General features: G+C 34.6%; 1 long non-coding RNA gene across 1 annotated transcript; it reads right to left on the minus strand.

Moving 5' to 3' along the window:
• Positions 1 to 27,915: 27,915 nt before the first annotated feature.
• Positions 27,916 to 58,313, minus strand: LOC146768783 (uncharacterized). The gene is made up of 2 exons (XR_014956432.1): positions 57,604 to 58,313; positions 27,916 to 38,850 (listed from the first exon to the last, which is right to left on the minus strand). It is a non-coding gene; the product is annotated as an uncharacterized LOC146768783 (long non-coding RNA).
• Positions 58,314 to 60,948: the final 2,635 nt, after the last annotated feature.

Raw genomic sequence — 60,948 nt, forward strand, 5'->3', positions numbered from 1 at the left:
GGTCAATTGTATTATATTTTTCTGGCACTTAAGGAGCATGTATTTTGTTGAAAAATCTGGTCTATATCCATCTCAGAGAGATTCTCAAGTGTGTGCTAAATGAAACAATTATTCATGCTACAGCAAATAGTTAAAAGAAATTGTGTTAATATGCATCTTTATGTAGACTTATTAGAACATTATTATCAACCTTATATTCCAAACACTTTAGTTCCCTCAGCATAAATGGAATATTGAAAACAGTCATTGCAGTATCAACTGTCCATCAGGGAAGTTACAATGAAGTGATTGCATAATTGCTTTAATTGACCCTTTTGAAGTAATATTGTGTGCATCATAATTTATACATTGTAGTGAGTTTTAGTACCACACTCTTATATGGAATTACTCATGATTCTTACTAGGAGGAGCTTGGATTAGTGCCTTATTTTAACTTTGTCAGCAAAATCTTTCTTTTGTAGCAATGTACAACAGAAGACATAAACTTCTATGCCTCATTTAAATGACTTTTTTCCCCAACCATTTGGCTTTCTGCCTAAAGTAGGCAAATATTAAAAATGCTCTCTCTCCTCCCCACTCTCCCAGAAAAAAAGAAAACAAAAGACCAAACACAGAAACTAACTTCTTCATAGAATCACATTTGGTTGAAGGGACCTTAAAGAACGTCTATGCAGGGACACCCCCAGGCCTGTATAACAGCCACTCAATTAGTTTGCTCGGGGCTGCATCCCACCTGGCCTGGAGCATTTCCAGGGGCCTCTCTGGACAACGTGTTCCAGTGCCTTCCTGTCCTCTCAGTAAAGAATCACTTCCTAACATCTATTCTAAGTGTTCTTGTTCTATTTGACATTTTCACATGATGCCAGTCAGCTAAGGCATGGTGGCTGTGACCCTTCTTTTTATTTCCAGGTTAGCAGTTCTGATATTTTGTCAACTATAAAGCTGCCGTTCCAATGACTTGTTTTTTAAACATCTGTTTTATTCTCTTGCAGTAACCCCATGCTGATGCTGTAGGACTGTGTCAGTCTCAGGATCAATCCTAAAGCATCCTAACATGCAGTAGCAGCATTAACCCTACTTGGTTGTTCTGCAATCTCTTTCTCTTGCTAAGGAAGCAACTCATTTACTAAGGAGTTACAAGCTCAAGTCACAAAGTCGGGAAACAGTATTTCCCAAAAGGGTCATCATCTCTTTTGAATTACATAGGATTTCAGAAAAGGGAACAAAATATCTTGGCATCTATTAAAGATTAGCAGATGATCCCTAAAAGAAAAGTTAACAAATCTCATTATACAGAAAAAAAATATTGACAGAAAGCAGATATATACTAATACATTAAACATGAATTTATTAATAATATTGATGTTAGACTGAGGGTAATTTAAAGGAAAAGCTGCATTTGCATTTTTCTGTGAGTAAATCTTATCTTTTGCATATGACTAAAGGAAACCCATTTAGCTTTGGTATAATTCAGGTATAATTTACTTTTCATTATTAGACAGGTGGATACATTCTGGAATCAAAGCCTTTAACGATCTGTAAAATAAATGTAACTGATATTTAGAATAATACTATATTTTTTTAGCTTTCCTGACTAATACCTCTCACTTTCAGCTTTCCTGTCTGATTCCCTCTGATACTTTTATTAATGTACTTGATTATGAGAGAAGGACTGCATTTGGATTTTCTTACTCTGAAGTCAGCTTAAAAACCTCCAGACCTGTGCTGCTCTTTCAACACCACTCAGCAGCTGAATTCACCATTTCAGGAAGAGAGAGTTCTAATCTGATTCTGGTATAGTGCAGTCTGTAGTCTGACTATTAAATGAAGTATTACATCATACACAGAGGATTTTATATTTTCCATTTTTCTATGACTTGATCAGACTGTCAGTCATCAGTTTCACTGTAGCTGTATAACACCACTCTTTTCATTGTGGGTTTTTTTTGTTTTGTTTTGGTTTGGTTTTATTGGAAGGCTTATACAGGCCTCTTGATAAAGTTATTTTTGGGTTAGCAGGAGAAAAACAGACTTTCTGAATTCTCTGAAGAATCACTTCATCAGAGAAGAGGGAGTAATAAGGTTTCTTAAGGACTCTGTCTGGCTTGTGAGTAAACTATGAGCCTCCCTTTTGTTTTTGTTCAGTTAGGACCTCAAGCTCACCCATGCATCCATTTAAACAAGGTTTCAGTGTAGAAGCTAACTTAATTTCACAAAATAGTAGTCACAAGTCCAAGATCTAATCCCTCATTCAAAATAAGACAGTGATATTGTCTGTGAATGTCACAGAGACATATTTCAGAACCTGCTGATATTAATTTAAATGGTAAACCAGTGATGAATCTTCCACAATAAAATTTTGAAAAATAAGTTCTGTATACCAGTCTCCTGTCTAATTTCAGTTTCTGCTGTTTCAGTCACAATATGAGACCATAAAAATTATGATATTGCATAATTATTTTTTTCAAGCATAGAAGAATCATTTATGACATCTCTAGTTTCTAATTAGCAGGGTTTTGAACTGAATATTCTTCCATTAATTGCTTTTCAGCAAATTTAAGCCCCTTCATTAAGTACACAATTCTGCCTCCCAGAAGCTGGTGTCTCATGAAGCTTCTCAGTTGTACCTGACAGCTGTGCCCTTCTTCACCAAGATTACAGCTTTCTCTCATTTCTTTGTCATATTATAAATTCTATGTAATATTTTGTAAGGCTGAATCACATTTATTCCCACAACCATTTTTTTATCTACACATGAGTAAACAGTGTGCATAAAATATGATGGAGTAATGTCAATGCTTTAGCCTATGTACCAGCAAAAAAACCTAAACGATACTCTGACTCAGTCTCTCTCAAAGAGTTTCAGGTGTTTAGTGCTCTCCTTGGTGTAATGACAGGTCTATCTAGTCACAGTGAGCTTTCACAGACAGTAACAAAGTACTTCATAGTATAAATTGCTTTACTATAATTACTTTGCAATGTTTTTCTATCTTATAAAACACTAGCTAATTAACAAAATTATTAAAAGATGACGCTGATTTAAAAATGTCAACATGTATTTTAAAACTGAGTTTTCAGTGCAGGCTTGTGAGACCCTCTATAGATGTGGCTTATGTTGTCTTTAAGGATTTTTAAACAATATTCCTTATATATTGCAAATGCAACTATAGTGTAGTGAATGGGACTATACAGAATGGCTCTGCCAAATGGGATTTCTGGCAGTCTAATGCAGGGGCTGAACAGTACTTTAGATACACAGTAGATCAGGGGGCACTTTGGTGACATGGGACAATTCGGTGACAGTCAAATAAGTTGTTTTAGTAGATTCCCAAAAGTCATGAATTTAAAACATAGAAGAAGTCTCCTCTTCATCCCTTATTTTCTTTGGATTACAAATGAAAGCTATTATTTTTATGGGACATAAAAGAGAGATGTCTTTAAAGGCACTGGAGAGAACACTTCAGGGATATTGCTGTTACAAGAGTATGGATTCTGTACTGCTTGCTCAGATTAAAAAGACCTCTAAGCTTCATTAAAACAAAACAAACAGAAAAAGTGTATTTGAGAAGAGATAAAAAAAAGAAAAAATATATCTTCTGAAATAGTAAATTTAACTCTGAACTGTGGTTAGAATTTTAAGACAAACAATTAGGCTACATGCTAACTTCATTCTATACAGCCCTTTTAATGACACATGATTAAGTGCATGAAGTTAGTTACACGACCTTAGGAATTCTGTTCCCTTGTTTCTACAGTTCCTTCAGTCAATGTGTATAAACAGGCTTTGAAATCTTTCTTCTTTGAGGATTCCATCATGTTTAATCTCAGGAATAATAACAGCTGCACCTAAAAATAAAAGTAATACTGTAATGGTAAAAAAATCAGCAAAAAGAGCTGTAGAGAACACTGAAATAACAACAACAAAAATATGATTAGAGAAAACACTGCATCCCAGTTTTGAACAGCAACAGCAGTATCTTTTAAAAATGTAGTATAGCATTGTGAAAATTCTTGTTTTGGTATTTCACTGAATACAGAAACAATATAAAACCATTTTTTAAAAGTGTAGAAAATATTGGCATTTGTAGTGACAATCATTACTCTTCTGCAGAGAGGATTCAGCCTGAATCTCTTGGATTTCAGGATAATCCAAAAATGTTCTTCCCTGTTTGGACAGATTACACAGAATTCTCACATTGTGGAAACATTTCTTAACTTCTTGGACAATATGAGGGATTAGTTTGACACAGAATACTGAACAAAGCAATCAGTGACACAGTACAGTGTGGCTGTCTCTCATATACACAGCTGGAGTATTTGATCTTACACTTGCTCTACCCCATTGCATAAATCATTATAACTCACTCTTAGTGAAGACTCACTAAAGGAATCAGACTCAGATAGTCCAATGGTCTCAAGGAAAGAAAATGTAAGGGTCAGTGATTAGCACCAGTGTTAACAATTGCCATTATTTTCTTCCTTGATAGAACAACTTCATTCCATACTTCAAAAGCCCAGCTTTTAAAAAATAAAGCCTATACTTTATACAATATTTTAAATCATTATCTGATATCAAGAAATTAGAATTGTCATTAATCTAGTTAAAAAAGAACTCAAGATGTGTTTCATGTTGATACAAGAATTTTTGGGTTTTTCTTTTAAAAAATACTGCTTCTTTTAATTAATCACAGAGGATATCACTTTAGAACTCAGAAATCTCAGTCTCAAATAAAATTGCAATGTTCAGTCATTTTGTTCTGATAATATGACCTACTTGCAAAGGATTGTTCTATAGTGAAATTTGAAAAAAACCTGACTCCTAGAATATATAGAATAATCTTTTTATTTGTTTATATAGATTTAAAATGGTTCAAAGTAATGACTGCTGATTTGTTCTGTGCTTAGAAACTGCTGTTCCTGTTTCATCCTGTAATTGTTATGGATCTTTTTCATATGTAACACACAACTCCCTGGATAATTTCCCTAAACACAATAGGCAAAAATCTAATCAGGGATAAAAGTAAAAAGCACAGTTTCATTGAAGTAAAAAGACTGCTTAGTTTCCTAATCACTGACAATAGCATACATTACTCTCAATTGATAATGCAGCTGTTAGGGCCGTTTTCCTATATAAATCAATGAAATTCTATTCTACAGAATAAAAGTAAAGTACACTTTTACTCTTCACCTTCAAATCTCTTCTGATCTTACTGAATTAGAATAGGTAGCCAGCTCACACGGTAGACACTTCTGTAACCAAACACAGAAGATAAGAAAAATACTGTATACTTGCAAATAAAGGAGCTTATATGGAAAGAATACAGACCATATCTCATTTATAAAGTTTTGTAAAAAAGTTTACTTCCTTGATAAATATGTACACCATAATAATATCTGAATTTTACCTGGTAAGTCGTTTGCTAATTTTAAAATTATGTATTTTCATTTTCTGTAGCTCTTATACAGAATAAATAACAGTATCAGATGTGGGAAAAATTAAATATAGCTTTCAATTTATCTTCTTCACCTTCCCTCTATTTCTCACAGTAATGTAAATATACATTTCTCTTTTTTATCTTTATCCTTATTTCTATTAGCTTGAAAGTTGGAAGATAAAGGATAAAAAAAGGGAAATAATTCAAATTATCCCTATTTTGGCTAATAATATTTATTTTTCTTTTTTCTTAGTTGTCTCAGTTTATTCCCAGGAAAAATAAAGTAGGAATAAGAAACTATCTTATCTGAACTTATTTGGTGGTCTCCTGAGAACAACAGTTCCTTCCAGAATCAGAGAAAATTAGATTAAAGGACTGCACAGATCACTAGAAGGACATTGCTTCTTTCTTGCTCAGTCTGCATCAACAAAAGCAACAATCTTGAAGGACATCCATCCAACCACAGGGTTCAAGGTGGGGTAGGAGAGGTGAAGGTTGCTGGGTCTGGGCCATTAGGTCTGAGCTGGAGAGGGAAGCAGGAACAAGGCTCATGCCCAAGGGACAAGGGGTGTTTATGGCCAGGGCAGGACAGGTGGTGCTCATGGCCAGGCCAGAACTTGAAGATCTGTGACATTTCCCCCTGCCAGGCCCCCCCTCCAACCATAGGAAACTGTTAAACATAATTACCTCCGTACACAGAATGAGCAGCTACCTGAACTAGAGCTCTCAAAATCACTGGTAAGATGAGAAATCTCACCTGATAGTTTGTTTAGTTTTATTCTATCTGAAAAAAATCAATAAAAGAAGTCATTCCATCTGAAAACTAATTTTAAAAAGTCACTTTCCTGGACCATCCCTAGATAAGAGAAACCTACTCCAAGTTGCCTCATTTCAAAACAAGCTATTCTTTGACTGACATTTACTATATATTTTAAATTCTTTAGATTTAATTACAGAATATCTAGTTTGAATTTTTAGGTTTTGACCCAGTTCATTATTTGAGCAATTACAGTGGGTTGGTCTTTTAGTATGAATTGAAGACAGTTCTGTAGTGAAAGGACTGATTTTTTTCTGCTGTCTGTAGTAGTTTCTATACTGTTATTGGATTTCCTTTTCTTCTCCTTTTAGATTTGTAATAAGTCATATCAAAAGTATAAGTAAAAATTATGAGCTCATCTGCCTTCATATAAAACTTAAGTTCTAAAAGAGAAATCAGGAACATGTACCAATATATTCTGACTAAATTTTCACGATCTCAATTATATTTCTTTAAGAGACAGTCAGTGACAGATTTAAATTTCTTAGTTTCTCCGATCTCTTATTTTAAGGAATTTTAATTATACTATCCAATAATTTTTTCAAAAAGATTAGTTGTGATTTTTTTCATTGCTTCCTTTAGTAAAAATAAATACAGATTAAGTTTTCTTTACTTGATATTAGTTCTTCAAATATTTTTAGCAGAAATATGTTGTGTGGGATCCATCTCATTAACTATTGTCTTCTACATCTTAAAGGACCACTTTCCATTTTCTTTACACTTAGAGAAGATTTATCTTATTAGGAAAAAACAAAGTCCTTAATAATTAAGTGAACAAGAAAAATCCTACATATTACAGTCCCACTTTCAAATCTATGGTGGCTACGTGTTAAGATTTTACACTGTTCAGTGTAGAAATCTTAATCCTTAGTCACCAGACTGGTATGTAAAATCACTGCTACTCCATCCTATATCTTTGCATTGGCAAAGTTAATCTCTGGTAATGTTATCAGCCCCAATATATCCTGTTTTCACAAATTTACTAATTTAATCTAAATCCTTACAAAAAGCCGTGGAGAGATCTTCCACACTGAGTTTGTTGGAGGCATAGAATTGTACAGTGTGTACAGATCACAGGACAGGAATATCAAAAGCAGCACAGCAATCAAAGTAAGAGATCAAGACTGGGAAAATTACAAAACAACTACATGCAAGACAGAAAGACTTTGAAAGAATGGAATTCTCCTTGTAATACTTACATGTCAGTTACTGTAGTGATTTCGAGTTTATCAGAAACAAGGGTATTTCATTACATACGCGGACTGTGAAAGAACAGAGATAAGATATTGTGGAGACTACTTTTCCATCTGAGAATTTTAAGGAAAAATCCATTGAATTTGATAATTGGAGCATACAAGTAATTAAACTACTAATACTAGATACCTTTCAAGCTGGCATGTTATCATTTCTACCTCACTCTACAGGTATTAGATTGCCTATTAAGAAAAAAATAAAAATTAGTAATTTTGTGTAACAACTTGGAAACTTTGAGATCAAGATTTTTTTTTTTTGTGCAACCCTTCCAAAGCAACACTTTTCTAAAAGTTATTTCTTGTAGTATTACTGGAAAAAGAAGTATAATTAAATTTGAAATATCCAAATCTCTCAATAGTTAAGGCATTAATCATCAAGAAAGATGTAAAAAAATGAGGCTGAAATTTCTGAAAGGATATTAGCCCCTTAGCTACTACTTTCCTGTAACAGTAATTAAATGTTTACATATTTTCAGGTATTTTTTGTGTATAATAATCAGACTACACAGTTCACTACTGTGAGACTGTTTATTTAATCTGAAGTTATTTCTCATCATTACAGTCAATTTTACCTAGGCAATCAAATCCTTTATTTTTAAAAGTATGGATTCTATTAACTGAGATGACAATACCTTCATAAATCATTTTGTCTGAAAAATTCTTATACTGATATAATGGAGTTCAAATGTAAAACCCCTAGAAATGTGTAAAAGAGTTCAAAATGTAGCCTCCAGAAAAGTTTAAGTTCTTAAGTATTTTGTTATTATTATTGGGTTTTGATACAGCTTTGTGGGTGTTTTTATTCCTTTTCTGTAGCTGAATTATCTTCCCATGAGTCCAAGAATAGTTAAGGTTATAAGGGACCCCTGAAGAGTATCTTGTCAAATCCTCTTCATGGTATAGAAAAATTTACTCTATTGTTGAGTGTCATGCTCTTTGGAGACTCAGTGAATCCAATTCAATTGACTGGTTGCTTTGCAAATATGTATGAATAATGGAGTATGTATGAATAATGGAATATGTATGAATAATGTGGCTAAGATAAACACAGATGAAAGAAGACTAAAATGTGGGAATGCAATCTAAATATGAAACTCTGATATATTAAATAAGCACCTTCAGAAATATAGAATCATAGAATACCAGTGTCACTAATGAAGATATTAAGTAATACTGGTCCTGTGGGACTCCTGAGGGACAATAAGCCATTGACCACTATCCTCTGGATACGATTGTCGCACCAATGCCTAACCTACTAGATAATCCACCCCTTAAATCCTTTTTTCTCCAATTTTGAGAGAAGCATGTTGTGAGAACCATGCCAAAGGCCTTACAGAAGTCCAGATAAATGGGATCTGTAGCCCATCACTTGTCCACTTAAAATAGGCAGTCCATTGTAGAAGGGTGTTAGATTAAGGTGAGACAGACCTAACCTCTGGTGAAGCCATGCTGGCTGTCTCAAATCACCTCCCTGTCCTCCCGGTGTCTTAGCACAACTTCTAGGAATTTCTGTTCCTTCTGTTCCTTCCCAGGCACAGAGGTGAGTCTGACAGGTTGCTAGTTCCCAGGGTTCTTCTTTCTTCCCTATTATAGATGGCATAATGTTAATCATCGGGTTATTGGGAAATTTACCTGGATGCCTTGACCTTTCAAACAGTATGGAGAATGGCTTGGCAAATATATCAGAGGCGTATGTTTTAACTGACCTTCCTTCTGGCTGACACACCTACAGAAGCCCTTGTTATTCTTTGCATCCCTTGCCAAGTTTAGCTCCAGCTTCTCCTTAGTTTTCTTTCCTTCTTTCAGAACACCTTGGGAACTTCAGAGAGGTAAGCCTCACCTCTACCTGGGAAGATCACAGAGCAGCTCCTCCTAGAGATATGCTAAGACACATAAAAGACAAGGAGGTGTTCTGAGGCAGTCAGCACAGCTCTGCTGAGGGCAAGTTGTTTCTGACCAATCTGGTGGCCTTCCATGATGGAGTGACTGCAACAGTTGCCAAGGTAAGACTGACTGACATCACCTAACTCTGTAAGGTGTTCAACACAGTCCCACATTGCATCCTGATTGCCAAATTAGAGATACATGGATTTGGAGTGTGGGTGAGCTGTTCAAGAAGGAGTTGGCTGGCTGGATGGAGCCAGAGAGTGGTGATCAGCGACTCTATGCTCAGGTGGAGACTGGTAAAATGTGGTGTCCCCTCAGGGCTTCGTCTTCAGACTCTGCTCTTAAATATCTTTATCACTGACATTGACAAGTGAAGTGAAGTGCTACCTCAGTGAGTTTCCAGATAACATGGGGCTGAGTGGTGCAGTTGACACAACAGAAGGAAGGGATGCCATCAAGAGCTTCAGAGAAATCTGGACAAGCTTGAGCTGTGGGCCCACAAGAACCGCTACATCTTTTGGTTTTTTGTTTTTCCTTGTTTGATTGTCTGTTTTTCTTTAAGCCATATGCTAATTTTAATGCATCTAAATAATAAAAAATAAACATACTATAAAAATTATGTTTGGGATAACCATTAGCTTAAGTGCTATTTTTTACATATTTTAATTTTCATTTATTTAAATTTTAATGCTAGCTGTAATTGTCAAAATTAGATTGAATTTTGAAATGTCACTACCTCCACAGTCAATTTTCAATATCCTTGCTCAATAGATCAATTCACAAGAAGCACAGAGGGTAGCACAAGAAAAAGTCTAGTTTGCTTCAAAAGAAGCCAATTAACAAATCTAATTTAGTGTTAATTGTAACAGCAGTTCTCATCATAATTTAATCAACACCTTGCTAAAGTAAGCTAGGAGAAAGCAAAAGATGGACATTGATTTCATGCACAGCCAGAGCTGTATTGACACATTTCAAACACTGAACATCTCACAGATGGCAAGTCATTCCCAACAGACTGGAGTGGTTACTGTCCACACAATTTTTTCTAAAAAACTCAGAGGCTTTACCCTTAAGAAAATAAAGATATATTTGATATATATTCTCTCAAAACACTAAGGAACAAAGCTATATCTTTTATTGAATTCCTTCCAATGGCATATTTTTAGAACCTATTCCACTGTCTTAGCTATAAATCTTGAACTTATGTAGGGGTTCATTCTATTTCTCAAAGTAAAGTCAGGTGATCACATATTTCTGCATGTTAACATTGGCCTCTGTAACCTGTAGACATGAAAAAAGCTAAGCAAAAAATTCATTATATTTGAGTGCATTCCTGTTTAAAAAGTGTTAGTTTGCAATTGTGGCTGCCATTCAGAATAAAAAAACTGTGGCTGACAAGACATCTGAGTTGCTTCAAAGCAGAAGGTTTCACATTTCACAAATGCATTACTGATTCTATGAAGCTCTGAAATATTGCTTTGTGTGTTGGGCTTTAAACTGAAAGACTACTTTTTTTTATTTTTGTGCCCTTAAAAGTTGGAAATAGACATTGATGGTAAAACACATATGTGACAACAATGACACATACTAACAATCTGTAATGAAAGCTGATACAACTTTTCCATCTCTTAAAACACCTTCCTTCAGAAGAGCAAGGTGATGTTCTTCAAATTGCACCTGCATTAAATTGTTTAACAGTGTATGGTAACTGAATTTAATTTCTGTCCCTCTGAAGTGTGTGAGTCTTTGTGACCATTGGAAAAGTCAAGAAAATTGAGAAAGATCTGATGTAATTTACATATATAAACATCCATTTCAAAAGTTTTCAAGCAGAACAGCTGCATTTTACTCTCCATTCAATACAACCCCATTTTAATTCTGATTGTACTTTAAACAAGAAAATACAAAATTTGCCATTAAAATTAACTTCAGAATCAAAAAAACTCTAGATGTACAGTAATGAAAAGCCTGATATAACATTTACAGTTTAAAGATATTTCCATAAGTTAAATTAAGATACAAAATGCAGGGTAGATCAAACCTAAAGTCTAGTTTACCAATGCTGTTCACAACTGAGCCAGAACATATTTATAATTCTTCAAATTGGGACACTGTTATTTTATCCCTGGGTTTTGAAGAGTTAGAGGCACAATCAGAGAGTGTTTTTTAACTTCTTCTCCAATATGCTCTTTCTTAATATTGCCCAGCTTTCCTAAAATGTGCAGTATAAAATAATTTTTCCCACAGTTTAATGGCCATTTTTGAATATTTAAATTTTTTTTAACTATCTGCAATTTTGATGGTTTGAATATTATCTGAGGCTGGAGGGGAGGGTTATGTTTTGTTTGCTTGTTTGTTTCCTTGATGTTTGGTTGTTGGTTTGGTCTTGCTTCCTTCATATTCTGGATGTTTTAAATGACTCTTCTTAGAACATTTGTCTCTTTATTTTAGGTTGCTGGTTCTTTGTTTCTTTTTTCTGCCTCTGTCAAGGTCGGGATTGAAAGCACTCAAGACGATATTTCATGCTCAGACTAAGATGTTTATTTTTTCTTATCTATATCACAGTCTTACAAGCCGTGAGTTCTGCAGTATTTCACCAACAAGCTACAAAATGGCCCTGTATCTATCCCCACAAGGTCTTTTAAGGAAAAACTATCCAATTAAGAAATGACATTTAAATTATTATAAGTCATACAACAATCTAAATTATTTTTCCTTTAACCCAATAACCTAACCTCTCGTGTCCTGCAATGCGGACTTTTCTGTCCAGTTACGAAATACCACCCAAACCCATGAAGAAGGCAAAGAAGAAGGACAAGCCTCCATCCTAAAACTTCCATTTTGCTTCAAATATATTACTATATTCTGAAACCTTAAACTCTTTCCACCACATGATATTACACACTTCTAATAAACTGCACACCCATAATCCCAGTTCTATCATTCAATTTTGGAAACCTTCTCCATGACCTCAGGTCAAATGCAGTGCTCTCCTGGGGGTCAGAGTCTGTCAGCACAGAAAGTCTAAAATTCTCAGCATCCAGGAGTCCAATATCAGATCACTTAGAGAAAAAGAAAAGATCAGTATAGTTTCTTGTGGAAGAATAATCTACCAGAAGGGGCAAATAAGTCTGTCATGTCATAGCATGATACGGATCAGAACGATGTGACAGATTAATCAAAAGCTGTATTTGGTTAAAAGAGCCAGTCACAGGAATACATAAATGTGACTCTAGTCTTTGCATTCAATTTTATATTCAACCCCACACAGCTTTGCTTTTCTGCTGCTAAGAAATCTGAAACTATTCCAATATGCCTTTGCCTGCTTAATCTGCTCAGTTCAGCAACCCCTTGTTTTATACAGAGAATCTTTATTATTATAGGGTGTTTCCAGCCTCTTTTTATTCTGATACACCAACAAAAAAGTTGCCAGGATTTGTACTGAGGACCCCCTATTGCATCTCTCTAGGAAATACCTTTGCCTTTCAGAACCTGAAGCCAAAAAAATTGTAATATTTGAAGCATTTTTAGTTTAGCCTTTTCCTTTATCTCTCTAACATCTCTAGTTGTTGGGTTAGTTTGGTTTGCTCTTGGGGTTTTTTTCAGCTATGAGCTGTACATAAAACCTTATGTACAACTATACATATGTTATTTCTTTCTATATAAAACAGTGGCTAATTAATTCAAGCTCATTTCATTCTTCATGTCTATGTCCTTCTTTCTTAATCATTTGATTGCATATTGAAGCTGGCTGCAAGATCCTGTAGGACAAAGAGAATTTATCTTCTCTTTTCTCTTGTGGTAACCATAGCTGCATCCTCAAAATCTCAGCATCACAAACAGCACACAATACCAGGCCAACCTGCCCTTGTGATCATGATGTATTCACTTCTCTTGAAGATCTAGAGAATAAAAATGTGAAAGATTTTCTTTGTGAATAGGTACTAAATTCTCATGTGAACTTCTCCAAAAGAAAAAAGAAAAAAAAAAAAAAAAAAAGAAAAAAAAAAGAAAGGCAGCATTGCAGCATTTAGCCAGTTTCCTGCTTTTCCTTGCCAATGAGAAATCTTTGAATGGATATATAATTGAACAGATCTGTGGAACTTCTACAATTGTCTCTAGAAAGATTATGAAAAACTGAATTTCAGAGACTTAAGAATAGTTTATGCTGATCAGCAGAATTATTTCCTGACATTGTGCAAAATAATATGGCATCTCAGCACTTTTAAAGAAATGCTGAAGACCATATTTTGTTTATTGAACTGCATAATTAACAACGTGTGCCCATTGGTGCATCATTTCGAAGGAAATCTCAAATTACATGGTATTTGAGATTTCTCTGAATTTATATAAAAAACTACAATGAAAGTGTTTGTAGAGTCTTTTAATAGATGTAGTCTAGAATAAGGATACAGGTAATTTAGAAAATATTAGCATTGTGTGGGGTTACAGTATTTTCTGGTCATCTGATATGTAAAATTACCTTGTTCATAAATTTCAATAGAACAAAAACATTACTTTGAAGAAATTTTCCAACAGATCAGTCAATACTGAAGGATGAAACTGATATCTTTATTTTAATACAACTTGGTCAAATAATGTTTTATAGTAGGCCATAATATGAAAAACTAACAAGCTGTTTATCTTATAACCCAAAAAGAAAATGATGCAGAAATTAAAATAGAGAAACCAAAAAAGCTTGATGTTCTTAATTGAAATTTGGAAATAACTTGGATCAATTTATATATTTTTTCTTACAATGCAACTTGTAGAAGCAGAGATAATTGCATTTATCAAGAGCTTGAGCTCTAATGATGCTTATACCAACATAATTTTAATCTAAGTCTTTTTCTGCATTCAAGATGAATGGTTATTGTTTAAATTAGTAAATTTATTCCATGGGGCAAGGGAGATCCTAGCAACTACTACCTTCCTGCTCTTTGTGACACGTATCTTGAAATGAAGTTTGTAGCTCATGGACCCATTGTCCAGTTTTTCTGGTTCCCTTTAGGTCTTCCCTGATTGTTCTTAATTATTCTTCCGAAGCTGGCATTTTATTCTAATTTTTCATTTTGAAGGCAAGTTTTCCTGTGTCTTGCAGCTCCATGCAAAGCCCAAAGTCGGCTCTAGTAATTCTGAAATCCTTTTGGGATAGCCTAGGGTAAAAGGGGTCTCAGGTTGTCTCTCAGGGTTTGGCTCTGCTGGCTCTGCTTTGTACATGACAAGATTTCTACTGAGGACCCCCTGATGAGCCTCTCTAGGGAATACCTTTGCCTTTCAGAACCTGAAACCAACAAAATTTGAATTCTTGAAACTCTTTTTAGTGGTGGCCTATTCCTTTATCTCTCTATTACCACTACCTACTGGATGTTGGGTTTGGTTTGGCCTCGGGGTTTTTTCAGCTAAGAGATATACGTAAAAATTTATTACAACTAAGGATGAGTGTACAACTGAATTTAACAATTTAACTGAATTTATCAATTTAACAATTTTATAAAACTACTTCAATAGAAAATAGGATTTGATGGCAATTTATAAGGTTGACTGAAAATGTAATTACTAAGAAACCAATGAAGTGGCAAATTATTTGTACACTTGAAAAAAAAAAGAAAAAAATAATGGTTGATCTGTATTATCAATGTTTTTTTCAGTTGAGGGTAATGTGATAGAATATGAAAACAGAAGAATCCTGATGATCCTTCATCTATGAAAAATATATAATCTGGAGTTCAATGTATCACAGTATATTTTATATGTTATAGCATTAAACAAAGGACCAGCTTCTGCTCTTACTGTGCTCTACATCTTGAGTAATCGCTGGAAATTACCATTCTGCTCTCTGTAGGAACTGACATAAACATTCAGATTCAAAAGTATTTAGAAATATTAAAATATTCTTGTCCTAAGTAATCCCATGAAGATGCAGATATAGGCATAATGACACACCTATAACTCAGCATCTAGACCAAAGATAACAACTGTTTTGAAGCAAGATGTGTTACTATTCCTCTGTGGTGTTCTATCTGTATTATTTTTTCCTGAAAAATTATGCAGGATATGTTAAAAAGCTATTTAAGGCTATTACCATGGTTAGAATTGCAGTTGGAGAAATTAATAGCTTTTATCCAATAAGGATCTGTTATACCTAAAAGAGAACTTATCTGGAATTTTGAGGGTTTTGTTTAAAATTCCATAGTCAACAATACATATACAAAACCCTTAACTTATCATTTAATTTCTGAATTTAGACCGCATTGTTTCACTTCAAAATTCTGATGAATCCTGTAGGCTTCAAGAACTGAGCTTCAAGAAACCCAAATATATTTTTTTTAGCATATTAGAAGTTAAGTTATATACCATATGAAGAATGGGGAAACTTTGACACAATTCCTCCAGTAAGAAATTTAGATGGATATCTCAACCCTTTTTTTTTTTTTTTAATCAAGTGAAGGAAATAGGTAGTTTGTTTTTTTTTTTTAATCAAGTGAAGGAAATATGTAGTTTTAGGTATTAGTCAACTCATCTTCAGTTAGAAATCAAGATCATCAGATCTGATAAACTACATCTCAAAATGTCTATTGACTATAAAGTCATTTAAGAGGAAAAGTTCAAATATAGACAACTAAATCCAAGTTCTATCATTGAGGAAAATGACCTCCACAAATGTGTACTTCTGCTTAAGGCATATACTGAATACACTGACTGAGTTCTGGAGTAAAATATTTGTAAGTGCTATTTTTTATTAAGATAAAGGTAGGCAAACTGTTTTGTTGTCCCAGTTTTTTGGCAGTAGGTCAGTAGGGGAATGCGATTCAATCCACTTAGCAGCTTATGGTCATGCCTATTTTTTTTCCTACTCAGTGGGTGATAGGATAGTCAATTTATTCAGGAGCTAAGCATACTTTAGGCAAAAAAGAAAAACAGTTATAAGAAATATGATGCTGTAGTTTAAGTGGACATTCTTTTAGCAGGCAGATGCTTAGCCAAATGTTCTAATAAATTTTTAATATTAAAGAGTCAGCATTGTTGTACTTTGTTTGGCTGCTTTGTAAAAACAGAACTAGACAGTGCCAAAATCCAGGTGTGAAAACCAGTTTAAAAAAAGTGTTTATTTTTTTAGGAAGGCACACATATGTGTGAAAAAGAGTCACTCAACTCTGTTGAACTTAAGGTATTCTAAATCTATTCTAAGTAAGTATTTAGAAAGACTTAAAGAAACATACTATCAAAACTTCCTAGGGACTACTGAAATAACCAATAGATAAGCTAAACAAATTTTAGAACTGGCACCAAAAATTGGTCTCATATCTGATTCTTAGCATTAGTCAGATGAACATAGTAGATGTACATTGTTCACACTACCTGTTATGTAACCCAGAAGATAATTAAGGAAGTGAAGATTTAAGCTAGAGGACTGCATTAGAAAGTGATGATGACAGGTCAGACATCCAGGTATATAGATTTAAATTCTTATGAATAGAAACCCAAGCAGATTTTTTAAATGTAGTTTTAGATAGACTGGAGGAAAAAGGAAGGAATCTAAGAGATACTGATCTTCAAACACAAAGAAAATAATTCTCTTTTATTTATATAATTTATTTAAATTTGAAGTTACAAGAGAATGGGAATACTGATAAAATATTATGGTGTATATGTGAAATCAATTATGACTTTTGAAGTAAAATGGTGCTTACAAGAAGCAAACCATTCTGACTTGCTAGGAAGTTTCTTTAAGTGAATATGTGGACTGAACACTTCACAGATCTAGTTTATTTTTTCATAAAATTTAAAACATACTAAAGGATTTATAAAATAGTTTTTCAATACATCTCTATGATGATATGGAACAGAATTCATAGCCAGTATAATTCTCAGAAATCTGAACCAGCCTGTTTCTGAGGTGTGGTACATATGGACTATAGATGGACTAACAAGTCTGCCTGTGAAGCCCTAAGTCAACCAAACAGCAGATGGGCTTGTACAGTCAATAGGATTCACTTTTTCCTAGAAACAGTGGACATGAATGTGGATCATTGTTAGTTACTTTACATTTTCAAACTGAACATATCAAAGCTCAGACAGGAAGACAGATAGCTCATAATCCTTTCTTTTATGACTCCATCACAGAAAGATATAAGCATGACATTGCCTGAAATAAATACCTTAGTTACTGAGGCACTCTGCAAGTTAGAGTTCTGTGACCATTCACTCTCAAAATGAGAACATAAAACTCAAGCTTTCAAAACCCAGAGTAAGACTTATAAGACTGCTGCATAAAGATTTTTCTGTAGGACCATAACAACAAGCAGGTTATTTATGGTCAGAGTTACTATGTCTTGAAATAGATTAGGCAGTCCTGTCAGTTGTTGGGATACAAAGTGAAAAGCAAGCCTGTCTAATCAGGATATCTTATTATATTTGATGAAAAATTTTGGAGTTGGCACAAATACAGATCTGTAAGTGAAGGAAAATGAGTGGTCTGGATTTTTGTCAGAAAAAAAAACTCTTTTTAGGAGGCATTTATGCAGAATGCATCTAAACCTTTTAAAAGAAACTTTTAGTCAAAAAAAGAGTTACCAGTGCTGTAACTGCTTTAGGTTTACCAGGATTACAAGTACAAAAATTGCTGACTGAAAATGCATCCTGCATTCTAACCAGGGAGTTTATACTTTTGAGTAGTATTGACCTTGTCATATAGCTAAAATTTCAAAGATATGTGTGATTGCAGTTACATGCCTGATCATATTCACCAAAGGTGTTGGACTTCAAGCTTACTAGATACTTTAACCAATAGTGGACATGGAAAGTCATGCACATACAAAAAGTACATTAAGAAAATCAGTGGCATTAAAAAGATTATTTATAAAAAAATAATTTAATCAACATATCATTCAGAGCTAAAGTCACAACGTATGTAGAGCTGTGAAAGACAAAAAAAATACCCATGTATGCTAATTTTTACATTTTTTGGTCCCTGTCCACTGTGGCAGGATTGGGAATGGGGTCAGGGAAGAGCAGAACTTCTACACATGCTAGCTGAATCCAATTGCTGCTATGATGATAATTTCCCCACTGTAAAACTGTCATCTGTCTGTCCCTTATGGTTATGTGCCATACATCCCTCCTACTCACATTCTTACATTTTGTCAGATTTTGCTTTGAAATCAAGTTTTGTGTTACACAAGCTGCATTAATTTCTGCTTTTCACAACTCTTAATTTTGTACTTAGACCTGAAAAACTTTAAGTTTAATGGAGTGAAAAGAAGCTCCAGATCCTTGATGCTGACAAGATTTAGAAGTAAATGGGATAGGTTCAAACGTAGGCAATGAGCAGCATGGAAAAGTGACATGAAATTTATTCCAAGAGAATCAAATCCTGGTAGGTATCCTTATGTCTCATCTGCTTTTTACCCCAAAGATTTCACAGAAATAAAGTAAGAAATATACTGTGATACACTTTGAGGAGAGAAAGGTCTGTTTTATGAAATATTGCTGTAAACTTTCAGATTAAATCTTAACATGCTGCTCTCCTCTATAAAGAAGTGACAGCCTAATGAAAGTAGTTGTTGAAGTATGTTTTTCCCATTTCTCTCTTCTATTTCCCATTGCAATTCCCATTTTTACAGTTCTTCAAAATAAGCACAGCATGTCATCCCATCATCAAATAGAAGAGATGCTGCATGTTTACTGCTGTTATGCTTTTCAAGTTCTAACTCTTATGTTCTTCACTATTCTCTTTCCCAAAAAAATAGCAAAGAGCCATAAAAACTGTTATCAGTGAGGAAGGTTACCAGTATTATCAGTGAGATTTCATTTGCACTGGTGATTCTGATGACTTGACAGCTAATCTCTAATTGGAAACTGCCATAGGAGATTCTGAATGGATTCCAGCAACAGGAAGTCTTTCACTGACTTCAGAAATGCATTTTTTTAAGAGAGAATATGAAAAACAACATTTTAAAAGGATTTTTAGTGGCTCTTCACTTTAAAAATAACTAGAATAATTCAAAGTTTTTTCAAATGTTTCTAAATTATGAACAAAAACTAAAGAAGCTGTCTAACATATATGGTTTCTTTTTAAAATTTAAGTATTTACTATGAATGAGAAAAATAAATAAGAAATTTATAAAATAATACATGATTTCTTAAACCGAGTTCAAGGAAATTAAATGAGATTATTAGAATTTGATAACCCAACACTATTGCTTCTAAGGTTCATTTTATGTCTTCAATACAAACTATTAAAAATAGTATGTTATATTTTGATTATTTTAGTATAATTAATACATAGTAATAAATGTGACAAATCCAATTGATGGTAAACTACATCTTAACTATATTATAGTTCAAATAATTAAATAATAATAATAATAATAATAATAATAAGTATAAGTATAAGTATAAGTATAAGTATATTTATATACAGCTCCAGTAGAGAACAAACAAAAATTTGCCTGATAAATAAAAATCTGGACTGTATTTCTACATTACATAAATCACCACTTATTTCTATTTTTCTTTAAGAAAGGTGCACTTACTATGTGGTAAATTTTAAAAATGGGACATTTAAATTTTGAAGATCCTCAATTTATTTTATTTTTTTTATTTTAATAATTACCCTTACAATATTGAACTATCCTCGTGATACCTTCCTTTAACTAGGAAAGTAGAGGGATAGGAACAAATATAAGAACTGAAGAATTTAAGAAAAATAATGAGCACAAATCATATAACAAAGAGGGTCATGAGGATATGATTAGCAGAAAAATGTTTGTTGGAGGGAATAGAGGAAGAGTACAAGAAATGAGGGAATGTGGACAAGAAAGATTCAAGTTTCATAAAAATGCAAAGACATAAATAAAAACAGACATAACCCTTTAAAATTAGGATATCTTACAATGAAATTAAAAAGAAAAAGCATTTTAAAGTAAATATAGGTACTATGAAATGCTGATACAAGATTTAAAAATGAAACACAAATAGAATAAGAGATCAGTATATTACGAAGAAACAAGATCTAAGGAAGCCAAGCTAGTGATATGGAAATGCTATGCAAAGGATGTGATGACATCTTTCTGTGCTACAAGAGATCAAAAAGAGCTAGTGGAGTTTTCACCCAGCATCCATTGGAGACTTTGGCATACACATTTAAAATTCAGTATGAAACCTGAAATGAGAGTTCTGAAACTGTACCCATGCAGATTTCTTGTGTGTTACAAGGAAAAGGATAAACTCAATGCAGTTTATCATTTATGAAACAGATATATATGTTTCTAAATCAAACTTTACTTTCTCCTCCTTCTTCAATCATATATTTTATTATTCAGTCAGTACTACTTTTACTATAGTCATTTTCAGTTCAAGGCTGTAACTTTTCCCCAATATGCTTTTACAGCCCTTTCCTCTATCACACAGCACACATTTGCAAGGCAAAGACCTACATTTTCTTCAGATGGGAAAAAAAGAAAATTCACAAGTCCACTCTTCCAACATAGATCCAGAAGCACCAGGCGAGAGTATTTTCGGTATAAGTGTTCTCCATCTCCTCATCCATTGGAACTGGGTTATGGTATATTCAGTTTTGCAATAGTCAGTGTCAACTCAGGGTAACTCGTACTGCAGTTGCTGCCATCACACCTTTTTAGTTTCTGAAGCCTTTTGGAACATCCACTCTCATAATTTCTGCTTGGTTCAAATTACTTGGTCTATACTATGACCAGAAACTTGGTTTTAAACAATCAATTCACCAATAATGTCAGTATCTGATCTTCTACCCAAATATTTTTTTTTTTTTTGGTCAGTATTATAAAGAATGGAGGGGAGAAGCTTTATATAGTCTCACCAGGGAGACTGAGGTTAACATACCACAGCTTCTGTACACCCAGGACATTCACAAGAGGGTGATCAACCAAGACAAAAGGCACTAGAGCATACATGCAAGACAGTAACAGGATAAACAGTAGACTGGGGACTAAAAAATGTGCTCAGACTTCAAAGATGCATTGCAAATATATCCAGTGCACAAGACTGAACTCTAGCTTTGGAAGGGAGTACATGAGACATTTTACTTTTTAGCCAGAAGTTTAGTAGTTTCATTTCTCTCCTTAAAAGGAACTGAATAACAGTAAAAATAAGCCAAAAACCCATTCTCAAAATCCCTCCCAAAACCCCCAAACAAACAAACCAAACAGAAAACATAAGTCCTTGCAGTCACCATGACTAATTTTTACTGTTTATGGAAAAGCATAGGATTTTTTCAAATACTTTTTCTACCATTACATCTGAATGCTATTGTTTTTTTGTAAAAATGTTAAATACTAAATGTTAGAATGATAGAAATGCTCTGTTTGCTGATTTTACTAACATGCTTGACAATAAATACCAGCACTGAAGATTATATGTTCAGACACCAGTCCACACTCACCTGGGATAGACTGCTAATTTGTTTATCACAGATCATCACCTTCAGGCAGCAACAGATTTTTGTTTGCAGTTGAGTTTAGTCTGTGCAGATAAGAGAGGTAAGGGAGAATACTTTTATGGAAAAAATGTATTAGTGGCATCGCTAATCAAAGACAGAAGATACAAATGTTGTTTTAGGGCTCTTGCCTGTCAGTTTTATGAGACTAAATTACTTATCTTCATTTATATGACCTAGATTATATTTTGCATTTCAACACTAACCCATTTTTTTGCATTTTAGCTACCATAATATGAGCATTTCCAGCTGGGTTCTGTCAGCCTCTGTTCCACCATAAATCATATCTGCCTTCTCATTCAAAGATGCTGACTGATGAGGCAGAAATAACCCAATCTCAGCTGGCATTGTGGCCTAGTTACATCACAGCTACAGCAGGAATGCAGATTGCATCTCTGATCTTTTGGATAAAGCCATAAAGAAAGTTATATCCCTTTCAACTTACTGTTTTGGAGCTCCTCCAACTCCTCTAACTATTCTTTTCACTGAGTACAGAAAAAGTGCTTACACTGCAAAATGGTCAACAAGGTTTTAGCAATACTGGAAATTGGAAAATGGGAATTGGTCCATTGCAATAGCCATGAAGAACTAATATACAGGTTAAAAAGAATTCATTTTTCAACTGAACTGTTTGTTATTTATGTTAATATTGAAAACAAGATAGCACGTTATGTAGGTAATGTCGCAATATTATGCTTTAAAATCAAACACCAGGATTCAGGGTTTAGGTTTTAACTATCAAGGATTTAAATGAAACATGAAAGGGATGAAAACATAAAATCACTACATACATGCCTGCTGTAGGACTGATCAGTACAATACCTATGTTCTTGTGTTTTATGATTGCCTCTTTCTGGTAATGGAGAAGGTAAAGCAAAAGCATGGAAGTTTCTTCCTACTTCTAAGCTTCAAGTTTGTGTACATCTTATCCTTAGTCTCTTACATTTTAAACTAGTAAATGTTACTAAATTTCCTACAATTGTTAATTTCTCTTTCTTGGTGTATTTTTAGAGAGAATGTATATAAAGGCATTTATTCTTGGTTTTGGCTTTTTGTGTGTGTGTGTGGAGAAAAAGGTATTTTTAATATAAAATGAAGGATTGCTTAGATGTAAAGATGCACACGAACACAAAGTTATATACATAGACATATATAGAAAATGCAGAAAATGCATAGTATACTATTCATAGATATGATCATGAGTTTATAAATGCAAAATATCTATATATGATTTTTAAACCACAAAAAATCTTTACATCCTCCTGTTTATTCTTGGAGAACAGACTCCTGGAACCTCCTTTTGTAGGCACTTCCTGATATGACTTTGTATCATGTATATATAGATTTATATACCACAGGCTGTGATTCTATAGGGAAGAAAATAAAAGGAAAGCTGTTGAAGTGGTAGGACTGTTGGATTCCTTACTAAGATTTTATATCTAGTTAATAATTTTTTCTCAATTTTCCTTTCCCTTAGTTACTTAAAATTCAACTGATTGACTGAAGGGATTGATCATCACAAAGATAATTAGCAAAAGAAAATACTGTGTCTAGTATGACCAGAAGATAACTGGTGTGATTATGGAAAAGGAACAAATGCCTATCAGATATACAAGCCATAAAATATGTTCAGTAGAGATGGTCTAAAACTACTATTATTGCATAAGAACTTAGGATGACCTCATCTGGAACACTACATGAAGTTTTGATTGTTTCTGATAGGAAGATTAATGAAGACTTAAACAAATGTGGAGAAGGCTGCCACCATGGTCAAAAGTATGAACATCATTTTGTATAAGAGAAGGTGTTAAAAATTGGCTTGTTCATCCATGAAAATTAAAACTCTGATAGGATATGACTGTTCAGTATTAAAAAAGATATTTGGAATAATATCACAGAAGCAAAAATCTGTTTGAGGTAGAAGACAATGCTGACACAAGATCAAGTGCTGTAAATTATCCATTAATACTTTCTCCCCTTGAAGACAACCACTCTTATTTCCTATTTTTTCTTGATTCATTTCACACTTTTCTTTGAGCTTTTCCTAAGCATTCCAAAGAGAAAGAAGCAGGACTTTTGCTTCCAGTCATGTGTGATGATCTGTGGAGTGAAGTTATGCCAAGTATGAATTTTAAATAGAAATTATATGGAATTGTTTGTCATATTCTTTTCAGAGCAGTTAAATTAGTATGCTGGAAATTAGTTTGTTAAACTGAGCCACGTCTAAATCTCATAATTCTTTTTTATATTTTGTAGAGCTTCCCTTGATACCTGCACAAGAGCTAAGCATAAATTTTTGCACACCATTTAGTTGTTCTGTTACCAGTAAAATTCTAAGGTTATTAGTCAAACTGAAAAACTTGCAGATGATATGCCAAGTGTATCTCATTGAAAATACAGCTGTTGTAGAGTTTTCCCTGATTTCTCAGTTTAAATTTTCTACTGATTGCTTTTCAATTATTTTGGAATTCATAATTCCTAAAAGCAATGTGAAAAATATCACAGTTTATTTTAATGAAAGGAAGTATTTATAGAAAGCCTAACCAGAAGTTTCTATATCATATTTAAATACAAAAGAATAGAGAATATGTCCAGTGGTGAAATTTCTTATTCTCTATGGAGTTTCATTTGTATTTTATTTTGATTTGGAGGGCTACCTGAGATGAGGACATAAATATGATTTTAGATTGTAACATGTTTATCATTCCCATCTTCAGTAAAGCTCCAGTAATGCACTTACACATATTACTGGGACTGACTGGGATGGAGCTGATTGTCTTCACAGCTGTATGCACGGTCCTGTGTTTTGGATGTGTGGCTGAAACAAGGCACCAGCATTTTGGCTGTCACTGACCCGTGTTTTTGCAGCATCACAACTTTGCAGCCAGGAGTGCATTAGAAACTTCAGGAGACTCAGCCAGGGCAGGTGACCCCAACTAAACAACAGGATATTCCACACCATATGGTGTCTTCCTTAGCAGTAAAAGGAAGTAAAGGGAAAGAAGTAAAAAGGGAAAGAAGAGAAAAAAGAGATGTTTGTAGTTATGGTGTTTGTCTTCACAAATTACCATTTCATGTGCTAGGGTCCTGCTGTCCAGAGTTGGCTAATCTGTCTGCTAATGGGAAGTAGGGAATTGACTGCATTTTGCTTTGTTTCTGTGCTCAATTTTAGCCTCACTTATTTAACTACTTTATATCAATCCATAAGACTTCTCAGCTGCTTTCTACTATCTCCCCACCCCATGGGAGAAGGAAGTAGGCTGGTTGAGATCCTGTGTGATGTATGGCCACAGTCAGCTACCTATGTAAGATAGTAAGACAAATTTTATCTTAAATGGCTAGGATAGGGTTTGAAAAGCCAAAGGGAAGTGAAAAGAAGTGGAGTGCAAACTTCTGAGAGTACCTATAAAAGACAAGAAGGAAGGCTTCTTTAAACTATTCCTTCTTTTATTATTTTTTTTTTTTCTCCATGTAAGGTAACGTACAAGAATTTTCCTTGCTAAAAACTGTAAAACACTTAGACTTCAGCGCTACTTCAACAGAGCTAATAGTAACAATCATTCTGAGAGTCCCTGTGGATGAAATTGTACCAATAACAGAAATTTAAGAAAGGAGAATGCAGAAATGTATAAAGCCATGGGAGTTTTACTGTTTTCATACTGTAATAGATAATTCATGGTCTTTCTGACAATATTTGTATGTCTCTGATTTCATCTTATTTCCACTTGTTTTTAGGCGTTCTCCAGAATAAACAGTCTAGACTTTTGCTCAAAAATGGCAACTAACAATTAAGAGATATATTTTAAAAAGTTTTCTATGGAAGAAATAAAGATAGAAATCTTTACACACATACACACAAACACATAGGAAGTCAATATATAGTCAAATGAAAAGCTGTACTCCTGAGAAATTGTTGAAGAGAATGAATAAATTATTTGTTAAGTCTCTTTTTGTTACAAAGTGCAATTCAAAGTATAGGAATAGAGAAATATCATTGTGTAAGCTAAAACTGAACTGAACTGAACTGAAACATCATCAAAACACACACTAAGGCCATACAAATAAATATTTCATGCACAGTGACATATGTGTAAAACACCATATTGCTCAGGGGATAGATCATTATTCCATTTTTAATTCCCAGGAAGATAAGAAAGCCTATTCAATGGCTTTGAAAAAACCAGGAAAAAATACATGAAGAACATAAGAATGACATTTTTTTCAGAAAATAAATATGTAGAAAATGCAGATGTTTCCATTTGCTACTGAAATTTTGTTTTAATGGTTGTCTTCTATATTTAGTGTCTTAAATATAATTTGTCAACTAATTGCACTGTAGAAAGAAATAGGTGCATTTGTGATAATTTTATTACATGCTATATTTTATTTCAAGGGGGAAAAAAAAGAGAAAATAGATGACCTAATGTAGTAAAGGATGATAAGGAAAGAAGAGAGAGAGACTTTTGAGTTAACTACTATTTCAGTCAGCTGCAAAATTGTTCCTTAAAGTCAAGTGAATAAAAAAAAGTAACATTAATATATGGGATTATATCTGAGATTTAACCATAAAGTCATACATATTTAAATGAAAGTATTTGATTATTTAAAAAATAAACAAAAAGCAGACAAACAAAGCACAGAGAAAACCACAGATCACCCACAATAATATAAGCTGTTTATAGGAAGAATATAACAATAGTCAGCAGCAGATTATCCTGTATATCCAATGGATTTTTCCACTATATTTGCTTTTTTTCAGTCTACTAAAGCTTAGAGCATGAAGCATTTCCTTTTCTACAATGCATAGATACACAAAGCAGACCCATATTGTTACCATCCACACCTGTGATACAAGGAAGACCATGGAAGAAAGATTTCTGTTGGAAGCAAACATTACTACACCTGACAAATGGCACACGTCACTTTTTTAAAAATTATTTTTAAAGAGTGCTGTAATATGAATGAGCTACTGGACAAAAATGAAATTATATACCTTAAATAATTTAGCTAGTCTGGGTGGTTTTGTCTGAAATGAAATCAGGAACAATTTTATGAGTAGGTCTACTCTCTACTGTAGAAAGATCACATTCTGAAGAATATATATGCATTCTGAAGAATGTATATTTAATCATTACTATAAAATCCCCTTTCAACACTGTTTAGTGTGTTTTCTGTATTTTGGCTTTTTAGTGGCTTGGGCTGGGGTATTTTTTTGTTGTTTTGGTTTCATTTTAATTAGATCAGGCTTGCATGGGGCCTGCCTTTTTTACTTATTTGGGTGTATCTTCTCTCATAGTTGAACACTGAATTTTCATGTGACACAGGGGTGGATAATATCAAACCTGAAAATGGTTAGTTTAAGTAAGCAGAAACACATTAACATTTGACAAACTTTGACACATGCATTGTTGAAAAGTTAAATGCAGATTAAATGTTAATTCAATTTTACATATTAATGCAAATTTTTATCTCTTAATTGCAGAGTTCTTCCTCTACTTTCCTTTTCCTGTTAGCCTCCATCCCACAAAAACATAGATCACTATAGAGATGAAGAACAAACTAATTTGTTAGTTTTTATCAGAGTGTACCCAAGTTTTCCTCTGTTTCTAGCTTTTCTAAATGAAAAATTACTACTCCTGTCCTCTAATATTTTATGAGATCTGTATGCAATTGTCTTCTAATCTATTTCAGTCAAAAATAAATGGGCTAGTTTAAATAATTTAGACAGTAGCTACCTTGACTGATTCCAACTGAAATGAATTCAAGAGAGATTGCAAATTAGTAACCCTACCATAAAATCCATGAAAGTGCTAATCTGCAACTCAGGGCTGCAGATACATCACTAGGTTTTCTCTGGTATACCTAGAACAAGAAGTAGCCATGTTAAGTGGTGCACAACTGGTGCCCCATCTCCCAGTTAGTGAAATGACCCAATTTCTAAATACATAAAATAAGAAATAAGAAAAGAAAATAATAAGATGAAATAAATCAAAAATACTCCCACATAGACTAAATTATCTCAATTCACTTTGTTCATGGGCATAAATCTGATTTTTTTTTTTTTTTTTTTTTTTTTTTGTGATCTTTTGTTCATTTCCCAGAAAACACAGGAAATTATGATCTTTCAGTAACATGACACTAGGGAAAGCCTATTTCAAGGTGAAAAACTTCTCTGGGTGGAATGCTGTCTTTTGTGTTCATTTGTGATCTGCAGGTGCTTGACAGGAAATGAGCATGGTTGTGGCAGGACTACTTCTCTTTGAAAAATGTCTCAAAGCAGTTCTGATGGGAAATTTAAAAAGCAGGGATCATGTCTGAGCTCCAGTATAGAACTCAGCTCACCGTATCTGTTACTGTCTATCAAGCTCAAGAACAGAACATTATTTTCATTTCTTCTTCTCTATGCTCTCAGGACAGCTTTAAACTTACTTCAGCATGAAAGTGGAGACTGAGAACTTTGCAAGAGCTCCCAATGACACAAGAAACAAAACAATAAACAGTTATTATATTTTATCTGTGAAGATGTTAACAAAAATTAAATTATGACAAAATTCTGTCATGTTTGCACCTGTTCAGTTCTTCTCTTGAAAAGTTCTATTAATTTTTTTATATTGTTACTCTTTAATGTTGACATTGATTTCTAAAGAGAATTTAATATATTTGAGAGAAAAACCTGTTATTCTAAGCAATAGTCCACAAAATACTATGAGAACCAATGCAAAACTATTTGTAGCTACAGTGCAATTAAATGTCAAGTGTAATTTTTCTGCTGACTTCTAAAGTGTCAGTGATAGTGTAGTTAATAAAATTAAAAAGAGAAGTTAGAAGACTGAATGAATAGCTACAAAATGTTTTAGAATATTAGATGTTTTATTAATAATAATAATAATTTTTAATACATTCAAGGAAAGATGATCAATTCTGAAACTAGCTATCACTGCTAGAGCTTATTTACTTTGTTTTATTTGTTGTTTTTTTTTTTAATTTTGTTTTATATTGACTACTTCATGCAGAAACCTTACAGAGAGATAACTAATATTGAATGAAAATTTCTAGTTTGCTGAAACCTTTTTCTTAATCAGCAGCAGTCACTGAAAAGTATTATCTCAACCACAAAAAAGAAAATGCCAAAATTTCTTCCTTTCCTATTTTTTTAATCCTATCTCATTAGCTCTGCAACTAAACCTATTTTTCATAAATATTCTAGACTGGGATCTACAGAAAAAGAAATAGAGGTTCTGTCAATATACAAATTGATATATGAAGTGGACTATGTATCTGTATATATAGGACATGAAAAAGATAGATATAGAATAAGGTAAATGCTATAGAACTACATTTAGTAAGTGCACAATTCCTTCAAGTAATATCAGTTTGCCTATAAATCTCTCCTTTATGATGTATTGCTTTGGTGAGTCATTCATTTGTTCTGACAGAACAAAAACCACAAGCATTCATATTTTTATATTAAGAGACTTAAATGAAAAAATCAAGTCAGTCCATAAAGCAGTCTTTCAAAGTATTAAAATGGCACCCCAAAATCACACACAGGAGGTTGATGTTTTAAATATAATGATCAAAGTTGTACTTTTAACACAAAAATTCATGGCCTTACAGAAATAAATTGTGAGCAACAGTGGCTTGTTGAGGCCGTATAGTTTGACCTTCTCTTGTTAAATATCAATGTTCTCCAATTTCCCTTTGCTTCTTCACATTTTTGAGACAAAATAGGCAGATTAGCTTGGTGTGCTATAGGAAGAAGAGCTTCGAGTTATTAAACACCAACAAATGAGATGCTGATGGGGAAAAAATGCATAATTTAATTCTGCCATTTTGTTGTCACTGTGATGCAGAATTAGGAAAGTAAATCAATATAAAAGCAAAAAAAAACCTATTTTAGTCATTCTCATAGTAACTCCAAAAGTATTAAATACATTTTTTCCCTGTTTGTGAATATGAATATAACACTTTGATTTAAAAAAAAATATGTTACTATATTGATTTAAGATAGTTGCAAGATAAAAATGCAACTCCCTCAGAAAAAGTAAGAAACACTAGCAAAATGTTGAAAATTATTGAAATTCATCGGTAGCTCCTTAGTATTCACATAGAGCACAATGAAATTATAAAACTGGTGACACACATAGCTGTTTTCTGTATATTTGGGTGAAAGGTATATTCTCTTGAGAACAAGTTGCTGGGACGGTTACTTGCAAATTGGAATTGACTACATTCTTTGCTAAATAACATTTCCACTGGGAAGCTATTATAATCTCACAAGAATCAAAAATAGTTCTCCAAAAGCCTATTCTATGTGTCTTTGTTACCTCTGGTTAAATGAAAGTCTGTTCTTTTGAAGATTTTTGATAAGAAAATGCTGAGGAGGAAGGATTATGACATTTACTTTGTCTCTTAGCGAAGTAGCCAAGGTAATTATTTTTTGAGTATTGAAAAAATTCCTTTGAATTCTAGTGCCACTTCATGATAACAATAGAAAAAATACAAATATTCGCAAAGCAGTGATTTAAAGAAATAAAAGTGCAGAATAGTATTGCAAAATGTGCTTATGAGCCGTTTACAAAAACACCAGTGGAGCACATAGTATCTACTTGGATTGTACAAATGTTTTGTTCATTAATTAAGAATCTGAAAATAATGTTCAATATCTAAAATACAAAGTATTTATTTTGGGTTTTTTTTTCTTAAACTGATAAAGCAAAATGATTAATGGAAGTTAAGGATATAGTCATTATGTCTTTGCAGAGATTTAAAATTTCTGCTTCAGAGATAGTGCAGAGATACAGCATTTGGAGGGTCTGTTCAAACTGCTTTACATTATATAAATGCCCTAAATTACTCTCTACAGAAACCTGCATTGCTCGAAACTATCATGGAAGCATGAAGAACCAAACCTTGTGTATTCAAAGTTAAAATACTGGACCCCTTTACACTTCTCCCATGGGAAATTCTCATTCACTGATAAGATATCTGAAAAAAAATTTAAAAAAGCATTTTACATGAGTTAAACAGGGCAGCTACAGCACACACTAATTTCACTTTAAGGCTGACTTTTGGGCTGTTTAAAACAATGGGCTGTGTCAAATGTGATGTGTCACCTTAAGTTCCACAAAAAAACCCAGATCTTATTGTATATTGAGGTGTAGTGTCTAAAGCAGCATTATACTCACTAAGATTTGATTTCTCATTATAAACATGCAAAGCCTCAAATCTAGGTATGCTTTTAGTTGTCAGATTTCTTAATATTCAGGAAATATACTGTATTGAAGCATGTGAAAATTTTATTATTCACTATGCAAATATCAGACAGAATGGAGAAAAAAAACAGCCTTTTCTCCCTAGTTGGATTTCTCCTAAACATAAAATATTCCTACAAAGATATTATTAATTTAACTTCAGCATGAGCTAGATAGCAGAAATCAGTAAACAAAGCCTGGGAATAAACCGCATTAAACAGAAGATACTTTTACAAGTAGAAAAACCCAAATATGTTTCAGTGAGCTTGTGCAGGTGTTAATTTTTGGTTTGTTAAGTTTGGGGTTTGTTACTAGGTCTTGGAATAGGGGGATGATTGCTTTGAAACCCCTGGAGAGAACCAGATGACAGAGTTTCAGAAAAGCAAATAACCTTCCTAAACAAACACACTCCCTGCAGAGAGAATCAGAGCTGTTGATCTTCTCAGCAAAAACACTACCTCAATGTAGCCACAGTTAATTATATCTTGTTGACAAGAGGCACCTAAAACACCATGCATTTTATCATCATGCAATAGCATACAAATGACAAGTTTTGACAAGTATCTATTTGTTTTTTGCAGAATTTGCATTGAATATGACAAGTATACTTTAACTATTATGCCTCAGTGCTATTTAGTCAATCATCCTTTACTTCTGAAGTTAATTTTAGATCAGATAAACATGCCCAGATCTGCAGCTTGTGTGATATCAACAAAGGTTTCAGGTCTTAGGCAGAACATTAACACAGTTGTTGTGCCCGAAGCTGTCAAACACGTGATTAATGCTTTTACATCCACAAGAATAATACAAAGGGAAGACTTTTGTTTCATACTGTAACTTCATTCATTGCAGAAGGGCTATATCATTGCCCTTCCCTTTTGATATTGTAGCTCTCTCCATTACTTCTGAACATTGCTTTTTCTCATTTGAAGCATTTATGGTCTTAGGTGCTATTAGAGATTGGTAAGAATTTTAAAACATGCTTTCTTATCATTGGACAAATACGATTCCTAGCTCAGTGATCTACTTTCTAGGGGAAAAAAAAGGAGTTTAAACCCAATTCCCTCTTTTCTGAACAAAGATCTATTTTAATAGTCCTTAAAATATGGGTCTGTGGATCGAAATACCATGAACCAGTGTGTTTAGCTACTGAGAATTAAACAAGAACAGGAAAGTTAAGTCCAGTTAATTTAACTTTTTGGCCTAAAGAATAAAGAGGCATTATTTCAGAAGAGGAACAGAGCTGGTCAGTAGTAGAAACAAGAACACAGATTCAAGAAGACTTCATGGACAAAGTAAAGTTAACCTCCAGAACACTGTGGTCATTCCAGCATGTTATTTTCATATTCTTTCTGGATATGGAAGTTAAGATCTGAAATATATCAAGAAATTGCCCTTAAGAATGCAGAATTATTTCTGAAACAGATGAAAATGAAAATATATCTAAGCTTTTCCAGACAGTTCAAGCACCTTGGAGTTTTGCTCCCAAAGTATTTTTTGGATTTTTTTTCTAAAAATCCCATTGTTAGAAGGATTTCTAAGTTTTTCTGTCAATATTGACTTTCATATGGGTTCTTTTTCCCCCCTGTATTCTGATGAAAGCAGAAACTGATATTGGTGACATAGATGACTAAAGGAATAATATTCATGATCAAAGGACCATTTTGAGACTAGAAAACTCAGGCTCACTTATTTCTCTTTAAGACATACTCAGACAAGCAGATGAAGAAGGAAAATTATAAGGATGAAAGAAATCTCACAGTACTGCACTTTACTATATTGCATATAAGAAAAAGAAAGCAAACAGTCAAAGTTGAGGAATGTAGCATACTTTAGTAATTCTTTGCACACTTTCTTGAAAGAAGGATGTTCAGCCCCTCATGATGGCTTGAATTTTCTTAAGTATTGTTGGTATCACAATGAGATGGGAAAGGACCAAATGATAGTCAGATAACATTTTTGACTTGCATTTCATGAACATATTTTTGTTACACAGTCTCTTATACCTCCTACACTATCATGTCTTTTAATGAAAGAGCTTCTACTGTGTCACTTCTTTCAACCAGAAGCCCCTTAAAGCACTAAAGTCCTTTCACTCCTTAAGGAACATTGAAATTGATAGATTAGGCTGATTTGCTTTGCAACTTGTGATTTTTAGCATGGTGAAATTATTGTAAAAGAAGACAAAATCAAAATCAAAATATAAACCTGAAAAAAGCAATATGGACAATTGTATGTAAAAAAATTTCCAAATTATACAGCATGATAAAAGTCACCTAGAAACAGAAGTACAGAAGTCAGAAGAGGAAATCTCCCTGTTTCCTATTATTGCTAGCCTGAGCAATTCTCTCTGGAAGGTAAAGTGTACATGCTGTAAACTTATGTAGCAGCAACTTATTCTATGTGTAAAAATCAGTATTTATCAGAATTTACACTTTCCATTTACACAGCTTAAACAAGAAAGTCTGTCTTCCACTGCCAAGCATTGCCCTTGAGATTCCAACCTTACTTGCTATAAAGCAACAGGTAATTCTCCTTTATGTCATTCTAAAAAAAATATTCCTAAATGAAAAGTCAGTAAGATGGATACCTGCCAGCTTATAATCAGCATATTCACGACTACACTTCCAAAAAATAAAATCAGATTCCCTGAGCATTAACATTCAATTTGTTAATGTTTTATAATAGAAATATGTTTAGTATGTTAATATATTTAAACTAACATTACCCCTTTTTAGTACAATGTGGTTTCAGTTCTGGCCAGGATTAAAACTATTATCAAAAATAATCCTGTTTCAGTATTTCTGATGGGCACATAAACCAAAAATGCTAAAACTTTTGTTTATTGCAGGTTCTCCAGTTAGAGCTGGAGTTGAAGCTAGGTTCAGATAAGTTCCAGATAATCATATATATTTCAGTAACAACTGAAATACTAAGGCATTTATCATTCTCCAATGACATTGATCTCAGATGAAAGAAATTTATCTAATATTTTAAAGACCATATTTTAAGGATCTATTTTCTTGTCTTACAGACAAATAAGTTTGGGGGGTTTCTGGCTATGTTCTGCTGTTTCTAGTTAGTAAAGATACAACTGAAATGTTGTTCAGTTCTGTGTGTCAGAAACTATCACCTCCAAGTGCCTGTGGGCGATCCTTCTGCAGTGGCAATTGTGTTGCTCATCCAGCAGCTGAATCTGATAGAGAATCTTGCACTCTGATATTGGCTTTGGCTATTTTCCCATGTGCTTTTCTTTCTAATAATACAGTTGTTGTTTGGAAAGATATAAGCTAACAAGGCTAAAGGACCCACCAAAGATCTCTCTGGTATCCATGCTGCAGTAACGATATGTGTGTTACCATACAGTGGTGGTTTGCTAAGTATTTACATTCATGTTCGATAGAGCAGGATCCAGCAGAAACAGAATAGGCAGCAGATTTTAAAGTCAATATTTTAAAACCCTTACCTTGTTTTCACTTGCCCAGTATCTGTTTCCAAGGAAACAGAAGGAGAAGCCAGAACCAGTAGTGAAGCATCAATAAAAGCAAGCTCACCAGCCTTCAGATGCTGGCTTCTTTCCTGTATTTCCAGCTCCTGAGCCCACATTTGACAAGGCCCCTGATAGTTTATAATAACATAAAAAAATGAATATAGTTTTATTCAACACCTATTTACATACAAACAAAAGGGAGTTGGCAACACAGTTGGTTTTCAAGATGGAGGTTTTTAACTGGCCATGGACTGGGAAATGGAGTTTGAAATAGGAGCACATATGGACCCAAGAGATAATATTTTGGTGTGTAAGTCAGAGAAAATTAAAGCAAACCAGTATTAAAGACTCTTCCATGAAGTACAAAACAGAGAAATAGGAAGAGAATTGCAGACTTAATTATTTATTACTTTTGAAGTGTTGTTTATTCTCCAGATGTCTCCAGGCTAACCAGGGGGATGCTGTTTAATTTCCTCACCTGTGGTGTAGGCACTGTCTAAGATGAAATATAGGGACTTATCAAAGCTTGACCAGTTCAGAGTCTGCTGAATTTTCAAACAAAATATAGGTTTAGGAATTCTATTGCAAACTGAGCTTCTTAGTGTGCATAGGACAAGGTCAACAGTTATTCCTACAACACCTTTGCTTCCAGAACACACACTGAATATCAGAAAAACTATTTAGACATTTTAATAAACAAATGGCTTTTATTTCAAATTTTTTTTAAGGATAATTAGTTTTATACAGAATAGTTATTTGTTATTCCTCTCATTATTTTTGGCTAAGGAAATTTATCTTGCCTTATATGTTACACTGCACTGTACAAAGATAAAAAAACAGATAAAACAAAATAAGGAAGAGTTAAAATATTTATAGTTTGGAGAGTTTAATGGTAGTCAATGTAGTTATATGTGACGCCTAAATACATATTTGAATATCAATGAATATAGAAACAGGAACTTCAACTAAATACAGAGATGTCCATTTGGCCCCAATCTGGACTCAAGTTTTTATCTTCAGTGATTACAACTGAGTCAGATTTGCTCCTGGCTTCTGAAAGCTGAATTCTGCTTGACATAAGAAAGTTACAAAAATGGGATTACTTTTACACTCACTCACAAAATGGAATGTAAGACAACAATGTGGCCTCAACTGCAGTATAATAATGTCAGAAATAGATTATAGATAGATAGATAGATAGATGATAGATAGATAGATAGATAGATAGATAGATAGATAGATAGATAGATAGAATGATAGCCAAGCAGCAAAATGGCTTAAAAATATTATCTGAAACCAAATATAGCAATATTGCATGTCATAATCAGACCTCTTCTGCAGCATGAAAATCCCTGGAGCCCCAGGAATATTCCAGTCTTGTTACCAGAATTGTATCTTTCTATAGTATCCTTTCTAGAGAAGTATTGATTTGCAAGTAGATAAGAAGCCTGATTCACACAATTGAGTTTCTAATTTATGTATCCCATCCTCTGTTATTTCCATTTATGATTACAGGAATCAGCTGTGCTTCTTCCACCTTTATTGTGTTTTAATTTCAAAATATTCACTAAATATTCTTTTAAACTCTAGTTTCAATTCACTAGTTCTGTCATAGAAGCTGGTTTGTAATGGATTCTTGAATACTTCAGCAGTTTGTCCAGATCAAAGATTTTCACAGATTTATTTTTATTATATATGATATGGCTTCATGTCAAGTCCAAAAACATCAACTTGTCACTGTAACTAGTACATAGGAGCAGTAACAAGGACATTGGGTAAAACACCATATTATAGTAAGCTTCTGTGTCCTGCTCCTAAGCTGGAAGATTCCTGTGGAGGAAGATAAAATGCAAACTGCATCTCAGAAAGGTGGTAATTTATACTTGTGTGGTTAGAGATACTGGCAGTATTTTTTATTACTTTGATTCAACTGATTTGCATCTTCCTTGACAACGTTCAAAAAATTTGTATTTTACATTAACGGAAAGCCTAAAAACTTCTATAAATTCACTAGTATTTATCAGACTATGTTAACTTTGGGAAGTGAATTTAAGTTACCAGGTGCTGATAGTGGGAGTCCACAGCCTGGTCTCTGATTAAAGGCCAGAACTGTCCTGAGATGGACACAGATGCTTCCAGATGGCTTGCAGGGCTGGTGGGATCTCTGGGAAAATACATTTAAACAATGTCATCAGAAAGAACAAAATGAGTGAGAAACGGCTGAGGAAACATCAAAGTCTGTCCTGGTTCAGGGCAAATTTGGGGAAAGAACCCCAAAAGAGTTCCTTGAGGAAAGCAGATTCAATTGGCCCCTCCCACCAACCAGTTCAGGAAAGATACCTCTTTGGAGAAAAAGTGGAAAAAAACTCTTTATTAAACAAGCAAACTTCAACAACATTAAACAATAAAACTTCTTGCCACTCCAAGAGAGAGACAAATTCAAATCCCCCAGGTTGCAGCTGGGCTCACTCAGTCTCTGATCACTCCCTTCGGTGCTGGAAATGCCACGGCCCAGGCTCGGTCCTCTGGTCCACAGGTGCTGCTGCTGCTGCTCTTCTGGTGTTCAGTCCAGAGCAGGTCCAGAGAAAGGGAAAAAAACACAGTCCAGGGAACTTCTTTACCTCAGCTAGCTAAAACTAACTAGACTAGGAAAAAAAACAAAGGAGAGCTCTGTCTCGTTGTCCGTCTGTCCGCAGACAACTCAGTCCAGGAGCAGGAATGTGGAAGAGGGAGTGCAGTTCTTGAAAACAAACTCCGTGCTTCTTCCCCCGCCCCCCCACCCTTCACTCCTGGAACAAGTCTTAAAGGTGTAGAATTATTATTCAACATAAACAGGGTAGACAACTGGGGATAAAGGCATCATACAGTCAAACTAGGACAAAGTCGTAGTAGGAGGAAGTGCTTCAGGCACTGGAGAAGACCGTGGAGAAGACTACAGTGGAGCAGGTTGTCCCCCTGTACCTCATGGGGGACCATGACAAAGCAGATACCTACACTGCAGGCCACTGAAAATGCCATAGCAGAACAGGTGGGTGGGTATTCTTGAAGGAACTGTGGCCCATGGAAAATCAATACCAGAGAAGAGGGAAAGGAGATAATGCTCTGGTTTTGCCTGGGGTAGAGTTAATTTTATTCACAGTAGCTAGTATGGGTCTGGGCTTGGGTTTTGCCTTGAAAACAGTGTTGATAATATAGAAATATTTTTGTTATTACTAAGCCGATTTTTCACAGCATCAAGCCCTTTTCAATCTCTCACCCCATCCCACCAGCAAGGAGACTGAGAATGCAAAAAGGGTTGAGAGATTACATACTTGGGACAGCTGACCCCAATTGACTCCTGGGATATCCCACACCATATTGCATGATGTTCAGCATGTAAAGCTGGGGGGAGGAGGAAAAGGAGGAGAGTAGATGGATGTTCAGAGTGATGGTATTTTCTTCCCAAGTCATTGTTACACAGGCTAGAGCCAGGCTTTACTGAAGATGGCTACAAACCTGCCTGGTGATGGGGAGTGGAAATTAATTAATTTAATAATAAATTAATTAATTTCTTGTTTTGCTTAGCTTACATGCACGGCTTTTGCTTTACCTATTAACCTGTCCTTATTTCAACTCTTGCGTTTTCTCACTTTTATGCTTCTGATTCTCTCTCTCATCCCACCAGCTGGAAGATTGAACAAGTGGCTCTGTGTGTATTAGTCATGGTCTGGGTTTAAACCATGACATCTAAAAAGAAACAGAGAGTAATGACTGCAGTCCCTCAGGTCCCCCTGTACCTCTGGGCAGAGGCAGAGTCATGCAGAATAAAGAAGTTGGTCCTGGAAGAAGTGACAGCATATTTGGAAAGCTGTTATTTTAATGTTCATCTTTATTTCTCATGACCCAAATCTATTCTAGTCAGTACTAAATTAAATTATTTTTCTTCAAGTCAAATATGGTATGTCTGCAATAATAATTTGTAAGATATCTACCTATCTTTATCTCAATGTATGTTTTCACATCTTACTGTTATATGTGTATATGATAATTTGTGCAAATAAATTTTCCATATATTTTATAATTATGTACCATTAAGATATACTCTTATAAGAAATTTTTAAAAACACACAAGCCAGTGATGGGGATTGCAGAACAATGTTGAAACCACCTGGACAAAGGAGGGAGGACTCCATTCACAAGCAATTGAACATGGCCAGCCCGGAGATGGATCATCCATCAAAGTGGTCCAAGGAACACCTGGACGATAAATAAGTGATAAATATCCGAGATTGAGATAGCCAGAGCCATCAGGGAGATACATCTCAATACCGAATTCTGGGAACGCAATCACAGATGCTCATCACTCTCTGGACATATTTTGTTCAACTTGCCACAGAGAAAAGATCTCCACCTGAATATGTGCAGTCCAAAAAGGAAGAAAAGGCACTCTACCTCGAGCAAGAGAAATTGCATAACAATCAGCCAGACAGGGGAGTCAGTGTGGAGCATAGGAGACCCTCTGCTGCAGCGGTCAGACCTGTTTCCCACCCAGACCCAACACCAGGACTCAGCACTGACCTTTTTTTTCTTTTTGGCAGCGGCTTTTCTTTTTGTTGTTATTATCTAAATTTATATTTGGTACAGTTAATAAATTTTCTTAAATTAACAAATTGGAGCTTTCATTTATAACATTAATTTCTCCCCTTCTACAACCGAGAAGGGAGAGTGAGTGAGCATCTGAGCGGGTGTTTGACTGTTGGCCAAAACTATCCCATTACAGGGGAAGTAAACTCAGCAATGATACTAATAAAAAAAAAAAAAAAAAAAAAAAGAAAATACTTGAAAAATATCTATTTTACAATAGTGGTTTAGACTATTGCTATAAAAATATGAACTCAAATATATATCAATCTACTTTCACTGACATCAATAAGCCCATTCAATTTTAAAACACTCACACAAGGAACTTTTACAAAATTCTGAATAATTGTACCTCAAAAGGGGAAAACAGAATAGAAAAAGAAAATATTGGACAATCAGGGTTTCACAGTCCATACAGAATAAACTAGCATTGGTTATCATCCGAGGAAGGAATAATTTGAAGGAAACCAGCTGTTCTGCCATAATCAAAGATTTAGAACTGTAATTAACAATAAATATTTCAGATTGTTAAAGACCCTCTTAATATAGGAGCTTGCTGATACACTTTACATAAGCTACTCCTTTGCTCTCATAAAAAGTCATTAAAAAGTGGATATGATTTCAAAGCCCCTAGAAGAAGTCATCCAAATGTCTTCATACAGAGATTAATCAAGTTATAAGAAAACAGACCATATGAATACCTATAGGACAGGAAAGATTGAACTCTGTTGTAGCTGTGGTATCAGCAATGAGCAAACCTTTATGATGTAAGTAGAAATTACCCAAGTAATAGGGAACCACAGTGTACTAGTATCTGCTTAAAGATATGATTTTTTTAGTTGTTTTTGTTGTTGGATTTTTTTTTATAGTTTGAAAGTTGTACTAAGGACTATAAGATATTTTCCAAGTAGTTCTGTAGCATATTTCTCACTTCATCTTATAGTGCTCCAGTCTTCTACAGAGGAAGTTGACCTCAAAAAAATTAGGTAGAAAATTAGCATACCTGAAATTTAATATTAGAAATTATTTTCCTCTTTTTGAAAACTACAAAGCAAAGTTATTTACATTGCTCAGACTTTAGCACTCCAGTGGGAAAATGAATTTGCCCAATTCTCTCAGTGTTTTTGAATCATGTAAACTATAAACAGTTAGGACTTGAGGAAAAGGGAGAACTGAGTGACCATTAGTGACATGAGTGATCATTATCCTCTTGATTCTTCAGAGGAAGCATCACCTGAGCATGGAAAATATTCCATGTTTGCAGAGAAAAAGTTTTCCACTCATCAACACCATTGCCATTTGGCAATGAATTAGACATTTATGTTGAGTTGTCACCAAACACTTGTGAATATGACCTTTAAGTAAAACTAGATATCTACTTTGGAGCAGCTGAATTGAGACCATTTGATAACTTCAAGCTAGAACTCTAAAACCCTGTTTGGTGTTCCTTGGTGTTCTCTAGCATTAGAGCAATGTCCTGGTTATAATGTTCATGAGGATGACTTGCCAAAAAAGATTAAGGAATTCCTTGACTCTATATCTTCTTCAGAAAGAAGGAACTTCACATTCTGTCTTATGCCACTGCTTTTAGCAGTTAAATCAATCCCAGATTCAATTATTTACAATACAAAACTGGTATTCAGCTCAATAATAAAGACACGTGAATATCTACAGTTAAGATGGTGTCTAAGCTTATATTAATATCAGCATGGAGAAGTTGGAGAAGTTAGCAGAGCTAGTGAAAATCTAAAGAACCACAAAAGCACCTCAGCTGAAAAGGTCTCTGAATTCCATGGACTCAGAAGCTGGATTGCTGTGTAGACTGATATCTCATGTAGACATACCTGGGGAGATCCATGTCAGGGCACTGCAGGGACCTGCTGTCCACCAGGACAGTCACTAAGGGCAGCTGTGGTCCTCACTCCAGGACACCTATCCCACAGCCTGTAGCAAGGGAACAGGGCTGGAACTGGGCTGGGGGCATTGACATGGCCAGGCTGGAGACCAGTGATTTCTTGGTAAGACTGTGGTGACAGAGCAGCGCCAAGGCTGAGACAAGAACCATTTCTGTGGACTGGAACCAGGCAGGGTCTACAGGACCCATGACAGGAGCTAGGTATGTAGCAATAACAGAGCCCATATGGCGATTAAGCATAAAAGACTTAAAAGCCTGACTAAGTAGTGAGACACATCGGGAGTTCTTCAAGGGGAGCGACCACTAATGTGTCTTCCATCTCTTTCTTCAAACTGGCTTTTATCAACTGTCTGCATTTGGGATCCAATGCTATCTCAGACAACTGGGGCACATTCTACCTCATTTTTGTTGATCAGCTAACATCTAGATAAGAATGCAAAAGTCATAGGAGCAAGAGAGTGCAGGGTTACAAAATTCTAAATCTTGCCTAAGGATGGAATTATGTGATTCTTATTTAAGTATATTTTATATATTTTACATTAATAAAATGCTAAACTTACATCTACAGTAAATGGAAACATTTAATTTTCTCACCAAGCCAGACAGAAACTACAGAGACAAAATATGCAGTTAGACACATATGCATATATAACATTTTTGGTTGCCTAGGATTTGGGCTTCTTTCCATTTACCACAGACAAGATTAGATGTTTATCTGACTTGACATCAATTTTATTGCTGGGGAAAATGATTATATTTTAAATGATATTACACCTGACTTTATCCATGCTATCAGAATTACATATTCAAAGCAAAAAGGAAAAAAAAAGTAGGTTTACCTCTAAGTATTTGCCTTAAAATCTTTAAAATAGCAGTGAGAGATAACAAGAATTGTTTTGTATTTTGACCAAATTGTATCTTCCTTTCATTTTTCTACATCTTCGTGAACAGTCTTCTTTTGATTTGAGAGTAATGCAATGTGACAAGATAGCCACCAGCCATGCCAAGCTAAGCTAGCAGTTTCAAATGATAAAGTATTTCGAAAAACATGTAAAAATGCATGCAAAGGTTCACACAAAATGTACCACCTTTCACTACTTGCAATGAAACTTCAGTGAGCAGAGCTGGCCTTATATTCCCATATGACACAAAGCCATATTCCTTGTTACACTACTTCATACATTTATGTATAAAACATTAATGTCTTGGAATGTCTTGTTCCCCAGCCATCAATAAGTATAAGATTGCCATTTCAAGGTTTTATCTTTAAGACCCTGAAAAGTTATGAACTTAATATTTTTTTAATTCGGCAATTGATGTGGATCCCATCTGGTGCTATGGTCACAGATGGCCTTGACAGCAGCAGGGGCATGGAACAACAATGTGTCATTGTGGAAGACAGAACTGCAGGTGCTCAGCATAGACAGACACTTTTCTTCTCAATATATCAGGCTCAGTGAGTCCTTTTGTTGTTGAGAGAAAACTGTTAAGGTTCTCTTAATAATTTATTTTATTCCTCAAATACTGGCAACTGTTATTATAGGTGAACAGTGTCACTTCATTACGACACTGAAGTTCTCAAATCTGAGTCAGTCTAAGAACACCTTGTGATCAATACATCACAAAAGTGTTTAATAACCACCTTTTCCATTAGTTCTACCTAATGGAGCTTTTCCTCAGTTAAGGATTTATCTCTGAAAGCGAAGAAGTAGTCTTAGATTTATATATATTATATTCAATATGTGCTTGCAATTAAATGTAATAGAACTACTATTGATATTGCTCTAAGAAAATAATTGGATTAAAGAAAAAAAAACAAGAAGAAAAACACAGTTCAAAATTTGATGTTGCTGTGTTTTTTCTTGATTGAAAACTCACTAACATTAGGTACTAAAATTCTACTCTTTCTTGAAACAAGTCTCTTCTAATGAAAATATTTTGCAGTTTATTATTAAGTTAAAAACAAGGAAACAAACACCCAAACTAGAGTGATTTGGCTGATCAGGATGTAATTAATTTCTTTGTCAAACTACGACAGTTTAATGCAAGTAATAATTAAGTTCTGATACGCATCTAAGGAAAAGATTACACTTTACACATTAAGGAAAAAGTTATTTTGTTTTGCAAAATAAACAGTTATCCCCAAATATTTTTGAGGTGGGGAAGACAGCATTTCTTTACTACTTGTGAGAGTGTTTATTTTTCATTTAGACAGTTAAAATTTCTTTGGGCAAAATCTTGTGCAACCAAATCAGTCACACTCTGATGTCAGCATGATGGCAAATGCCTTTCTTCCCTGACATACTGTCACATTGCTCACTGCAATAAATTTAGTCAACTCTGCAAATGATTCTTCAGCAAACATGTCTTAGCCAACTAAAATGAAGCAGGTTTGGGAATCAGGGGAAGGAAAAAATAAATATAAAAAATATTCTAATAGTTGAAAATCAAAGACTTCAACTAGTTTCTTCTTTTGCTTTTCAGTCTTTCTTGACTGAAAAATTTGCAGGAAAACAGAAGTGTTTGTTATCACTGACAGTGCTTTCTGTAAAATTCCTCTTTCTGTCATAAAAAAACATTATCCAGGGAAAATGAAATTATCAGAAATTGCAGAAAGAAAGATATACAAATATTTTCCTGCGCAGATGCAGTATTGTGGACTGATTCTCCAAAACAATGACCATGTAAAAATTATCAGTAAAGTAAAATAAAAAACAAACAAACAAACAAACCCAAAACCAAACCAAAACAAAAGAAAAAAGCAACCACAAAGTTTGTTGTGTCCTTTTAGTTACTTTTAAATGCTCTGCCTGTCAGCATTTAAAAATCTGTATTTTCTTGATAGCTTATATTTTTATAGTCTTGTTACTGCATGATTATTACTGATGTTTGAAAAAGAGATATTTTTGTCTGTGTATGAGTCTGTTGGGAAGATGACCTTTAGACCTCAGTTTGTGAGAATCTGAGAATCGTGGCTGGTGATTTAAGGATTAAGTAACAAGGCGGCCCCCTTATTGAGCTCAGAGATAAAGAAGAGGTGTGTGTCTTCAGGCAAGAAGAACCAGTGGGAATAAAATAGACAATGCAAAAATATGTCTAAAAATTTTTCTGCACAAGTTCATTTTAAAGGACCTTACTTTCTCAACAGCTCCCCGTAAAGAGATGTATTATACGTATATTGAAAGATTAATATTGCATAGCTGCAAGTGTTTCAGAATGTGTCCTCTAAGACATTTTACTAAGAAAATGGCAGTGTCTTCATGTAAAATAAGCCTTAATTTTTAGACCTTTATAGAATAACTTTTTCTTTTTTTTTTTTTTTGCATACATCTACATTGTGTGAGAGTCTGAATTTCATTACTTTATTCCTAAATCCTCATAGATGAAGTCATACAGCATTATTAGAAAGATGGTCTAAGGTACAAATAAAAATTCACAGGCATCCTGAAGCTCATTTGATTGAGAAAATGTTGTTAGAAAAAGCTGAGTTGTCAAGCAGAGAGATTAAAACCTCAAATTTTTAATTAGGATTTCAGCAGGGGAAAAAAAAAAGAAGAAAGATAAATTAAACCTTAATTGATTGTTCAGAAGCAGCAACCTGAATGTAGGTAGAAACACTCAATAATTGTGAGAGCAGGAGGCTTGAAAAAAGAAGTGTTCATTATTTCTGCTGAAAATGCTACACTGAGAATGTGCTATGCACATTATCTGAAAATTTAAATCACACATAAGTAATGCTTTTACATTTAATCCTTAATCCAAACTATTGGGACAGAGGAAGATGGAGATGTGCTTGTTACTTAGATTGTGTATAAATGTACACTAACCTGAAAGTGGAAATAATTGACTAATCTGTCAAGAAGATCTATTTAAAACCCAACTGTGACATTTAGCTGTTCTTTCAGTGGTAAGTGGAAACACACTCTTGTTGATGTAAGACCATAGCACAGTTGCACACATATAAATTATACATAATTGGAGCCATAGTCTGTATGGGGATTGCTCTGAATTACTGTATCTCTTTTCAGAAGTAAGAATTTCTTGTGTCTTGAAAAGTCAAAAAATATCACTACCTTTGGGTGGAGAATAGCAACAGGGACAGAGGACAGCCTAGGACATGGAAAAAACTTTGGGGGGAGATTTGAAGCCTTATTTTGTATATAAGTTAGAATTAACTTCAAATTAAATTCCTAAGAATACTTGGATGCTACAACATGCAGATTTGACTCTTTTAATACCCAATGCAGAGGTAACAAACCAATAATCCAGAGATTATCTGTATCCTGATGAAATAATAATAGTAATAATAATTTTCTCCCAGAGAATTTTTTTCTTTAGGAGAAGTAAATGTTTGCAAAATAAGTATTATATCTCTATTTCTCTTGAATATGATCGCACCTGGAAAGTAAGAAAGAGAATATCCCAATAAAATGACAGCCAGCAGTCATCTGTGCTGTTTTAGAAACAGAACTTGCCCCTGGGGAGTGGCTGGGAGGACAGTGCCTGGGTTGATCAATCTGTCTATTAGTAACAGTGACAATCAGATTTCCAGAGTGATTTTCTGCATATTAACAGTGATGTTTCTGCATCAATCCAGAGTGGAATATTTTGCATTATTTTGGATTTTTATCTCTCTTGATCTGTCTCTGTATTTTGTATTATGACCCTTCTTTTGCTCCGCAGGTTTTAACAAGTGAAAAATAATGAAATTATTAATTAAATAATTTGATTTAATTAGAAATGACACAAATTTTAAATACAAAATAAGGGAAGGATTATGTGAATTATAAAAAAATCCTAAATACTTCCTAATAGTAAAACTTAAAATATGCAGCCTGTTATTTAAATACAGACACAAATTATCTGGGTAGCTAAAGGCATAACAATTACCCCTGAAAACAAGCACTTATGTATATATAAAGGTAAGAGTATTTTCAGTAGTCACTGTAGAAGCTATAAAACATGTATTTGACCAACAGTATTCTTGAGTCATGCAAAAATAAAGCTAATGAAAACACCAGTCTGTTCTGCTCTAGCTTCATGTTTTGACTTATAAGAAAATTACCTAACTTTAGGTTATATATCAACAAGCTGCTGAACTTAGATGGACCAAAAAATCTACATTAGAGCAAGTGAGCCTTTTTAGCACAAAGCACAACATATATATGGGTAACCTCACCAACCTAATTTATCTCCAGAGTAGATTTCAGGACAAAACACTTCATGACTAAAAACAACACAAGGAGTTGAGAAAACCAGAGGTTTTCTTTAAAACTGCCTGTGTTTGCACAGTGAAGGTGTCTGGGGCACAGTTTTATGCACGGGCAATTAGACCTGGTGCCAATTTGTCAGAAAGTTTCTTGTTGCCTGGCTCCATTCAACAGCTGTCTCCCACACAATGCAGGTTGGAGGCAGAGTGAGGGACAGCACATACCAGAGGCTACACCCCTGTATAGATAAGGCCTCCCTGTTTTGTGACAGGATATTAACCCAAAGGATGTTCTGGTTGCCCTTTTGCCCACCACATAAAGGGTTGGCACAACCTGAACAACCATTCTTAATCCAGCACTGGAAACATCCTTCTGTTTGGTTTGAGGGTTTTCTGGAAGGAGTTTCTAAAACAAAATAAAATTATCAACAAAACACAACCCTCAAACCATCAAAAGAAAGAATTATTAAGTAAATCTAATTTCAAACTAATCTATTGAAGGGATTTGACTTCTGTTTCAGGTGGTGAATAGTTTTCACTTCAGGATACTAGGCAGGATTCAGTTACCTTACAGACAGGCATTCACTTTCATTTCAGAAGAACCTGGGTCTCCCATGGTTGCTAAATCTTTTATTCGTGTTCCATGTGAGCACTTTGGATATTTAAGGTCTCCCAAGTGGCTCTGGAGCCTATGTGGAGACAATCAAATGTAGCCTGCTTGCCCAGCTATTTATGCAGCAGCATTTCTCAAAATAATGTGCTGCACACAATCAATCTTCACTTGTCTTCTCTTTATATCTGGTGCAATACAAGGCATTATGCCTCCTTTTCACTGTTTTCTGCTTAAATATTCTCATATATGCTGTAATGTTATGTCATATCTTCAGGTTACAAGAATAGTTTACCTCTCCTGAACTGCCTTTCCCACAGGCCTCAGAGATATCCACTTGTACATTATTTAATAGCATCTATTGTTCACGTTTATCTAACATCGAAAAGGATATGACTAAATGAAGAATTAAACTTTTGGACTGTCATTCTTTCCTGTTGTTGACAATAGTTCACCTTATTCTGCCTCTCTAGATAAAATTTTCATCTCCTTAACACCTGTCTCCACTTCCATCCCTTTGAATATGAGTAGGAAAAGATAGGTCACTCATATTTTGTTTTTCAATGCCCACTGATTTTCTCCTTAGGTTCCTGGGATCATCTCCTAGACCCCTTACTGCACCACAGCTGACACTTAGAGGTGCTGGCTGCAATCTGACCTCAGCAGTACCTGTGCTCGGGGATGCAGGGATGGGATGGACATAGACTTTTCATGGACATGCTGCTTCCACATCAGCAGCAACAGGGAGGTGACAACTTCTGTACAAAGTAATTTCTTTGGGTGCCTGAATCACAGGAAAAAAAAGTGGCATGCACTTCATTTTCAGAGGGAATCAGGAGTAATCTTCACTCTCTTCATCTGCATAGTACTGCGAGCAAAGGACTGGTCCCCAGGATAATTTTAATCCCAGGAACATAAGGAGCCTTTCAAGGCCAGAAGTCAGTGAAGGCACTGGACAAAGCAAAACTGTTTCTCATCTTATCCCTAAAACCATGTGAAATCAAGTATACAAGACAGAGCTCACCACTGGGTAACAGTGAGCTGAGGTGAAGACTCACAGAATTCAGGTGAAACCAGGTGAGGCTTCTCAGCTTTATTTTTCCACAAAAATCTCCTTCCTTATCTATGTCCCCCTGTATAAGTAGGCAATGTATGAGCACCACTGAAATCTGTCAGAGAAGAAACCATCAATTCTGTCCCGCTGCATTAGTTTGCAGGAGTCAGGAGTGAGGGATATCACCATAGACACTAACACAGCTGACCTAGATAGAAGAAACAAAATATATATTTCAATGCATTTTTGCTTTAAAAGTTTCAGGTGTGAAAAATTTAAGGGAAATAATTAAAATTGCATTTATGCAGACCAAGCCAGGACATGTATTCAGAACATTGAAAAGCTAAGCATAAACATTATTTTTCTTTAATACTGGAAAAAATAATTCCTGGTTTTAATAGGAAATATTAAAAAACTGTGCATGATTTCTTATGCTTTTTATAAAATTAAAGACACCTAGAAATATGCATCAAAACATATAAATAAAATATGTGGAAGGTTTTTGTGCCATTTTTACAGGGAAGTATATTCATTATATCTGTTTATAATATTGGCAACATCCTGAATTAACGAATGGCCCATGTTTCACTCACTTTTTAAACTGGTTGCATTGCTAAGAGTTGCATTCAAATGGCAGAGAGAAAGGAACACATATTTCTGTCTCCATTTCTTATTTTCTTCCAGAAAGAATCAAACTGTCAATTTCAGTTAGAATACAGACTTCTAATCAGAAGTCAAAAGGAGTGTCGAATGTGGAAACCATCAAGAACATACATTAACATCAAAATAAAATTTCTTATTTTTAGTTTGTACTAATAAAAAAAATTCATCTGTACATGAGCAGTTAGCAACAAATGAAGCCTATTGACCATGTTTTAAATTGAGAATAGATTGTGAATAATTCTTCCCAAGGTTTAGAGATGAAAAAAAGAAATTTATTAGCATTCTACAGCAAATGACTTCTGCTGATTGAAGTTTAACTGTTGCTTTTCTTTATTGTGTATGGTAAAAGAAGAGCTTCTTTAAAACAAAAGAAATATTTTTGTATTTTTCTCTCTTACTTATGTTACCTCTTACCACTAAATAATTAAAAAAACATCATTATTTTATTTTACCTATGTCATCCTATCTCCCCAATACAACTAACATAAAGTCTAAGCCCCACTGAGATGCTATCTAAACTGTTAAACTAGGGCTTAAATGGCACTGATTTCAAGCTCTTATGCAGTCTCTCTTCACAGAGGGAGGGAAATCAAAGACAATTTTACTCCATAAGATAAGAATTTTACCCTACTAATTAATCATTTTGAGATTTAGAGACTTACAGTTGGTCACTGATTGTCCAGCTGTGCAGTTTGCTTCTATGCATTTGCTCTCCTAATTGATGTTTATACAAATAAATTAGTCTTAACTAATAATTTAAAATGCAGCAATACGTTTCCTACAGGATGCATATCATGTAGGTCCTACACAGTCTTCTGTTGTATTCCAAAGTTTTATATTGGTGCTGAAAATTATGCAATGGTCAAGGGAGTGATAAATTAGCCAGTCCACAAGGTATGAACACAGAAATGATCCAAGTTTAGAGCCTTGTGGGTTTTTCTTTAAATGCTGTGTTAATTGTAATTCAGATTCAGTCTGTAAAATATTAATATTTTCATCATTGATGTCAGTTTTTCAGCAGATGAACAGAAAAGCAAAGATATTGTTTGGCCATAGACACTTGCAAACTTCCTGAAAGTAGGGTGATTTATTCCAGTACATGGATGCCATACTGCTGTCTTTGTACTGCACTGCTCTAGACACTGAAAAACCATTCACTACACTGTGGTACACTCAAAACCAAAATGAACATAGCTAATTGTCAGCCAGGTTATAGGAGCTAAAGAAGAGGCAGCCATATTTACTTCTTCAGGGCACTAATGGGTACTCCTTTTATCTTTATATAACTTCTTTAAGATCTCAAAGATCTCTGCGTTCAAATACATTAAGAGAGATAAGATAAGGAGAGAAGAAATATCTTAGTGGTCCAGTGTGATTATACAGCCGAGAAGTGGAATTATATATTTCTAATTCCTTTCTTTACTTACTACACTTTTGAAGAAAAAAACTTAGGCATTCTTTCAAGAAAGATAGGGACAAAGTATTAATTCTTCAACACAAAATATCTGAATTGAAAGTTTTAGATAAGACTTATTATTAAAGGTCTCATTATTACTGACACATTGTTGCTTCTGAACCTTACCTCCTGCTGACTTCTCCCTAAGACACACTTGTTTCAGGCTGGAAGCCTCTCTAAATGCTACTTGCAGGGGTCTTTAATAGGCCTAGTCTAAAGTAGAGAGTCAAAGTAGAAAGAATGAAAAATATAACCAAGTTGTTATTTATTTCCCTTAAAAGGCTGTTGTGATGCTTGAACTAAATGCTAAACACAGTCATTAAAATATACATTTTTTTTAATGTCTCATGAGTTAGAGGAAACTTGGGAATAATGTACATGCTTGGGTGGCTGAACTTTCTAACATATTTCTTTCTTCCTGGTGCTCATAAGATATAGGCAAACCCATGGATTTAAAGAGTCTGAAGAGAGGTCTTTGCTCAGTTCCCCATTTCTCCCTGTTCTTTCTGCCAACCAGCTGATGAATGGTAGGACTATTTGCACTATCAACTTCTTCCCTCACTTCATTTCAGTTCAGCCTATTCTTCCAATAAATTTAAACAATAATGAAAAGGAGTTTATTTTTTTTCCCCACAGATTCATGTTTTGTTTCATTATGAGAACAAAACATAACAGAGAGTTTTGAACTCTGTAAAGTCAGGACAAAAGATGGCCGAATATTTTCCTTACTATATTTCTACTGAAATTTTTCTTTCTATTAATTAATAAATTTTGGCCATGAGGAACTCATTTCAGAATACTCAACAGCACAGTTCTGACTGATAAAACCCAGTTTCTAAGCTACTTTCTCCCTGACCTTTCTACCTCTTCCAGTTTCAAAGTAATGGTTTAATTCCTGGATGTTTTGCTTTAAACAAAATCGAATCTATTATAACTAGTTAAATCTAACTGTTTTACCTGTTGCTGTGTTTTTTCTGAAAATAGAAACAAAGGAAAAAAATATCTTCAGGCAATAAACCAGAAAAATTTCTGATCAGGTAGATTTTTATCAGAGTGAAAATATTATTCACATAGTTCTAATTATAGAAAGAACTGACTTTAACTTTTGAACCTGGTTGTAATTTAAAATTTTACTGTACTGCAGTACTGGAAGAGAACTTTAGAGTTATCTTCTAGTTTTTTTCCTTGTTAAGTAATGTGTGCTCAGTTTCTATTTGAAATTGTCTAGTTTCATATTGTAGCCATTGGAATTTCTCACATTAAAGATTCTTCTATTACTTGAATTTTCTCTTTTCTGAAACAGTTATAATACATGACCAAGGCAACACATAACCTTGATCTGCTGCCTCTTGTAGGTTCTCAAAAAAAATATCAACTTGTTTAGCTCTATCAGTAAAGCTATTAGATGCAAATAATGTAAAGTATAACAAACAGTATTTGCAGTATATCCATACTGAAAAACAAGCACATCTCAAAAAAAAACCTTTTTAGCATTCTGTGCTTAATTGTTCTACTGAAAAAGGCAGGAAATTGCTTCTGTTATAATGCCATTCTGTGTTTTTTTTAATTATTATCTTTTACACCAAGAGCTAAAAAAGCCATTAGCATGTCTTCAGAGGAGTTATTTTTTTGATATAACAACGTGGAGATCACATTTGTCTGTACAAATGCAAACTAGAATGCCATAGAAATATCACCAAAGTGAAGGTCCTTTTTGCCTTTACTTGTTTTAGATGCATATTGTCAGTGACAATATGTTCATTCTATCATTTGACTTCTATAATCTGATGACAGAATTGGTGATAATAAAAAAAAAATAAAAATAAACCTTCTCTAAAAAATAAATTGTGAAAAATATGCATGAAAAGGTTTTGAGAAGATTAACCCATCATTAGAAAGATTGACTATTAGTGAAGGCAAAATTTATAAGCACTGGGGCCTACCTGAAATAAGGTGAGTTAATGAAATCATTCCAATTGACATTTTCCTATAGATAAAGAATCACTGGAGAGAAATCAGAAATGAACTTTCACTTTATGCACATTCTAGGAGAAGATACAATATTTCAAGACCTCTTTCAGTCTCTTCTGTCATGGCAGCTTTACTTTTTTCTGGAGTACTTAAGAGGTCCTTAAGAGTCAAACCTGTTCTTTAATGTAAAGGCATAGGTCATACAAGGCGTAACAAATAGGATCTTTTTTGTTCTCTAGTGCCTACTGATAAAATGTGGAGAATTTTGCAAGGCATTATGTCATGCACCTTTGCTATCTTCCAGAATATAGAATTAGAGACTTAGTTGTTAGGATATTTGCATCTGGCTTTCAGTCCCACCTTAAAGACTACTTGCTAACCTATATAGAGTTAAGTTACTTCCAGATAGCCTAAAGTTAGGATATACTGTGACACTGGGAAATGCAGTATTGAGTCTCATGATGCTGAATAAGATACTGAACTTTTCCCCCACTGCCTGAAAAGTGAAAGCTTTTGATTTCAAATTTATGGTTTTCATGTCCTTTGGTTCTATTTGAAATATTTTGAGTTCAATATTTATTGCCAGAAATAATGGAAAGAAACATATTGGACAAGATTTTTCTCAGAGAAAAAGAAAGGGATATAAGTCATCCTAAATGAATTTTCTTCTGAGCCTTATGATTTTGTAATAAACTAAAGAACATGTTACTATCAAGTAGAATGACTACTTGAATCCCTTCTCTGTATTACAAGTATGTTTTCTCTGCCCCTGCTCACTTAAAAAAAAAGAAAAACCAGAAAGATAGCCAATATGTATTTTATGCCATGCAGGTATCTCATCAGTGCAGAACAAAATTCAGCTTTAGGAGCATGACAACTTTCTGCTCTCTGTAAACTAGTCTGGCACCACAATGAGAAAACAGAGCTAGAAAATTAGGCATCCAGATGCATACTGTAATGTTCATGATACTCCTGGTGCTATATTTTGGATTGTGTGTGAGCATTTTGTGATGATATTCAGTACTTCCAAACATTCAGATTTGAAATATCTAATATAAAATATTTTTTGTGGATGTTGTGATATGGTTTATGGAGTTAATAAGATTTTATTGGCAACTGGATTTATTACATTATGTATAATACATTCAGGCCATGCTGTCGTTCTCTTCTGTCTATCAAATCTATAAATAACAAAGGGAATGATTACTATTCAAGCTTAAAAAATGTTTTTTCAAAGGCTTGCCTTGGAATTTCAGCTAGATTGAAACAGATGTGTTAAGTAGGTGGGACAAAGGGCAAAAACATTAATCACCGGCAAACAAAATAATACCACCACCAACACTGGGGAAAAAAAAAAGGGGGAGTGGGGACCTCATTTCAGGAGCTATATTCATAACAAAATCTGGAAAAGCACACACTGGAGAATAATACCCATTTAATTTCTCTTTAGTGGTTTAAACACCTGTGTGTTGAAAAACTCGTGTCAACATAGAACTATTAAGATTATTAAGCTGCATTTCTATGAGAATTTTTTTAACTTATCTTTCTGTCCTTCTTTATTTAGTTATGTTTGCAGATGAATCTCCTAATTCAGTATTACATTTTCAGTTTAAAGAAAATAATTTCTTCAGCAGCATGATTGAAAAGATAGAAAATTCATTTAATAGGTTATTGCTGGTCAGTGTCTTTGTTCACTTGGATCCTTCTTTTTTAATCAGTAACTTTAAAAAAATGCAAATGTTTTTGGGGGGGTTTTATCATGTTTAAAAATAGCAGAGTGCAGACATAAAAGAACAAAGCAGCCTCACTTTCACAGACACAGTTTAGGATGTAATCAAACAGCAAGCTCTAAAGGAACACCTGCACTGAAACCTTGCCCACCTCCTCCTACTTATTCTTCTCTGGCAGCAGGCCTGATCTGGCCTGCCAGCTCCCATCCACAAGCAAGGACAGCTGCGAGAAAGAAAGCTCATCTTCATCAAAACACTCTTTGAAGCTCTTCTGAGGATAAACATTCTTCATTTATTAACAGCTTAATGCTTTGATAAAAGCTCACTTTGTTAAGTAGTTTGCCTTTCAAGAGCTGCCCACGTAGATATTTGCATGACGTTCATAAGGACTTTAGGACAACATGGGATTGCCGGAAATATTGTCGAAGGCATAGAAATAAAAACAGAGACCATATTCCTACTAGAAAAAGAGAGGAAAAATCAAAGGGAACTTATGTTCAGCAGGCTTTACTGTTTTCTGATTTATCATAGTCCTGTATGAAAGTGCCATTATGTATAATGCTAAAAAGCTGTCTGCTTGATTTTGAGGAAATAAATGCAAAGGAAATTTTAACAGGGTGTATACAGTTATACCTATAAGAAAGCAAAAATACAATTAGCATTTCAAACCCAGCACTACTTATCATAATGGTCACTTGCACATACTGGGTTAAAAATAAGCAAAACAAAAATTACTGCCTTGTCATAAGTCATGTAACTGGTTCAAATACTAAGTTCTCCCAGCTGCAGCACCAAGTGACTAAAAGTCAGCAGGATATGAGTTCACAAATAACAAAATCTTGCATGCTACAAATCACTGTTATACCTTTCCATAGTTGCCTTTAAAGTACTGCTGCTGCCTTCTTATCAGAGTGAAGCTGAAAGGCTGCAACACCCCAAAGTGACTTTGCAATTGACAGTCCAGTGAGACTATTCAACTGGATGAACTAAATCTTTTGCTTTATCTTGTTAGATTATTATTCCTTTCTATTCCAAGATAGAACTGACCAAAGTAAGATCAGAAAACAAAATATATGGGCTACCATTGAAAAAACCTGAAATGACTGAGCACTGAGGAATAAAATTGAAGGTCCACTATGAGAACAGATAAAATGGGTAAAAAATCTATTGAAATGATGTTTTAAGCTTTAGCTTTTATTTTTTTTCAGATTCTGTGCTGCTTTAGTTGTACAGTTCTGAACTTTATGTTAAGTATTTTGCTACAAGAAATTAGAGCCACAAAGACCACTAAGCACTGGAGCATCTTTCACATGAGGGGATGTTGAGACAACTGAGACTCTTGTCTGGAAAAAAAAGAGTTTCAGTGTGTGGCATATGTCTTATTGATATATGTGAATTCCCAGTTGGGAGGTGAATAAAAGGAAGCCAAATTGTTTGCAGTGGTGCCCAGTGTCAGGACCAGAGGAAGTGGGTACACAATCAAACACAGGACATTTCATCTGAACATCAGGCAACGCTTATTTCTTCCTCTGAGGGTGATTGAGCACTGGCACAGGTTACCCAGAGAGGTGGTGAAGCTTCCATCCTTGGATGCAAAATCCAGGTGAGCATGATCCAGAGAAACCTCCTCTCACTGACTCTAGCTCGAATGGAGCCTTGGACTAAATTATCTTAATAGGTCCCTTGCAGCTTCATCCTGTAGTCCTGTGTTATGTCTCCTGGCTTGAGGACAGTGGATAAGGGCTAGAAAATGCTATCCATTCACCCAGAATATAAAATGCTAATGGACTGAGTATCCAAAGAACTTGTTCCTGGCTGTTAGCATTCTTGACAATAAGTAAAAATCACTTTGTGACATTATTTATTATTATTATTATTATTATTATTATTATTATTTATCACACACATTGTGTGATAAATAAGCACTTATTTTTAGCTATAGTTTATTTATATAATGGAAACTATCATAAATTTTAAAATAAATCAATTTATTTGAAGAGATTCCTACAGAAAACTTCATAACAAAGAAAACAATTTATGACATAAGATATTCAAGATGAGGTATTTTAAATTTATGTTGATGACATTAATCTTATCTGTCATTAAGAACATGTTGCTGACAAGTTTTGTTAAATAGGTCAAGCACATCCTTTAAAAGTATGTTAGTAATGCTTCTTTTTTGCTACTGAGTAAAATTAAATTGATAGGTAATAGACAATAAAATGATTATTTTATCCTCTTCCCTTCTCTACCTAAAGCTCCAAAACATATTCAAGTTTTGTATAGATGGAAAAATATTATCTACTTGGAAAAGTAGCACCAGATTTAGTTAGTTCCATAGATAGTAAATATGGCTAATATCTGAGATGTTAATCTTCCTCATAATAGGTATAATCATTGGGATTATAACAAACATGAATATGAATGAAGATTAAGTTTAACAGATGGAATATTTTTTGAGGAAATAAACACAAAGGATTTATTTCAAGAAAATATTTCTTTTTTTCATTACAAAACATAAATAATAATGAAACATCTGATTTTGACTATTACAACTATTACAAAAAAAAAAAAAAAAACCCAAGGTGTGTTTTATCTCCTAAAAGATAATACCTTCCCTGGGAAAATATTATAAAGTGTCTTTTCACTCCCAGAAGGCAACAACATAGATAATTTATAGCTTTCACTCACAAAATAAGAAATTCTGTTCATTCAGCATTTGCACAGCTTTTAGGTCTACTGCAGATGGAACAGAACTATATCACAAATTTAGCACAATATGTGTATTTTGTTAAGTTAATGATAGTTTTCACATGAGTTCAGAGTGTTTCATATACCTGGGAAGAAAAATAAAGTTACTGAAATAATTTATATGGTAAAAAACTCAAATATCTCTCTTTCCAGTGTGAAAAAAATATTTTGATAATGTCTCAATCTCAATGCATTTTTCCGTAGAACTGGTCAACATTTCTCACTAAAGCAATACTTTAACTTTCTTTAAAATCATGTGGCCTCTTTTGTATTTTTATTTTTTGTGCTACAAGAACTGGTGGAATTCAAAATGTCAGTTGCTTTGGGGATGAGCTGGAGGTATTTTGTTGTGAGGGTCAACAATTACACTCCTAGCTAGAACCATGTTCAAGGAGTGCACATATACACAACAGCAGCAAGGGAATGTGTTCCCTCCATGTTTCAGTAGCAAACATTTAATGGAAGAGCACTGCACATTACATGTTTTCTTTTTAGTAGGCAACAGAGTAAGTCAAATGGAAATTATTGATGACAAAAAAGATCCTCAAGCATTTCAGAGATTTCCTCTGCTTTCTTGAAGCTTTCCTGAGGGATCTGGAAGTCTGGAGATAGTCAGAAGTGGGCTCTATTAATCTCTTCTTTTGCTAAGTGTTTCATAGAGTGTTAACTATATTTTCTACTATAGAGCAGTTAACTGTAGCAAGTTTGAGGTACCTTGGTAGCTTTTATGCAATAAAATATAAAATTATTGTAATAATTGCAAAGATTTTTTTTTTTTTTTTTACTGAATAACAGAATATAAGAGTAAATTTTGTGCCAGTACAGCTCAGGATTACAAGGCAATGCAAGAAGAAAAATAAAAAAAAAAATACAAAGCAACATGTAAATGCAGATAGGGAAGCAAAGAATATGTCCTTCAAATGAGGGTTTGTAGTGATTTTTCACACTTCATGGGGCTAATTGTTAAGATAAAAACCTAGAAAATAGTTTCTAGCTTCTATCATACTTACCAGGCATATGAAGAGTAGTTTGAAGCAAGACTTGCAGATATATGCATGCACATGCTGACCATCCTCTTTGAGCGTTACTGACTTCAAAACTTTGAGTAAGGTGTCCTGCTAGGGATTGCTGTAAAAGAATTTTGATTTTTAAGATGCAGAAAAGATAAAAAACATTTAAAAATGACTGATGGATAACAAAAAAACCATAATCCATTAAACATTTAGAGAGACTCAAGAGCATCAAATTTTATTTTGACACATAAACCTGAATCCATAGGGTAATGTTTTGCATCACAGAAATTATGTTCCAAGAGAAGCTGCTAGCAGTTTCTTCTGTGTCTGACAAAAAGTCTAATCAGTATTTAGCTTTGAGAATTGGCGACCTGTTAAACTACTGAGAAAGCTGATATGCTTTTGTGAACACTTTTATGCTAAAAATTAAATATCTTGGGAATTCTGCCCTTTTTTTTCTAGCTTGAGAGTAGGTAACACAGGCAGCCTGGTCCCCTGTCTCGGCCAGGCTGGGCCAGGCAGGCTCTGCCATGGGCGAGGGCCCCATTGGCTGCCGGGTGTGCTGGCTGCTGAGCTCCAGCCCGGATGCTGAGCCCTCACCTGCCCTCCCCAGCCTGGATACTGAGCTCTCACCTGCCCTCCCCAAGTCTGGATACTGAGATCTCACCTGCCCTCCCCAAGTCTGGATACTGAGATCTCACCTGCCCTCCCCAAGTCTGGATACTGAGATCTCACCTGCCCTCCCCAAGTCTGGATACTGAGCTCTCACCTGCCCTCCCCAAGTCTGGATACTGAGATCTCACCTGCCCTCCCCAGCCCGGATGCTGAGCTCTCACCTGCCCTCCCCAGCCTGGATGCTGACCCTCCCCAGCCTGGATACTGAGCTCTCATCTGCGCACCCCAGCCTAGCCGTGGGTCTCACAGCTCTTGCCGTGAGTTACTGAGCCCGGCTAAGGTCACATCACTATCTGCAGGTCCCAGACATGATATTAACTCTTTTAGTGTTTCAATCTTCCTTTGAGTGAGAGCAAAGGACAAAGTGCAGGTACATAGAGGAGCAACATAAAGATATCAAAGTCAGTAAAGAGGAAGTGAAGTTCTAGATGTGAGGGATGAGGAGATGCCCTGATCTTGGAGTTGAAATCTTCTTTGAAAGTTATGGAGAAGAATCTAATTGATAAATCAAACATTTTTCCCCATAACTCGTTGAAAGAATATAGGGGAATGGATTGCTCAAACCTGTGCTGAAACGGGCAAATGAAATAGCTGTAAATTTAATAAGAAGTTTGAATAGACAGAGAGAGCAGTAATGAAAACCCTGTGGCCCCAGGGAGAGAAGAAGGCCTCTGTTCCAAGAGATGAAGATGATCTCAAAGAAAAATAAAGAGAACCTCAGCTTTTGAACAGCTCATCCTTAAAATAGTACTCCATAACTTGACATGGCCCATAAACCCAGCTGTGGGAAAATCTGTGAAAAATGGGAGGGACTTCACAATTGCAGATTTTTCTGGGTGGCTTCTATTCCTGAAAATTAGAAACCACAAGAGAACTGTTTTCTTATGGAGAAGTCTCCATAAATTTATGAGAAGGAGTGCTTTTCCTATGTGAACTAAAGAAAGACAGTTGTAAATGTAATAAAGTGACTCAATTGTTTCTGTACATTGTGAGTAGGAAAGAAAAGGTTGTAAGGGGAGGAGGGGTGTTCTAAAGGTTTTAGTTGGATTTGTATTATTCTTTCTTTTAGTTACTGTTAATAAAGCTTTCTTTATATCCTTTTAAAGATTTGAACCTACTTTGCCTTCCTCCTGATCCTATCTCACAGAATGAAATAAGTATTTTCTAGTGGGTCACTGACATTTGGTCAGCACTAAACCCCATCACATTAATTGGTGCATTAGACAAGAAATCTCAAGTTGGTGACCCTAAACCACTACAGATAAGAGTATTGCTTGAGTTGCCAATACAACAACATAAATTAGTTGAAGTGGTTTCTTATTAGATTTGTTCCTGAGTATAAAATTTTCCAAACCACAGAGTGTTATGAGAAAGAGCTTACTTTCTCATTTAATTTTTTATCCTTAAGGTAGGTTTATTTAGTTCAAATTAAATAGAAAACCTGCTGATTTTGTAATTGATCAACAATTATACTAGAAGTGCATCAAATATTGCATAAACAGACATACAAGAGATGGATTTAGTTTCTGAAACTACTTCTGCAAAGCCAGCTTTAGTTCAGGGACAGTTAATTTCAATGTATTGACGCCTCTTTTTGCATCCACTTTTCTCGTTATTGCCTACACTTGCTCCTCTCTGATTCATCTTGATCTCTCTTTTTCCTTCCTTTTGAATTTTCCTCTATGTACTCCACAATGTTACAGAAGTGACTACAATACCCTTAAACAGTTCCATAATAACATTTGCACAATTACCAAGTATTTTTCCCCTGCAACCATAATAGGCCCTATCTCCCTTATTACAGTAGCACTCTTCAGATTGCAAGGCTTTCTGAAGACAGCAGGTTTGCTTGTCTCAGTGGGTTTTGTACCAAGGCAAGAAGCTGCTCAGTCTTTGACAGACTAAAGAATCACTGATTTGGGTGCCACAGGGCTCACCAGAATTACAAGGTTTCCTCTGCCCATCACTGCTGTTTTTGTCTCCATGTGCTGTGTCTAGCCCTTAGTGTAATCTTGCAGTATGACAGGAGAATCTGATTGTAGGACATCAGCCTGAGGTGGAGGATTGTCAGCACTGGAAAATGCCTATAACCCTGCTGCATGAAAGAATAGTTGTCAAACACATTGTCAGAAATGTGGTATCAACCCATAAGAAAGGCATGATCAAAGACCTTGAAGTTTGTATTTTCACAACATTTTCCACCAAATTAAGCTACAGTAAAGACCACACTCTCTCCACAACAACTTTCTTAAAGGGCAAAAAGTGTAAAAGTCACATTCCACTAAGGGGAACTGTGGGAAGTTCTTTTAAAAAAGGATGTTCTAGGACAGAATTAATCCAAATGAGGCAAATATTATATCTGAGAACCATTTATTGGTAACGAAAAGTGCATTACCTACTAAAGAAGAATAGGAAAAGCAGAAATGGAGGAAGAAAAAAGAAAAAGAATGAGAGGGGAGACAGAAGGGAGACAGTGAGAAAAAGCAGGCGTTACTGCCAGAAGGCATCAACATCCAGCTGGCAGGGTGGGTGTGTGAGCTCTGTCTGCTGGGGAGCCTGCACAGCTCCTGGAGATGCACGGCTGCACAGGCACAGCTCCTGTGGCAATGGGTAGGCAGTCACCAGGTGGGTGACTGGGCACTTGGGCAGGAGGTGCAGAACCCTGGA

Source organism: Lonchura striata, chromosome 1, assembly GCF_050655825.1.
Source record: "Lonchura striata isolate lonStrDom1 chromosome 1, ASM5065582v1, whole genome shotgun sequence".
NCBI lineage: Eukaryota > Metazoa > Chordata > Aves > Passeriformes > Estrildidae > Lonchura > Lonchura striata.